The sequence below is a fragment of the Humulus lupulus genome, chromosome 4 (assembly GCF_963169125.1).
Source record: "Humulus lupulus chromosome 4, drHumLupu1.1, whole genome shotgun sequence".
NCBI lineage: Eukaryota > Viridiplantae > Streptophyta > Magnoliopsida > Rosales > Cannabaceae > Humulus > Humulus lupulus.
Genome location: NC_084796.1, coordinates 20,690,764 through 20,762,852, shown reverse-complemented (window position 1 = coordinate 20,762,852; position 72,089 = coordinate 20,690,764). Strand labels below are relative to the sequence as shown.

Sequence of the window (72,089 nt, the reverse complement as noted above, 5' to 3'; positions counted from 1 at the left end):
GTAAGTTCTTATACTTGGAAGTTAAACCATGTTTTTGAATTTTTCTGAGAGCTTATCTATGGTGTTTTATCTTTTTTAATATATTTATTGGTGGTTTCCAAGGGGTTTGAGGTTTAGAAAATCTAGAAGAGATTATTTTCGCCGAAAAGTTGCTCGGCAAGTGAAATTTTGTGTTTTATGAGGTTTTTGTGGTTCTTGGAGTACAAACTGATTTTTTGTTATTTGATTGAGTTTATAAGAGGGTAGATATATTTATAAATGTTTGAATAGACGTGTAGAATCATTTAATTTGGGTGATGATCTTGGAAATTAGAATTTTATCAAAATTGATATATGATAACTTTGTGATGAATTATGTGGGTATTTGGGATATGTGGTTATGGCATGTTATTTGATGTTTATTACTGATTGATTTTGATATTTGGGAATAGCTAAAATTAAGGAGAAGCTCTGTCAAAATTTCTCCAAGTTTTTAAGATAAATCTAACGCTCGATCTAAGTAGTTTAAAGCAATTTAAGCATCATTGGATATGATGTTTTATGGATATTTTTAAATGATAGTTCAATGCCTTACTGCCATCATTATGATTTGAAATTCATGCCATTGTCAGGATAAGCACATCAACACCTAAGACACCCCTTGTTACACGGTGAAATATATTTTGGACAGAATGTAAGTAAAATACTCAACTGCAACATAAGAATTACATGTTATGTGAAAGTATGCATTATATGAATATGTTGTGAGTAAGTGGTATTAACATACATTGACACTTTGTCATAAATTTGCATGCATGGCATAATAGTGATATGGTGAATTATTGTATGATATAAGACCATGCATGATATTATGATGATTAATTATGTGATGCCTTGGCAAGTTTTATGCAACATAAAAGTAAGTTGTAATAAGAAGTTTAAGTTCAGTGCCACTATTTTGAAAAGGCAAATGAGAATGTAAGTAAGTGTAAACGGAGACCTACAATTAGGCTCATAGTGGCAGTCCAATAATTTGGGCTAGGTTTTAGTGAACCAATTATATTGTTTGCCATGTTCCCGTTTTTATTTCTCTTCCATATGAGTTATTGTTATAGGTATTGACACCACAGTGTGTGACCGCCTTAACTCTTGCGATCGAATAAGGTTTTTAATGCGCCCTATTGTGGTGATGGCTAGCCGAAGGAGAACCCATGGGATTTTATATTATATGTGTAACAAGTCATGCAAGCATTGGCATAATCAAACAGTGTGCACAATATTAAGGAGCCCAAAATATAAAAAGAAGTTGTGTATGTCCATTGACATTAGGTAATCATTAGCATTGCATGCATTACTTTGCTTACTGAGCTTTAGGCTCACAGTTTTCTTGTGTTGCAGATAGAGAAAGAAATGAGTGAATGACAAAGGAGAACTGAAGCACGGTCCTGACCCTGATTTGTACATATGAATATATCGACCTTTTGTGGGTTATTTCAGTTTATCAGTGTGTATGGTTGTAATAAAGTGTGAAGTTATGTTTTGAAAACAAATTGGGTTATTTAATACTTATGTATAATATGTTTGAGATACACTTTATGTTTAATGTAAATAATGTGAAGTAAGTTTTCAAAAAAAAAATTCCGGACTTCTGTTGAAAGTAATTATGATATAGTTTTAAAACGTAATCCCTCAGATATGGTTTTAACTAAAATAAGTGAGGGTGTTACAATGTAATTTACTATGCTAGCAACACTTTAAATGATGCTCAATTAAATTATTCCACAACCGAGAAAGAATTGCTTGCTGTTGTTTTTGCATTGGAGAAATTTAGATCTTATTTGTTATGGTCTAAAATTATTATTTATTCAGATCATGTTGCATTAAAATATCACTTATCAAAAAAAGATGCTAAGTCTCATTTGATCCGTTGGATCCTGCTTTTACAAGAATTCGACTTAGAAACACGTGATAAAAAGGGGTCTGAAAATGTTGTTGCTGATCATTTATCTAGACTAGTTGTTGAAACTATACATGATTCCACTCCTATCACTGAAACTTTTCCTGATGAACAATTGATGCATGTTTCTTCTTTGCCTTGGTATGTTGATATTGTGAATTATTTGGTCACTAAAGAAATACCATCTCATTGGTCTAAGCATGATAAATCTAAATTTTATTCTGAGGTGAAAATTTTTATTTGGGATGATCCGTACTTGTTTAAATACTACCCAGATCAAATAATTAGAAGATGCATTCCAAATTGTGACCAATCTAAAATTATATCTTTTTGTCATGATCATGCATGTGGAGGACATTTTAGTGGTAAGAAAACAGCTGCTAAGGTTTTACAATGTGGTTTTTATTGGCCTACTATCTTTCGTGATACATATGTGTATTGTAAAGCTTGTGAATGTTGTCAAAAGTTAGGAATTTTAACTAGAAGAAACATGATGCCTTTGAATCCTATTCTTATAATTGACATATTTGATATATTGGGCATTGATTTTATGGGACCATTTCCTAACTCTTTTGGTAATCTTTATATTCTTGTTGGAGTTGATTATGTGTCTAAATGGGTTGAAGCTATTGCATGCCACACTAACCACAAAGTTGTGCTTCGGTTTTTGAAAGATAATATATTTTTCCGTTTTGGTTCAACATGTGCTATCATTAGTGATAACGGTACACACTTTTGTAATAATCCATTTGAACATTTGATGAAACAATATGGCATTACACATAAAGTCTCAACACCATATCACCCACAAACTAGTGACCAAGTTGAAGTGTCTAATAGGGAAGCTAAGCACATTTTAGAAAAAATTGTGAATCCAACTAGGAAAGATTGGTCCTTAAGACTCACTGATGCATTATGGGTGTATCGTACCACATACAAAACGCCCATTGGCATGTCACCCTACAGACTCGTGTATGGGAAGGCATGCCACTTACTTGTTGAGTTAGAACATAGAGTCTTTTGGGCAATTAAGCAGTTAAACTTTTCTTTAGAGAAGGCTAATGAGAAAAGAAAACTCCAATTGAATGAGCTAGACAAAATTAGGAATGATGCATATGAATATTCAAAAAAATATAAGGATCGTGTGAAAATTTACCATGACAAAAATATTTTGAGAAAAGATTTTTCTCCAGGTCAAAAAGTCTTTTTATACAACTCTTGTTTTCATTTATTCCCGGGAAAGTTACGCTCTAGGTGATCCGCCCACCAAGCCCAACCCGAAGCCCAGCAGCCACCTACCATTTTTCCTCTTGAGCCCATATTGTCTCTTTGTCCCCTTGTCCCTCAAATGTCATTTTTTTTACCCAATTTTTCTACACATTTCACTACAAAATTCATCATGACACTCTAGAATTTACTCCTACTTGCCATATTATTATTAATTTAATTAATCTAATCAATTAAATTAATTTAAATTGATTATTTTAATAATCTCATTTTGGCTATAAATATGTAATTTCAAGACCATTTTAGGGTGCTTAATTTTTTGTTACCATCATCTTTTCTACCATTCTCTCTTCCATTTTAGTGTTTTTCAAGAGTATTTTTCAAGTATGTCTTCTCTTTATTTTGTAATTTTTATTCTAGTTATGAGTTTCTAATCTTTTTAAGATTATTAAGGTGATGATGATAGTATTTATTTTGTATGTTGATTTCCCATTTATGCAACAAAGTTTATGGATTTTTCTTCTTCAAATATCTTCTTTCATCTTAAATATCATGTATTTTTTATTGTTAGCACATATTTACATTTTGTTCTTCATGAGTGCAAAATCATAACATTCTTTGATTAAGGTGTGCCATTAAGTTGTGCACATCAAATGCTTAGAGCAAAAATATTATGTTTTGTCTTATAAATAATATTCATTGATTTATTTGTTGTTTCTTTAGATTGATTCATACTAAATACTTTGAAATTATATCTTAAAAAGTGAAGATAAATCCTATATTTCTATAATAACTTGTGCTTAAATAGAATATCTAATTTGAATAGGTGATGGTTTGATTAATTTCTACTATTACTAAAATTTGGGAATCAATGTACTTATAAATATTATTAAACTTATGTTTTATGGATTCTATTAACTTAATAATCTAAGATCTAATACTAATCATAAATAACTATAATTTTCTAAATTATAATTATGTTCTATGTCATAGAAATCGTACTTTAAAATAATTAAACTTAAAGCAAATCTTTTAAATTCTACCACTCAAGTTATAACTATAAACTAATAAAACTAACATATGGTCATAATTGAGGATCTTATAAGAAAATAATAACCTTGGTTATTACAGTTTGGCTTTTTCGAATCCACAAACCCCTCGGGTTGGTCATGTAAACATCCTCCTCTGAGTAGCCATTTATGAAGGCATTATTTATATCTAGCTGCAGTATGGACCAATTGCGTGACACAGCTATTGTGAGAACAATGCGGATTGTCGAAGCTTTAAAAATTGGATTGAAAGTTTCTCCAAAATCTATACCAAGTTGTTGATGAAAGCCTTTGGCGACTAGGCGAGCTTTGAACCGCTAAAAAGTACCATCTGAGTTGGTTTTGACTTTGAAAACCCATTTATTGCCAACTAAATTATAGTGAGCAGCAGGAGGTACAGGAGACCAAGTTTTGTTTGTTTGAAGTGCTTGAATTTCTTGATGCATAGTTGTTTTCCACCCCTCAATAGCAAGGGCTTCTGAGACAGTAGCAAGTTCTACATGATGAGGATGCCATTGTGATTGACCCAAAACTTTCGGATTATAGATACCATCTTTGGCTCTAGTAATCATAGGATGTGTGGAACAGACCATGGTTGGTGAAACAGGTGATGGGGAAATAGATGTGGAGTCAAAAGTACAATTGGCACTACTGGAGGATAGATCAGGAGAGGCACTAGACACCACTAAATGGTCCGAATGGTCAGAAATTGCAACATGTTCAATGATGCATACCTGATGGTCCATTTTCGTGAAGGAAATGGAGTTGGTTGGTGCTATTGGTGAGGACACATGTGTTGGAGTATGAGCTGATGTCGAGGCCTTTGAGGAGGAATTAGCAAATGCACTTGATGGTATATGTGAGGAAGGAAAAGGTAAATGAACCCAAGAAACGGGAGAGTGTGAAACTTGTTTTTTGGTTGATATGTATTTAAGAACCCAGCCTTGAAAGGGAACTCAACCTCATTGAATTTGACACTACTTGAGATGTAAACACGACCAGTTGAACTCAAGCATTTATACCATTTACATAATTCACTAAACCCAAGATGGACACACTTGAAGGACCTAAAACTGAATTTATGGTCAAGATAGGGTCTAATACAAGGGAAACAAGCTACTCCAAAAACTTTAAGTGAGTGGTAATCGGGTTTCTTATGAAAGATCACTTCATAGGGTGATTTATGTTGTAACGCTAGAGTAGGCAGTCGGTTTACAAGATACACAGTTGACTGAAAATCATCTACCCAATATTTTAAAGGCATGTCTGCTTGAGCCAATATTTCGGTGTTTCCTTTCCACTCTTCCATTTTGGGCGGAGGTATGAGGACAAGAATGTTGAAGAATAATGTCATTTTCTTGCACTATCTTCTCAAAAGACAAATACTCACCCCCCCCCCCCCCCAAATCAAATCTTAGAGTCTTAATATTCTTGTCAAATTGATCTCAACAAGAGTTTTGAAGTGAATAAAGGTTACTAAGGCATTAGATTTTGGTTTAAGTGGATAGAACCATGTGAACCTACTGAAATCATCTAAAAAATGAATGTAAAATGAATATTTTGTGTTGGATTTTACTGGTGCAGGACCCCAAAGGTCAGTGTGAATAAGTTCTAAAATGGTTTTGGCTCTGCTATTGGAAGTTTGAAATGGAAGTGAGTGAGCTTCACCCAACTGAGAAGCATCACAAAAGGATTGTTTTCCACTTGACAAAACTTTTACATTAGAATAGGACATCACATGCCTTAAGACTCTAGACAATAGATGGCTTGGATGCCTATGCCAAACATCACTTATGGAAACTAAAGACTCATCGACCACAGGTCGAATTACATTTGACCGTGATACAACAGAAACACCAGCACAACAGTTATCCTTAATAGGATTAGCAACTATGGATGGTGAGGAAGATGATGGGGTGAGTGTGGTAGTGTTAAGTTGGTACAAACCATCCTTAAGTGTCCCTAGCAGCAGCACCCTCTTTGTGTCCTTGTCCTTCACAAAACAACAATTTAAATGAAACTTTATTAGCACATTATTATCGACAGTAAGTTTAGAGACACAATCAATTTTTTGGCTATTTGTGGCACATGTAGGAGATGGTTAAGGAACAAGGGTTTGTCAGATGTAGTAAATAAACAACCAGTATCAACATTAGAAATCAAGAGTTGGTTACCATCACCAATTGTGAGTCTATCCTTACCACCATACGGGAAGTGTTGGGTCAAATTGTTCACATAAGAAGAAAGATGATTACTAGCTCCACTATTAGTGAACCAAGTCTCATGATCAATCGTATCGGGGGATGAAACAAAGGCCAAAGGCTTTGAGGCTTGAGGAGATGGAGAGCTTTGAGGATTAGTTCCCATGAAGGGTTCATCAAATTGATTGTAACACATAGCTGCGGAATGTCCATATTTACCACAAACTTGACAAGTGGGACACGGGCCAAATTGTCTTCCACCCCTACCATAAGACCCATGGGAACTACTGCCACGATCTCCACGAGAAAAAGAAGAGAAACCACGACCACTAGAGGGAGAACGCTTCGGTTGAGAGTGAGAATGATACCTGGAAACAAGATTGGTAGCAGGAGATGGGAGGTCCTTCAAGAGCTTGGACGAAGAGGATAAAGCATTGAGACGCTCAAGACGACTATCAAAATGAAGCAAGGTGTCCTAAAGCTTAGGCCAAGTGAGAGCAGAGCAAGCCTTAAGCTGAACAACAATGGAGAGATACTCTTGATCCAAACCATTTAAAACATCAGTAACCAAATGGGAGTCAGTGTAAGGGTCACCTGCAAGCGCAAGAACATCGGCCCAGTTGCGCATCTGTCGAAGGTACTCTGGCATGGTCAAGCTGCCCTTGCGAGTGGTCTGAAGATTAGTGCGAGGGTCGTCAAGTCGAGCCTTTGAGTAGGCACCATAAAGTGTCTCTAAAGCATGCCACAACCCAGAGTCGAAGGTACAGCCCATGACCTCTGTGGAAATGGATTTCATCACGGAGCCATAGAGCCAACCCATAAGGAGCTGGTCATTAATGATCCAGGAATCAAAATCAGGGCTGGGTTAAGGAGGGGAGCTGATATTAGCATTACCAGAGGTAGAATCGGAGGGCAAAAATTTCTTCGAACATGGCTTAGAACCATCAAGAAAATCAAAGAGACGGTGTCCACAAATGATTGTGGAAACCATTGTTTTCCACAAAGTGAAGTTGGTGCGATCCAACTTGAGCACAAAGGGCTGACTGAGAGTGCTCCCAAATGGAGACGCAGGAGCAGAGGAAAGCCCATAATTGAAACTAGCAAAAGACGAAGAAACAAGTGCCAGTACAGCAACACCAGAAACGGCGGCACCAATGGAGCTTGGGGCAACAATGTCAACAAACCCAGGAGAAGACATAACGGCGGAGGCCTGAAAAGTCTCTGATACCAAGATAGAAAATGGATATTTGGATATTTGGGAGTGAAAGATTGTATAACTCAGCTCAATTTTTGATATGGTGTCTTGTATTGTATTTATACTATAAAGGGAATCATTATAGAACTACATGAGCCTCTTAGCTTTTTTCAGGGTTCAGAAATTGTAAAAATAAATGGAATAATCTATAACAACCTATATCAACTTTCATATAACCATTGTGTTCTGATTATGTATAGACCACACCACGAATGTTGCACAACCAATATTGAGCAATGAGCTGGTATATTCTGGAACCTCATGTCTTAACAGTTATCCCTTCAAACAATAAGTTAGGGCTCAGGTGTGCCAAAAAAAAAAGGCAAATAGGCACTAAGTTCATGCATAGGCAACTATGGGTATTTCTCAAATCATTACTTAAGTCATAGGGATTCCCGTATAGCTTAATTAATCTAGAAATTTCATCTTTGAATATGTAAAACCATAAGCCTTCAAACATAAACCACATATTCATTAAACCTCAAGCCTTTACAAAAATGGACAAATAAGCACCAAGTTCTGTTAGAAAAAATCAGTAATGAATAGTAATTTTTTGTTGTCCCACATTGTTTATGAATGAAAAATCTCATTAGGGAAATTCTATAAATAAGACCTAAGTGGGCTTAGTTTAATTACACCAAAAACATATACATATATATATTTGTCTTCCATTGAAGATTAAGATATATATATTTTCAATATTGTTTTTCCCCTTTTTACTCTTTAGAGTTCTTAGATCTTTGTAGTGTGATAGAGTTCGGGCATATTTGGTTCGGCGAAGTAATTGAGTTACTTGTCGTTCACTGTTGTATCCTGGGAGATAGACGTCGAAACTTCGTAGAGGCGGCAAATCTGTTTTAAGGAAACTGTCTGTTACACAGGCCTCGGCTTTTATTTTGTTCTTTATAATTATTGTCTAACTTAATTATAATAGTTATTTATATTATAATTATTTATATTGTGTTATTTATAATTATAATATTTTTATTTATATTATAATTATTTATATTGTGTTATTTATAATTATAATATTGTCATTTATATTATAGTTATTTATATTGTATTATTTATAATTATAATATTGTTATTTATATTATAATTATTTATATTGTGTTATTTATAATTATAATATTGTCATTTATATTATAGATATTTATATTGTATTATTTATAATTATAATATTTATGTATCTTTAATTTAGTAGATATAAATATTGTATTTATCATATTGCGTTTAAGTATTATATAAGATATGTGTTTCCTATAATCTTAAAACAGATTATTGTTTAAATATAATATTTGAATGTTAGATATATTTTGTATTATTATAATGTTTAAATATATCTATTAGTGATATTTCTATATCTATATATTGAAAGATATTGTTATTGCGAAAAGTTTGTTTGAACTTAAATCTCACTAGAGAAGTTCTGGGAACTGAATATTTTCAAAGAAACTAGATTGCTGAGGCAGGGGCTAGACCCTTCTCCTAGTATTCTTTGGAAATTATCTAGTAGAGATATTTGAGACTGGATAAATACTCAAAGAAATATTCTACGAGAGGCTAGACCACGAATGGTTGGGTTTTTAACCCTTCCAGGCTAACCTAAGAATTTTCTTTAAGTTTGATCTAATAAATCTATCAGCCATGGTGTCTGGGATAAACCTAGTCAATTCCAACCCAATGGAGTGGTGGATTGATACTGGTGCCACTCGGCATGTATGCTCAGACAAGAGTCTGTTCAAATCTTTTGAACAAGGAGATAATGGCGAGAAGATTTTCATGGGAAATTCTGCCACATCTAAAATTGCGGGTCAAGGAAGTGTGATCCTTAAAATGACTTCTGGAAAGGAGCTGACTCTGAACAACGTACTGTACGTACCAGAGATCCAGAAAAACCTAGTGTCTGGTTCACTGTTGAACAAACACGGATTCCGAATTGTATTTGAGTCAGACAAAGTTGTTCTATCCAAAAGTGGAATGTATGTGGGAAGGGGTTACGTAACTGATGGGTTGTTTAAACTCAGTGTAATGGTTGTTAAACCAATAATCAATAAAGTTAATAACTCTTCCACTTACTTGCTTGAGTCTTCCAATGTTTAGCATGGTAGACTAGGACATGTTAATTGTGATACTCTACGAGATTAATTAACTTGAATCACATACCAAAATTCAACATTGATTCAAATCATAAGTGTGAAACCTGTGTTGAAGCAAAACTAACAAGGTCTTCCTTCAAAACGATTGAAAGGAATAATGAACCCCTAAATTTAATCCATAGCGATGTATGTGATTTAAAATTTGTTCAAACAAAGGGAGGCAATAAGTATTTTATTACTTTTGTCGATGATAGCACGAAATATTGCTATGTGTATTTGCTAAAAAGCAAAGATGAGGCTATAGAGAAATTTGTTCTCTATAAGACTGAAGTTGAGAATCAACTTAACAAAAAGATTAAGGTGTTGAGAAGTGATCGAGGTGGTGAGTATGAATCACAATTTCGTGAATTCTGTGCAAAAAATGGAATCATCCATGAAACCACTGCACCTTATTCACCTCAGCAAAATGGTGTTGCTGAATGGAAAAATCGTGCATTGAAAGAGATGATGAATGCGATGTTGATTAGTTCCGGATTGCCTCAAAACATGTGGGGAGAAGTTATCTTATTAGCTAATTATCTTTTAAATAAGATACCCAAAGAGAAAGAAGATAAGACCCCTTACGAGTTATGGAAAGGAACGAAACCTTCCTTCAAATACTTAAGAGTGTGGGGGTGTCTTGCCAAAGTGGTTATACCTTTACCAAAAATGGTAAAAATAGGTCCAAAAACTATTGATTGCATTTTCATTGGTTATGCACATAATAGTAGTGCTTATCGGTTTTTGGTGTATGAGTCTAAAATATCTGACATACATAAAAACACGATAATAGAATCCAAAAATGCGTCATTCTTTGAACACGTATTTCCTTGTAGATCAAAAGAGGATTCAAGTTCGTTAAAACGAACACATGAGACTATTGCTGAAAATAGTCAGGATCAAAGTCAAGAATGTGAGGATGAACCTAGACGTAGCAAAAGAATTAGAACAGAAAAATCTTTTAGTCCAGATTTTCTGACCTATTTTCTAGAAGGTGAACCTCAAAGCTTTGATGAAGCTGTGAACTCCATTGAAGGCTCTTTATGGAAAGATGCTATTAATAGTGAGATTGAATCCATACTTCAAAATCACACCTGGGAGTTAGTAGATCTTCCTCCAGGATGTAAGCCTTTAAGGGCCAAATGGATTTTCAAAAGGAAAATGAAATCTGATGGTTCAATTGATAAGTATAAGGCACGGCTTGTAATTAAAGGTTATAAGCAGCGTGAAGGCCTTGATTACTTTGACACTTATTCTCCTGTGACGAGAATAAATTCCATTAGGATGATACTTGTTATTGTTGCGTTACGCAATCTTGAAGTACATCAAATGGATGTAAAAACTGCTTTTCTAAATGGGGATTTAAATGAAGAAATTTATATGGAACAACTCGAGGGTTTTTCCTCCCCATGAAAAGAAAGAAAAGTATGTAAATTGGTGAAATATTTATATGGTTTAAAGCAAGCACCAAAACAATGGCATGAGAAATTTGACCAAACTATGTTGGCAAATGGCTTCAAAATCAATGAATGCGATAAATGTATTTATGTCAAAGAAACAGATAATGACTATGTCATTTTGTGTCTTTACGTAGATGACATGCTCATTGTTGGAAGCAGTGATAAGATGATCAAATCTTTCAAGAGTATGTTGAACTCGAAATTTGACATGAAAGATATGGGTCTTGCAGATGTCATTTTGGGGATTCAAATCTCAAGGACATCTGATAAGATCATTCTAAGTCAGTCACATTATGTGGACAAAATTCTTGAGAAATTCAACAAAGAAGATTCTAGTGTATCCAAAACCCCTATAGATTCGAGTCTACATTTGTTCAAGAACAAAGGGGAGAGTGTCTCTCAGGTAGAGTACTCTAGAATTATTGGAAGTCTAATGTGCTTAATGAGTTGTACAAGACCTGATATAGCCTACGCAATTAGTAAACTGAGTAAATACACGAATAATCCAGGGTCTGACCACTGGAAAGGAATAACAAGAGTACTTAGGTACTTACGATTTACTCGTAGCTATGGGCTGCACTATACTAAATATCCAGCAGTACTTGAAGGGTATTGTGATGCTAATTGGATATCTGATATGAAAGACTCAAAGTTTACGAGTGGATATGTGTTTACACTCGGTGGTGCAGCTGTATCATGGAAATCTTCTAAATAAACGGTAATAGCTAGATCCACGATGGAATCTGAGTTTATTGCCTTAGACAAGTGTGGCGAAGAAGCTGAATGGCTTCGTCAATTTTTAGAAGATATTCCAAAATGGCCTAAACCAGTGCCAGCTATTGGCTTACATTGCGATAGTCAATCTGCAATTGGTAGGGCACATAATAATATGTATAATGGTAAGTCTAGACATATACGTCGTAGACACAATACCATTAGACAACTACTCTCAACTGGAGTTATCTCTATTGACTATGTGAAGTCAAAGGATAATATTGAGGATCCGCTAACCAAAGGGTTAAATAGAGAGTTGGTTGAAAAATCATCGAGGGGAATGGGTCTAAAGCCCATGAATGAATAAAGTCAATACAGTAGACACCCCACCTAGTTGACTGGAGATCCCAAGATCTAGGTTCAAAGGGACAACTAAAACTGTAAAGACTATGTTGGATCACTGTGGGGGTTATCCTCATTGTCCATTCCTATGATGAAACAGTGATAACTGTAAGGAAAAGGTTAAGCTATGCTTTTAATGATTTCTTATGCGTCGAAATGTCGAGCAGAGTAATACGGGCTACTCTTAATTAAGAAAATCATCTATGTGAGAGAGAAGATGGGCCGCTTCTATAGGGATTGAATAAGGGCTCAATTCCTAGAATATCTCTTGTAGAACCAGGGAAATGTTCAGGGCCAAAACGAACATAATCTTGAGAACCAATATATGTCAGGAAAGATTCTTGTGTGTGGTATATCATCGTTTACACGAACGGCAGAACAGTTCAAAGACATCGCGTCTACTGGTTAGCCAGTAAAGTAAATATACTTACACAAGGGAAGGTTCAAAGGGTAACACCTACCTATCCTATGTGGGTTTCTAAACGTTGAACTCTATCACCTAGGTCTAAACCATCTGTTGGTTATTCTTGTGTCAGTTTTCATTCATGTGGGGGATTGTTAGAAAAAATCAGTAATGAATAGTAATTTTTTGTTGTCCCACATTGTTTATGAATGAAAAATCTCATTAGGGAAATTCTATAAATAAGACCTAAGTGGTCTTAGTTTAATTACACCAAAAACATATACATATATATATTTGTCTTCCATTGAAGATTAAGATATATATATTTTCAATATTGTTTTTCCCCTTTTTACTCTTTAGAGTTCTTAGATCTTTGTAGTGTGATAGAGTTCGGGCATATTTGGTTCGGCGAAGTAATTGAGTTACTTGTCGTTCACTGTTGTATCCTGGGAGATAGACGTCGAAACTTCGTAGAGGCGGCAAATCTGTTTTAAGGAAACTGTCTGTTACACAGGCCTCGGCTTTTATTTTGTTCTTTATAATTATTGTCTAACTTAATTATAATAGTTATTTATATTATAATTATTTATATTGTGTTATTTATAATTATAATATTTTTATTTATATTATAATTATTTATATTGTGTTATTTATAATTATAATATTGTCATTTATATTATAGTTATTTATATTGTATTATTTATAATTATAATATTGTTATTTATATTATAATTATTTATATTGTGTTATTTATAATTATAATATTGTCATTTATATTATAGATATTTATATTGTATTATTTATAATTATAATATTTATGTATCTTTAATTTAGTAGATATAAATATTGTATTTATCATATTGCGTTTAAGTATTATATAAGATATGTGTTTCCTACAAGTTCATACCATTGCTTCTCAAATCATCATTTAGGTCATAAGGGCTCCCACATATCTAGGAACTCCATCTTTTAAAATGTAAATATCAAGCCTTTGAATGTAAACCATTAAATATAAAAATAATTTAGATATTGTGGATTTTCTTATCTAGGTACGTTTTTGTTTCCCATTGCTCTTAACACATATACATATACATATAGCTAGCATTAATACCATGTGATGTTGCTTTTTCTTGTATCTCTATTGCAAGGAAGTGTATTCATTACTAGGTTGTTGCCAAGTAAGTATAATTTATGTATAAATATATGTATAGTCGAAGGGTGAGCAATTAAAAAGAAAAATTGCAAACAAAAATGTTGAATAATACCACGAAGAAATATACTTTTAAATATATGTTATAAATTATTTTTCCCCATTATTCTTCACGTTTGAATAAGTTTGTAGAGACATTATATTGATTTCTCCCTAAATTCCAATTTTCAAAATGGCATCATATATATGTTGCATTAACTTTTAAGGTGAATATGCTTAATTATCTCAAGTTAATAGTCACCAACCAATGAAAGAAGTTTAGTTCCAGTGTGATTTCTCTGTATTCCGCTTTACATCGTTACGTTTTGAGCAAGGGCTATGGGATATCTAATTCAAAAATTGGATAATGTTAAAACTAAATGTATTTAGTAGCTAGTTTTAGTTAAATAGTCTTAAAAGTGTGTACTTTTCAAGTTAGATTTTAAACAAATTTGTAAGATATTTTAAATAACATCAATGTATACTATTATATTAAAAAATTGGATTATAATTAAAGCACATGCAAAAACAGGTAGGAAAAGAATGCATATTGACAAAAAGGTGCATGCGCTACATTCACTCCCTTAATAATTTATATATATATATATATATATAAATAAAATTATCTCAAAATTTTCAATAATACCAAATGAAGTAATTAATTCTTCAAATATACTATTTAATTACATTATGGAAGAAACATTGAAAAAGGACCAGTGAGCTTGATATAGTATCAAAAAATGGTACACTACTCGACAATTGCAAAGTGGGAAGGGTCTTGCAATTTGTGATCATCTCAAAATACAAAACAAATTAACAAATGAAAACTAAACGAGAATATGTCAGAAACAGCCTACAACTTATTTACAACAAAATATACAGCTACAACAACTTAATGTCTAATACTTGCAACTAAAAGGGTAAAAAAAGAATAATGATCGCTACTCAAATGAACAATTCATAAAAAACGCAAGAACGACCAAACTGATTAAGCATCAACATTTGCTTTGTTTCCGGCAAGAATAATGGAGATTTCCAAACCACGGCTAAAAGCTTGATTGAAAAGAAGTCGAGACTGAAATGTGGAGATGAATGGGAACCATGACAAGAATGCTATAGGAGCAAAGATGAGCATACCCATTGCAGCATCATACATTCTGGCAAACTCGCGAACAGAGTCCCACAACCCGAGACTCCAGACAACCCTTTTCCAAGTCACAGCCAGCTGTGTTTTCGGCGCAAACAAAAAGATAAATTTTTAATGATGCAAATAAAACAAAATAGTAGCACCATGTCCACGTTGATCAAAATAAACGACTTACACAAATTATTGCCCAGCCGGTTGGAATAAATGCAAGGATGCTAGCAAACAAGTCTGGTATGGAAAGATCCGTAAATATGACAACTAGGGCTAGCGCTGCAATAAGTCCCAAGGATGTGACACCTTGTGTAAATCGAAGCACTAGCTGAAAGTTGGCTGATTTCTTTGGACTGTAGGTAAAAACCTGCAACGTAAAAGGACAAATAATTGAGTTTTCACAACATATATCAAGTAGGCTGAGAAAAGAGAGAGAGGACTAATACCTTAAACACCATGACAATGACAAGTAACACGACCCAGGAAAATCCATAGATCTAGACAGGATAACAAAAGCAATTGTCAAGATCAATGAGGATTGAGACCCGTAAATATTAGCATATCCCAAAATCTAAAGAAATACTTCTATTTCAACTGCTTTATATATTTACGTATGCATGTATATATAGCAATAGGTGGAACCAACTACTAAGTACACTATAGGTTAAAAGAGTGTGGGGGAGGGAGACATGAAGCATACCGCAAGTGATCTTTCTTTGGCAGTGAGGTGGAGCTTGTACACAATGCCATATTGAAACATGAAGAACCTCAAACTCAAAATGGTTTCCAATATACGACCTCTCAGTGTTTGAATATGCGCCTGCACCAAGAACAAAACAAAGTACCAAATAAATGAGATAGCATTGGATCATTCGCATCATTTTAGAGCTATAAATAACAGGGAATAAAAACAAAATGTTCAATCAACAAAATGACCATTCAGATCCTTAGCTGCAAAAAATATTAATCTTCTAGCAAAAGAAATGGCACAAAGCAACATTTAACTCCTGGATTATTTAAAGGAATCACTATTAAACAAATTATATATCTCTATAATGTTTTTGTCCTCTTCAATCCCTAATGCAGCACAATGGATATAGTAAAATAATTTTTTTTTTAAAAGGAAAAATCATTGGGTCTCAGTATGGCTGGAAACAGAAAAACAGAAGGGAATTAAGAAGCAAATTGTAATACGACAAAGTGCGTACCAGCTCTTCCTCCCACCAAGATTCCCAGCTATCATCTCCTTTCACTCCTACACCACCCTTATAAAGAAGCCAACTGGTCCAATCATCAAAATCCTCCACCGTTCTGTTTAATCAAGGGTTTTGCCATGCATAGGAAGTTTAACACAGCTAGAACATCATAAAAGATTAACATAAAAAGATGCATATGTGAGCAAATATAGTAGATTACTTACTTTTGCCACTCAAAACCAGAAGGATTGAAGATATAGGGTGCAAAGAGCCAAGAGATGACCAGAAACCAACTACTAATAGTTAACAAAACAAATGAAACAGCCCCACCGGCAGTATACCCATATGCAATGTAGACTATGAGGAGCAGAGCCACTTCAAGCCTGTGAAGATTAGTTTGTAAGAGTTTACCTTTCATTTATATATAAATATATAATTAAAGAGGGAGTGGGGGGGAGGGAAGCTATAAGCATAGTAATGATCACTCACGCCTTGACAAAATGACTTCTTGAGTAGAGCCTGTAATTGTCTGCAAACTTGATGTGGCGGACAACAAAACCTCTACCAGTTGCCCGGTACTGTTGATAACAATAGAAGTGTGAGTAATCATTTTGTTTCCATGTACAAAAGATATTCATTAACCAGAAAATCAGATGATCAAATAAATACATACTTTTGCACCTCCATGGAGAATCGTACGTCCAAAATAGTGAGTTCTAGTTCCTAATGAGAAAGTGAAGAACACAGAACATAATTGAAGCTGCATTGTAATAAAGCTGAAAACTGCCTGCAAATATTTAAGAAAAAGCACAAAGAATTAGAATAGAAAGCAATCCACAGAAAAAAAAAACAATTATAATAAAGATTATGGTCTTGGTGCAGATGCAGTTGCAGATGTAGCATGATTAATAATCAAATTCATCTTAAATGTTTAGATTTACTATTTGAATGCCCCACCCTTATAAAAAGTATATGGTCTTGAATCTCTTGATAACCAAATATTATAATCTTCATAGATTTACAGCAAAAATTAGAAATCAATTTACACAATTTTATTTTCTTTAAAAAACTATTTTTGGTTTTAAAATACAAGAGAATCAGCAACATCCATCCACACAAAGAAAGTAGCCACACTATAATCATACAAATTGGTTGAAAGTAAATCATGACATCATCATGATATGACTTGGACTAACCTTGAGCAGTCCCAATTCAAGTATAAAACCCATAATCATCGGAACTGCTGTAAAAATTCCAATCTGGACCAAGAACTGTGCATTTAAAGCAGCATCCAGTGCTGTGCTACCCAGTTTTTTTGCTTGCTTTGCAATTTGTTCATCAAGTCCAGAGAAAGCCTAAAAGTAATGGCAAAAAAAATCCTCCAATAAGAAAAAAATGAAGAAAAATTCGTCAAAAAGTAGATCATCCACAAAATTTGATGAAAAAATTATCCAGGACACTGTTAAATTTGTCTTGGCATAGCTTATACATAAGCAAATCATCTCATTGTGAAATCAACTGAAAATAAATTTTCTTGTTAAAAAAGTAGGCCATCACTTTAACGAATAACAAAGCTCAAAATCATAGTGTCCCCCAAGTAATTGAGGTGCCTCCCATATTATCAGAGAACTTCAATGATATTGTTTTCATCAACAACAACACCACATAATTAAAACATGGTAAAATCTTTAAAAAGCCAAAGCTACAGAATCATTTTTGATAACATGGATATCAAAGCAGAAGGAGGCATTTAAGTTACCAGGTAAACCCTTCCATACAAGAATATGTACACTGTGAGCACTGTCATCTGCATCAAGTAGAAATCACCATAAGAAGATTACAGCAACTAGAAAGCAGGGTTAATTTATTTGAACTGACGAATAGAGACCAGTAGAGAAGCGCACCATAGTACAAACATAGAATCCGACAGTCGTGAAGAAGTAAGAACACATTCTAAAGAAATCAAAAAGTTGTCCAAGTCTGTATACATCTCTACTAAGAACTTGTTCCCCATTTCCACCGGCAACTTTTCCTTCAAACAGGGCAATCTGATTCAGACCAACATCCCTTCCTTTCCCAACCTGCACATAGCAATGTATCAATAAACCAGAACTGGAATCTATCGGGGGAAACAGGCAGAAGAAAATAGTATATTAAACCTGAATGTACTCATGGTGCGTGATGTTGCCTTGCCTTAATGTTGAGTTGAACCCTGCAGTGTTTTATTTTCATCAAAGACAAATTAGATATTAACAGAAAATTAAATCAATTATGTCCATGCATCAACTATAGGCACAGAAATAAAAAGCAATTGCCAAGTTCACACCCACCAGCAAAGATATCTTCACTAATGTTGATAACACGAGATGCCTTGCTAATGCCACCTCGAGTTATGTGGAATACACGGTCGAATACATCAGGATGTCCATAGTGCATGCGAACTCTGCAAGATTTTATAATAATAACAATAAATGCAATTTACAAAAACTCCCACCTTCTACTTATTTTATGTAGTATTCAATAGTCAGAAGTCATTTTCTAACGATTAGGCTCTACAACACAAATAAAACCGACGATTGAAAAAAGATACATCGTGTTGCTATGGAAATGAAATATGCTAAGAATGAAAATTGTAGATTTTACTCTAGCAAATAAATATTGTCAAAACAATATTAGCTAACAGTAATGGTCGTACTCAGTCAATATCACCATTCCCAAGGTAAAATGAAAAAAATATTAAATAGTATTTTTTGGAATGATTTATGTGAAGATTTGGATATAGAAATCACTTTCTTGAGACATTATGAAAGCACTACAAATAAAATAATTTTGCAGGATCAATAGCAAGAAACAAAATAAAAAACTTTCATTTGATGTTAAAACAATCTTTTAACACGCTTATTTTCCCAATGCAAATAAGTGCTACTTACTTGAGAGGACTTGCCAAAACACGTTGCCCCAAAGTAACAAAGCTGGTTTCTTGATTTGACATAAACCATGCTAAGGATGAGACACTGTACAAACATGGATGTAAGACACAACTATCAGGGAGAAGAAAGAAAAAATAAACAAAAATAATTATATTTGAAAAGAACCCAATCAAACCTTCCTGTGAAGACATGCTCTCTAACACCAAGAATAGTTGGAGGCCGGAGACCATGGTTTCTATGAAACTCCTCAAGAAGATTTCTCATCTTCATTGCCTCCTCAAGGTAGTTGTCCTACAAAACCAGAGAATTTCACTCATTGTTTTCACTGTTGGATAAGAATACGATCATAAATCCATACAACATACTGTACTAACCAACACTACAAAAATTATTTTTACACAACCTGGCAAAAGATACCTATGAAAGTGAAAATTAAATACGTACAAATATCTCACCTGATTCATGTCAATAGTTTGAACAGCCTCCCCACGAGTGAAAACTATGGCATGGTTTTGGTTTTCAGGCTTCCCTTCGCCAAGTTTTGGATCTCCAGGAAGTTTGATCGAGTATACTTCCTGCACATAGAAATTAGCAAATGCACATGTTAACAAAACCAGGTCAAAGGAAGCTCTTTCAAGCCATTTAAAAAGAATACGTTAAAGGAAAGAACTTGCAATGCATTGCATGCACACATCAGCCACACAAATTCAAACACACACCATCAGTAAAAGGTACAAGACCACACAGGAAAATATCACAGCAAGGAATTTCAACTTTCATTTTTTAAGGTAACTTTCATTGTTTTCAGTAATAATCTTTATTTTATTGTCTTTTTTATTACAAATTTTAGAAAATAAATAATGAATTTAATTGATAAATATATATATATATATATATTAGAACTAAAATAAAAAATACACAAACATGCTTAATGTAAGTAGAGCTTACGTAAACAAAATACTGTGTTACGACAAAGTCTATCACATCAATTCAAACATACAATACCAGCAACAGAATTTTCCTTCAGCACAAAGATACCAAAGTGGCCACTAATCAACTACCAGGAGCATAAGTACTTAGTGTCAGACCCATAAAAAGCATTTCAATATGCCTGTTGTTGGCTTTTGACCAAATAATTTGACACCCGATTTTCAAAGTAAATATCAAGCTAACCAAGAGATGTAGGTCGAGTAGGCATGCCATAATTTGTTTCAATGAGTTCGATTCAATGCCACACAGAGACCTACCTAACAATTTTTTCAGAGTTTCTTGCCTCCCAAAGATATTCAGGCTCAATGGGAGGACACCTATACGGTCTCATTCACATTAGAACCAATGCATGAGCTACCATTAACAAACAACAGAATACCAGCAATTGAAAGCAATGACTTACCTGATCTTTTCCATGTATGTCAGCTTTAACAAGCTTAGAATAAAATTCTTTTGGACCCTTGCCATCAGCACCACCATCCTCAACATGTATGAAAGCAACTCGAAGTGCCTCATTCCTAAGTAAAAAATCAAAGAACAAAATAAATAGCTACTAATTAAAAGCTTGATTTTCACAAAACTAAGAAACTACTGTCATCATCACTGTGCAAAGCTAGGTTTTTGAGGCAAAAGCTGACCCTAATCTTAAATAAAATGCTGAATCTACTGTCAAAATCTACAAGTGACAACTTATGCAGATTAAAAATCTAAAAGTAAGGACTGTCTAATATACAATTTGAACTTCTATTTTCCTTCCAAATGTTCAAGTGCTCATCTTTTTTCTTTTCAAATATAACACATACTTTAGCCATTCTAGTTTCTCCTAGAAAATGCTTCATTAAAATATATATATATATATTCCACGTGCACAAGTCCAAGGACAATAAGAGGCCTCTATATTGTTATCCTACCAACGCAAGATTCTGCAATCTTTCAAAGGATCAATACCTCTGCAATAAAAGAGATATATCAGCAGCCTCTGGTGCTTTCCTCTGCTTCTGTAGGCCATAAATTTGGCATGACACAACATAGGTAAACTTTATATCTGCTTGCGCCCGCGATTCACGTGACAACTCAAAACCTTGACTTGTAGGGATGCTGCCTTGAGAATATCCATCAACTACAGGTACAGGAAAATTGTGACAAAGTGGCAATAAGTCCTTTATCCAAAAGAGGAACGTAATGTATTTACAAGTTCCAAAAGAAAATACCTCCCAACGATCTCTTTTCCAAATAACTCTGTAACATTAAAGCCCTTCTATAATACATCATACCACGCACTGCAATTACAAATCATAATCTCAGAAAAAACTAATGTAAAAAAGCATTATTCTGCTAATAATTTGCTCTTCAAAAAAAATTACAAGAAAAGAAACTGGTATTAGTTAGAAAAATACAAGTGGCAGGGTGGACAATAATTCCACGCTAAACAAAGAATTACAAGAGAGGATTCAAACCCTTAACCCAATAAGAGGATTTTTTTATTTTTAATTAAAAAATAGAAAAATTGCTGGAAAAGGATAAAAGTACATAATTAGAGATTAAGCCGCCCTCAAATCAAAAAGCATAAAACAGAAAGAGATATATATGTGGTAGTCATAGCAAGGAATCAAACCAGTCCTAGCCAGAGTCTGGCCCCGGTAAGATACCCAAAACCGAAGCTCCAAAGCATCGCTTGAACTTTTCTGCAATTCCGCATCAGCAGTTGAATCGGCCCGACCAATTCGTTCCAAGAAATTCTTCCATTCATCTAAAATAAAACCAATTATCAAAGCAGAAGATTGTACTAGAAGATGAGTAGTAGAAAGAGAAAACAACTCAAATGCAGAGAGATGAAGAAAGATACCTGGAAAAATTTTCTGAAGGTAGAAAAGAATTGATATTCCATCTTCATTTTCCTTTTGCAATTCAGAAGAACTATATAGTACAGTCTCACTGTAGTAAGGGGTGAAGACACTATTCTCAAGCACAAAAAATAAAAGAATTAATGATTCCATGCAGAGAAAAACAAAATCAGCTTATATAACATAGAACAACTTAAACTCATATGTACCAGAAAGGGACCATCTCACTAACTGGCTTGGCTGAAGGCATGTCCATAAATAATGAATTTGTGAAAAATTCTAATCTTCTTCTTGCTTCAAGGTTCTTGGGAACATTAGCTGCGGAATCTTTTACAGTAAGAAGAAGATGCAGCCGCTTCACTAGCTCTTTCTGTGACCACCCAAAAAGGAAAAAGAAAAAGAGAGGCATAAATGCAAAGGACATAACAGAAAAGATGCCCATGGTCGCATTTTCACCAAGAGAACTTACAGCTTCTGTATCTTTGGGCCATTCTATCCTAGAAAACAGGCGCCCTTCATTTCTTGCTCTGGCTAAAATGTTCCATGTATCAAGTTGCTCCCTGTAGTCGCATATACAAGGAACCGGATGAAAACCTCAAGGATCTCAAAGGTGTTAAGCCAAAGAGAAACTAATGTGCATAAATCGCGTACCTTAAATCAGGTGACAGAAGTTGATCTGTGACAACTTCATATAGCTCGTACACAGCTTTTGCAGCTCCTTTAGAAAGATCAGGATCTTCATTCCGTAACTGGAGCATACATTTGTTTGCATTGAAGTTATAAGATATTAAAAAAGATTAATTGAAATAACGACTATAGCTAAATCAAGTATTCCAAATCAACAAACTAGTGCTAGTTTTAATAGAGAGGCCACTTAATATAAAGATTTGATACACGCACAAAAGGCTGACAGTCATCAAGGACTATTAAACAGGAGATATTCTTCTCACCAAACATATTTTAGCAGCTTTCGCTTAACTTTTACCGAGAGTTATAATGAAAGAATCAACGTACTAAAAGAATGAAATGACCATACTACAGAATCATGGTACCAAAACATGGCATCGTACTACTACTACCAACATTGTAATTCAACTCATGCATATATGTGTTTTCTTCAGAAACAGAAACTTTGTTAAAATGATGTATAAGGTAATGTACCAGGAGCCCAGTTAGAGCAGTAAATTTTTTTAGCACCACTGGAAGCTTCTTAAGAGATAAGGTTATAACAAGTGAGCCTTCCAATATACTGTTATTTATCTCACGGTAGATCCTTTCAACCCTAGTATAAAGGTGAAAAAATACAAAAGGGTAAATCTGGGGTGGTCAAGAAAATAAAATCCACGAATGTATTACAAAGGATGCAAAAAGATTCATACCAGAGTCTCCCTTCACCATCAATAAGAGAGTATAAGAGTTTTTCAATACTGCAGTAGCATTCCCGAACTGCATATGCCATGTATTCATCTCTACATATTCTATTCCAAAGATCTGCTTGTGTATCTTTACAATCCAAGGCCAAATCAATAGCCAACAAAATCTAATGTACAAAAAAAAAAATTAAATAAATAAAACCCAAAATGACATCTGAGTTTGTGATTGAAATGTGTTGTCACAATCTTTGCCAAGTAAAATCAGATTAAACTTGCACCTTACTACTAAGAAGAAACAAAGGCCACTGTACTAATCCAAGACTTCCTGTGTTGCTAGGACAAGAAAGCAAGTCCATCTCCCTGAATGCATAGAAATCATTAAGGATCTATCATCTATGCATACATAACCATAAAACATAAACACCATTGGCAACCATATGTTTAGTCCTTGATAAGTAGTCGAAATTGGTTTACCTATTACTAATATAATCTTCTTCACGCAAACTTTTAATAATTTCATTCCAAAATGGAGAAAACATTGCAGCATATGTCTTGTCCGTATCATGAGAGTCGTCCTGAATAGACCAAGCAACAGCTCAAGCTCATTGTGTGATTCAGAACAAGAATCTTCCAGAAAGCAGCAGATAGTCAAGTGATACAAGTAAACTATCGAAGTCACAGAAAACAGAATACATATACCTCCTAGTACCCTGAAGTACTACATGCTATAGAAAGAAATAAATTTGCTGGCCTAATTGAAAAATTTAACAGATGCGAAATACATCAATTAAAAATCTCACCTGAGATGATTGTCTGTTGAAGGGCAGCCTAAAAGAGCAAACAGTAAACAAGACAATTAATAAAATAATTAGGTAACAATTAAGAAGTTCTAAATCTCTTTTTGTTAATTACCTTTTTGTTTGTGGAGAGACAAGATGCCTTACAAAGGCTTCTGGAAAACTTTCAAAACGCTTATGCACCATTTCAATTGAGCGTATCTGAAACAAACCAACAAACAAGAAACTCTCTGATGAAGGAGAATGCTCAAAAACGAGTAGAACATAGGATATTAAATTGTAATAATTATACCTCGCCTAATCGAGCCCGTGCACCCATCACACCACCAATAACGGCTGACAAGAGAGTATACCATATGTGTATATCCATGAGATAGATCTGAAAAATCAGATAATATAACAAATGCAGATATCCACTCAGTATATTAAAGTGATACACAGCCTTATGAACTTTTGTAATATAACATACGAGACAAGGTCTTAGATTCATCATGCTACTCAAGCAAAGTTCTAAAACGAATCAAGCACAGTAACTAGGTGTCACAGTCACAAAATGTTTGATATACATATCAGTGAGTTTAAGATTTCAAGTTCAACCAACTTCAGTCGGTCCAAGTGGATTAAATAGCACAGCTAGAGAGAGAGAGAGAGATACTCACAGCCACCACTGGACCCCAAAGGCAGGCTATGGTCAAGGCATTATTATTGCCTACAAAAACCAAAAGAATAAATTAGTGATGCACAGCAACTGGCCAACCGCACAAAAAAGTGGCAACTCTTTCTGCTCTAACAAACTTTGAAAGAAACATGAAAGGCAGTTAAAAGTTTTCCAGCTACAATTTTTTAAAAAAAAAAAAGAGACAGAGGTCAAATGTCTTAGACTGACCTCCTCCCAAATTTTCCAGCAATAGTTATTTGGTCTATTGCATTGTGCGTTTACTATGAATATTTGGTCTAGGTTCTTGAAACCCTTCAACAACCAGTGGTGCATGACAAATAGATGCAATGAATTCATTATTCAATTTGGGTCAAAGAATGAAGCTAAAAAAATGTTATGGAGGGCAGGGACATTGGCTGTTTGGTGGGCAATTGGGTTGGAATGAACTAAAAGCTTCTTTGAAGGGGTAGCACGTAGTGCAGAAGCCATTTGGGATAAAGTGAGATACTGGGTAAGATATTTGGCGGTTTGATGTAGAAATGTGCCTTTCTCTGATTTGTGTAGAGATTGGCAGGTTTTCTTCTAATGCTTTTGTATAGTTCCTGTTTGTGTCATATTAGGAACTTTTGTTGTTGTTCTTTTACCCTGTTACTTCTTGTATTATTTTACTTATTTATAATACAAGGAGCCAAAAAAAAAGCAATTGTTATGAGTTATGCACAATTATTGACAATTTTCTTTTGGCTGACCCACAGGATGGGAAGGAGGAGAAAAGAGCGATGATACTTATAACTTATAAGTACAATTCCAAGCTCGCCTAGAAAGCAGATTACTCTATATGAAGATGAACCGAACCCCTTGAAAACCATCTTTGAACTAATAAGACACAACCATCAGTGTAAAGTAAACCAACACAGATTTATCCTCAAAACTCCATCTTTTCCTATCTAACTAAACCTCACAGTGAAACACAATAATTGTACATTATGAAGAGAAAAATCAGGTTTAAACTTCTCACTTGGAGGGTATTTGGCTCCTTAACTAAAAAATGCGGTTCTTTGTTTATAAAAGCTAAAAACTGTTTTTTTAAAGCAAGTAGGGGTGATTGATATTGTTTTTAGAAAACAATTTTTAAAAACAGAGTAACAAAAAACAAAAAAAATTGAACAAAAAGTTGTTTTTTGTTTCTCAAATTTTTTTTAACATCACTTTCTATCACTTTATTTTCTCTCTCATCACTCTCTCTTTATTTTTTCTCTCATAACTTTCTCGCTATTTTCTCTCTTCTCACTTTCTATCTTTTTAATTTATCTCTCATCACTTTCTATCTACTCAGTTTCTCTCTCTTCACTTTCTTTATCATTACTTTTTCTCTTATTTTTTCTGGCATCAATTTCTCTCTTCTCAATCTCTCTTTCCTCAAATTTTCTGAACTTACTTTCTATCACTTTTTCTTTCACATTACTTCATTTCATCATTTATTACAAATTTTTAAAAGATTTTTCTCTTTGTAAATATATTTATTAATTCTTTTTTTTTAAATAAAAACTAAAAATTGTTTTTAGAAATCACTAATCAAACCCCTTTTGTTTTTTGAAAACTACAAAAATTGTTTTCTATTCTCATTTTTTAAAACAATGTCAAACAGGCCCTTAGTGTTCCCTAAGGGAATTGTTGACCTATTTGAGGGGTTTTAGTGCGACATCGATGATTTGGGCCAATTCAATTTGAAACTTCACAATTTTGGTCCTTGTTTAGAAGAGTCATGAGAGAGTACTATTACATAACTAACATTCATTCAATGCATCATATATCCACACTAACATGTTAAACATGACCAGAAAACTAACAATATAAATTTAACTAAGTAACCAGATCAAAAATATAATTATAAATTACCCCTAGAGATTAAATCATGCCATGAGTAATCTAAATTTCGAAGCCCAGCAATTGTATTGGTAGGACTGACAAGTGGTTGAATCTGCAATGAGGTCCATGATAAAGTAGCTTCAGATTCAGTATTTTAGCCAATTAGCATATCTTAAAAGACAACATGTAGTCGCAAAAAATGAGCCTCTTAATCCAAAGACAAAATAGCTTGCCTGGAGAAAGTATGCAAAACAAAATTTGCAAATGAACACCACGAGCCAAAAGAGCACATACCTAAATCAGTTAGGAATACATTGATTAAATAACATAAGGTAAGAAAATATAAATCCTCTCAAAAATATAAGGAGCTCATTTACAGTACAATAAGGACTAGCAATCCCATTCTCTAATCTTTCAGGTTTACACTTAAAAAAACCTGCAAGTACACTAACTATAAATCAACGTCCGATGAAATAAGTAGATTCAAAAAGGTTATAATTAGTTGTTCGAGCCATACTTCCAACAGATAGAAGCATATTTCAAAGCACAATATTGATGAAATCCAAGTTGTTTCAAAACCTTTTCCTAGAAGAATGGAGAGGTGTAATTTTGAGCTTAAAGACATCATAATTTAAGTAAACACACCAACAGATACAATGATGCCCCTAGGGTAGGATACCAGAAAGTACTCCAAGACTCCGAAGTTAAACACAAAGTGATATGTGGTCTCTATCAAGGACAGCTCATATACCCCAAGATGATAAAAATAGCTTTAGGAGAGAAAAGAATAGCTTGTATTATTTTATAAAGGAAACTGGAACCATTTACAATCCAATATGACAGAAAATATTCTGCCATCCGTATATTTAGTAAATAATAGAAAGCGGCAAAGCAAGCAAAACAAAAACAAAAATAAAAGCAACTCTCTTTTTCTGGATAAAGGGTATGGGATTCAAATATTAATAATAATGGCAATCCATAAAAAAATAAAAACAAGTTGCATACTCAAGATTGAAACTTGGTCATCAGACTAAACTCAACAATGTTTGGGAGGCAAAAACTCAAGCATATTTCTCACCACTTGTCCTACCTCTCATGCATATAAAAATCAATTCAGTTAAGCAGTATCCCAGTTTTTTGTTTTGGCTATGCGGACCTTCTTCCAAATTAATCTTTATAAGAAAGCAATAAGGTTCAAAAAATATAACAAAACAGTAGGACGAAGAAACCAGCTAAAATGCAATGAAAAGTTAAAACATCAAAAATCACCATTCCCATGAGCACAATAACAGACCTGCAATAATCACTCAGACTCTCATAAAGACCACGTCCAACATAGTAACGCTCCTGAATTATCCAGAAAGAGAATGAGAAAACAGAAAAAAAAAAAACTATCAGTAATCATTACACTCCTAACAGTTACTCTAAAAAAGTACAACAGGAAATACCTGATAAATCCATTTAAAAAATTGGAAGAATGACTGATCAGACATCGCAGATAATGAGTGGCATGCTGGAAATTTTAGCAAGAGTCCAAGGAGTACACGTAATCCAGCATACACACCCAGTACAAGAATATATATTCTGAAGTAAAATGAATTGTTTGAGCTGCGGCTATTTCTTTCATCCAGAACCTTCCTGAAATTTGTTAAGCCATTATAAAAATCATAATTAGAAGAATAAGAACTAATTTATGTCCTTGCCACATTTAAAAAAAAAAAACAGAGTCATCAAGAAAATACTTACAAGTAAACATATGTCACAAATGCTGAGCTCAAACCAAACCAGAAAAACCTAATTACTAGTCTTGAGATAGCCATGCCTCTTGCTGAGGTGTAGGCACCAAACATGAGTATGACATCCAAACAACCTATGCCAACAGCAAAGAATACATTGGAAACAGAAGGAAGGGGGTGAATTCTGGAAATGTTGTTCTGACTAAAAGTTTAAAAATCATATAGAAGATAGAATTAACTTACTTTCAAAGAAGTTCATAATTGCAAATGTTGGTCCAATGCTAAGTACACTCTTAAAAGTATTTATATCCAAGCGTCCATCGTTGAAAGCTATAATTGCTAAAGTCTTCAGACACACACATGCACAGCAGTGAAACCAATATTATTAAAACTGAGAAGAAAGGTGTATCTTCACTGAGATAATAATACACAGGCACACAATATTTAACCTGGAACATCAAAGCAAGAAAGATCCACAAACGATGAAAACTTCGATACAGGTGAAGAAAGGTCCGATGCTCAACAAAAGAGCTTTTTCCAGTCTATCAAGCAAAAACAGAATTAAAAATCAGAAAGGGCAAGTAAAAGTGAGCATAAAATTAAACAGTGAAACTTGATCAAATCAAAGGAAACTAAAGACAGAAGGATCGCCAACATCATCACTTGTAAGAACAAAAGATTTAGATCAAAAAAAACATTTCAAGCATTCTCATTAGCTGCCATTTATTAATATAGATGACAACTTGAGCATTAAACCTTTTTAAGTTGAAAACATCTGAATTTGAGAGTTGAGATATTAAACTACTTTCCACTGAGGAAAGCACACCTGGATCTAGAGACTGAGAAAAACACTTGCTTAACTGTAATGAAGATCTCACAAGCCTAATATAAAGAATCACATAGGCTAAGCCTAACAGCAATACTCCTTTCTTTTCTGATGAGATATAAAATTCTCTTTAGAAAAAAAAAAAGAGAATACAAAACGAGGATAAGATATCCACAATAACAAAAAGAAACAAGCAGAACACTCCAAACAAAAACTAACATTGCAGCAGTTTTTTCAGCTATGAGCTATAAGAACAATCAAAAGTTTTTTCTATTAGATTTTATCTTTAATTTTGTTTCCCCTAAATCTTATTAATAAAAGTTAGAAGACAGGATAAGTTGTCCTTCAATTACCTAATCATCCCCCAACATGCTACTTTTCCATCAATAAGTTTTTGATGGGACCTAACAATAGATTCTAAAAGTCAAACAATGGCACATCTGACCAGGTTACAAACTACAAACATAGAAGAAAGGAAATATAGAGCAATTTGGAGAAGAATAACAAACCCTAATTCCTTTTTTCTTAGGCTCCAAAAAAAACCGCGACTCTCTCTTCATAGGCCAGCTTAACTCAAAGCAAGCAGGGGACCTACACATACATTGCAAATCAGGAGACAATGTTACAAGCTGAACTAGAAGTTTGTATCCATCCACAGAGAGAGAGAGATAGCAGACCAAAAATATTCATTGAAGTCGTCATAATTCCGCCATGCAGAATGTGCAGCTTTCCCCCCATTGTTTCTTTCAGCTTCCTGTGATGCACAGAAAGAAAAATGAAGAAGAAATTACTGAAATAGTAACTTAGTACCAGAAGAAAATATGCAAAAGACAAGAAATCCTAAAATTTCAAAAAAAGCAACATTTAAGATCAAACAGCCAAGTAGCATTCAATGTTTGAATTAATAATGGAATACTTTTGAAAGGATAAAGATTTGATACTGTACAGAAATAAGAAAAAAGGTAAAATGATGTTCAGCAAGAATACATAAGTAACAAAATATACTTCAATTCATATAGCCACTTTACCAATGCCATTATCTTATATATCGGGCAAATGATTTTGTCAAGGAAGGACACAGAACCAGTTTCAGTTTTACAGCTGGCAGCAGGATAAGCTTCTCCATGATCCAATACTGCGTCCAACTCTTTCGCCATCTATGCAACAAAATATTGTTTTATAAGAACAAAATCTTTCACTAATGCTCAAAAACTGAAGTCCATATGCAAGAAGAAGATAATGTTCTCAATCTCATAGACCAAAAAAACTGAACCACAAACCAAACGAATAAACTAAATGTGAACAACAACTAAACAAAGTATTTCCAACTGAGTGATCAAAGAAAACAGAAAGCCCTTAAATGCCTTCACCACTGAAGCCAAGAGAGAAGCTAAAATATAAATTATATTACATAATAACAAATCCTACTCCTTTTCCGTTTTTTATATAAGACACAAAAACATTTGCTGATTGGGACAAAAAAAAGCTTTACAAAAAGAGGATCAGGTACCCTCATAAACATAAATAAAACATTTAAAAAAAACATTAAGAACAACACCAAAAAGAAACCCTAGCTAAAACAAGTACATTTTAAAATTTCTTATTCTATGATTTACATCATTCGTACAACTCCCATATAATAACACTCTGCTTTTTTTTTTCTTTCTTTTTTTTTATTAGAAACGAAACTTAAGATAATGAAGAAAAAAATAATGCTAAAAATAAAATAAACAAAGTTACAACAATAATACTTCGTTAGTAAATTGGTTCCCACAATCAGACAAACTTATAACATATTGCTAGCTAGATGTCTCGATGAGGGACCAACATGTAAGCAAACAATTCACTGATAGCTACTTTTTTTTCTTTTTTATAAGAAAAAAAATACTACAAATGGATAATCACTTGATTTGTTACAGCAGAAAAAATCATGATGTAGCCAGAACAGCTTATCATTATCACTACTGGAGACCTGTTACAACATGTGCGTATTAAAGTTCCGATGAACCCTGTTTCCGCAGTTGTGGAGAGAAAAATAAATACTTTCAAATTAAGTCTCGTCATATTCAAAGACTCGTGATGAAGTCAAACTTGAGATATGTTGCAGGATACTATTCAAATTGTACAAAATTTTAGATCAGGTTTATGGGAGCAGCAGGTTAACCAGCCAAAAACAGCTTCCATTGAAGGTCTTGCTTGGATATTGAAATGTCAAAATAGTTACAAAGGAGATATATATAAATATAGATAGAAACAAACTTTTTCTCTCTTTTCTTTTGTTCAAAAAATAAATAAATAAAATATAAACTTCACTTGAATTAAAGAGATTATTAGACTCGAAGGGATAATACAATAGTTAAAGAGAAGAAGACTAAGTTATCCAAAATGAATTTCACTAATAAAAATGGGGACTTACATGGTGGAATATATAGCAAATGCATTCAGGAAGGAAACGGACATTTGCAGCTTCCCCCCATAACAAAAAGTACAGTGAAACAAGAAAAAGTTTCCTGTCTCTATTGATCGCTTCTAAACTGTATATAAAAAACAATGAAATAAGAAGAGTAAAATCTGAAGAAAGAAATTAAAAAAAAAAAACAGCTTGTAAAAGAGACCTATTCCACGCAATGCGTATCCGCAAATATTTGCACCATTTGATATAATTATCCAGCACCTTCAAGAATACCTCGTTGATTGCTTTCTCATCTATTTTCTGAAACACAAACATTTATTAAGGAAGCAAGTTAAAATCACATCACAGGTTCTGCCAATCACTGTCTCTGTGAATCTGTACAACAAAACAATGATCACGAGAAACACACTTCAACATGAAAATGAAACAAGAATTGCACAGAAAGGTTATGAGACCAAAGTGATCCTTTTTTTTTTGTTCCCTGCTTTTGCAGGCAATAAGATACCAATCACTAACAACCAATTGCCACTACAACATAGGCCAACAAAATGTGCCAGCTGCAAACACAAGACTAACCCACCAAATTTTCGTCATGGAACCTTACAATGTCAAGTACGACATTCTGAAGAATAGAAAAATTACAATTTTAATGCTAAATATCAACTAGGACTTGTTCAGGAAGCAGCTGGAACTCAGAAAGTGCAACCAAATCTACTTCAGTAGATAAAATTTGTCATTTTAATACTCAAAGTGCAATACTAAACAAAACTTTTATTAATCAAAAAACAAAATTACAAGGGGGGATAAGGTATCCCCGAGAAGTTAAAAAATACAAACTAAAGCAAAAAGAGCAAAAAAGAAAGTGATTTTCCATCTAAGAGTAATTAAAGAAATAGAAACACCCCAAATTTCTTGCCAGTAACAATGTGCTTCTTTTATAGTAGAAAAGAAAATCAGCAGTGACCAATAAAAACCAACAATATTAAAATTAGAATATACATATACACAATAAATATCTAAATTATAATGTGTACACTGTACATTGAGTACTACAAAGAAAATAAATTACACATAAATTTGACCAGCCCAAGCTTAGCGAATTCATTCAATCAAAAACTTATATGACTATTATTAATTTTATACAAAAACAAAGCAGAAATGACCCCAAAAAATACGGCATGGTTAGCAAAGATAATGAAAATTAAAAAAGTAAAGCATGCAAAGAACTCACTGGATCAGCCTCGGATGGTATGCCAAGTCGTGACTGTGCATTTGCTATGGCAAGAACAACATTCTCTCTCTGGTTCCTGATATTGTCTTTCTGGGAGAGGAAACAAGGAGAAAAGAAAGAAATCAACACTTAACATAAAACATGACAGAGGAATCCTATTTTACAGAGGTGGTCAAACAAAGGTACAAGTACAGCAAAATAAAATTCGAAGATGAACATTACCAGTTTTAGAAATTACAAATGTTTCAGATCAAATGGTTTAAAGGAGGTAGTAAAAAATACAACAAAATTATGAAGACACTTCAAATAACTAATGACATTAACAGTTGTGGATGTCCGAGCGTTTTAACGAATAAAATAACAAAAAGACTAACAAAAATTCTGCCAGAATGGATTGTTGGAGAAATCTGCACTACTACTCATTTAGGTACTTTTAAACAACTAAACTACCGCAGCAGCCACACTAATATTTAGCACAGCTAGATATAATGTATGAGTCTTGTGTATTCCAATTTGAACAGTGCACTCTATAAAAAAATATAATCTACAATTTTAATACAGAAAAAACATTTCAAATATAGAAAGAATAGATGGTAAACAAAATCTACATTCTGTACATTGTCCTTTGTTTTAATACTTGTCTTCCATATCAGATAGATGTAAGAAATTACAAGTATAAATACCAACCTGAAAGCCAAACACTATTTCCAGAAGATCAAACATGTCAGCATCTCGGTCTCCAATTATCACATAATCATCTGGAAGTCTAGGAAAGTGTTCAGTATATCTAATAGCAGATATTGCACCTCTAACCTGATAAAATTTGCCCAAAATTAAATTTCATGTCACAAATAACAAAAATAAAACCACAAAGTCATTCAATGATAAGTTGCAGAGAACATGACAAATTTAATTGGAAGAATGTATTTTGTACTGGAGAGCTATGGAAGCTATACAGTGCAATCAATGAGAATACATCCAAAAAAAAAGAAAGATAGACAGCTAAGACTGCTCAAGGAAATTAAAAATACAAAGCAGCCATACGAATTCAAGTTCAACTTACTTCTGGGAAAATTCCAATGGCATTGGTCAAAGAAGGTGCCTCCAATGGTACAATATTATAGGGTGTGAATTCCCCAGATAATGTTGCCTCGGATGATTTTACTCTTCGCAACTGAAACCCAAAGAACAAAAAGGCCATATGCTCAATCAAACACGTCAATCATTACAACTGCAATTCTATTCTTTCCTAAGCCGCAGATCCATTGGAAATAGCATATGTTGCTATACAAAGCAAAAGGTGATGCTCATATTCTTTCAGGAAAAAGAAAAAGCAATGCTCACAGTTTTAGCAACAACTTAGAGTGAACAAATTTTTTAATCACTACTATAGCCAATTATAAGATATATATCATAGACATAACCAAAAATAATAGAACTGAACTTCCGGCACGATATGAATAGAAAACACCTCTTAATATATAATTTAAAGGCAACAAAATAAATAAGTATTTAACTACAAATCAGTATCTCTATAGTATAGGTGCACATCCAAAAACCTATTTGAAAGACATGTACCTCTTCCTTGATAAGTCCACCAACTCCCCTAGGATCTGCTTCTTTGCTAAGTGCCTCCATGACCTCTACTAATGCCCTTAACGTAGCAACTATCTTTTTCATTTCTAAAGATCTCATTTCCATCCTAAAACAACAAAAACAAAACTGTATCAGTAAAACTAATGAAACAAATGAGAGGTTCTGTCATTGTACTTGTGTCTTCAACCAAGCTGATTTTTCACTATAAAACAAAAATATATTCAAAAGAATAAAAAACATTAAACCTAAAGAACTGAAAAATGATGATATTAAAAAAGAATAAAAGCAGTGAAAGTTACCAAATCTGTCAGTTTTCAAAGTGTGCCCATACAGGGCAACTTCATACCATAAAGCAGCATATACATCAACATTATAGGTAAAGGAAGGTGTTTAAGAAGAATACAAGACGCTAACTGATCATAAAAATAATGTATAGCAAACTGCCATGTATACTAGCCGTCTGACATTAATAAAAGATGAAATGACATAATTTTTTTTAAAATCCCCTATTACTTTAGTGATAAGCATAAACTAAAAGTTAAGATAATAAAGTTTTATTGAAAGAAAATGGACCTACTTTCCAAAATCAGTACTAAAAGTTCCAGACTCCCGCATTCTCTGTTCTTCTCTCCGTATATCATCCACTCTATGCCGTTTCTTATACCGTTGGTAAAAATTCCAGAGGTGCTCAATATCACGATTGCGATCTATTGGGGCCCCATCCCTTTTTGCAAGTTTTTGCTGCACCCAAAAGTAAGCTCCACATTAATTGAACTGTTAAAATATACCTAAGACTGATCTCCATTCACAAATCACTGTAAACAATTCAAGCTTAAATTATACCTTGATTACAGACATTAAACCAGTCTTAAACTGAAGAACACCTCTACCATCACTGTCTGGGTCCAGATTATGTGCCATACTGTATGCCTGCTCACACACTAAAATTTAAACATGCAACTTCTGTGAATATGGGAACAAAATAATAATACACCCATGTCTACATGACTATCTGTCTTTACTTTAAAAAATTAAACACGGATACAAGTAAAAGCCATTATTACTTAAACCATGACTGTGTGACATAACACACACCAACTAAATGATTGGAAAGCACAAAAATGAGAAAAGTTTTTTGCAGACCAGCTGGTGCATTGGACTGTAATTTTTATAAGAAAAATAAAGATAATGAAAAAAAAATCTCTCAAATATTATTGTTAATTGTAATAAATCATACAAACTACTAGTCATTAAAAAATATTTAAATATTCGAAACCGTGAACAAGAAGAAAGTTCTAAAAATTCAAAAAATCAAAAACAAATTAGACAACTATGGGCTTTCTAGGTAACATTTTTACTTATTGTTTTACGTTATGTTTTAAAAAAATGACTTGAGATCTTCTCAAACCAAATCTTGAGATCTTCACCATTCATTTTTTATTTTCTTTTTTTCTAAAGAAATTACAGAGAAGGTTGCCGAGCAAGCCCTTTTAATCAAGTAAAACAAGTAATTCTAGTTCTCCTACATCACTTGCCAAATTTGCACAAAACAATAGAAAACAAGTAATTAAAAAAAATCAACAAACACTTTTCGTCAAGCTCTTCTACAAAAACGTGAAATCACAAGAAGAAATTTATGCCAATCGAATTTGAATGTTAATTTTCCAACTCAATTGGCTAACAACGAACTCCCTAAGTTAATTTCTACAATAGCACAACGAATTCAAACAATGTAGAGGTTTCGTACTAAAATCCAGTAACTATAATCGTAAATTTGAATCGCAAAAGCTCAATTCTACATATTTCAAAAAAAAAAAACTTACTAATTCTAGCGACGCTGGGATCCTCCGATTGAATCTCATCGGCGGCTTGTAAGATCGCATCAATGTTAGTAGTTTTCACTAGCGATGCCGGAACTGAACCAGCAATCCCACTGGGAGCTCTCTCATGTCCTTGGCCAGCAGCTCTGAGCTGCTCCCTCTTCAAAGTTGCTCGAACCAATCTCTCCCAATCATCCCGAACCCTGCGATTCATGGCTGCTAGGAAAGACGCACCACAATCTCCCCAAGCCCTAGATTTAACCTAAGAACTCAAAATCTCTGACAAACAACACTCTCTAAGCACCGATAAACCCAATCGACTCGGGCGTGACCGAGTTGGATCGTCGACGAATCTGAAAGTCTTTTTCTTTTTCGAAATGAAAGTTTTTTTTTTACGTTATCAAGACATTTATTTTAGGATTGCAACATGGACGAAACGCGGAGATAGCGGGAAAAGAGGCTCCCTGGTTAGAAAGGTAAAGATGATGAAAATTACAAAAATTGCCCCTTAAGAAATATTCTCAGCTTTTGCGCGTAATAACAATTAATATTATTATTATGGCTTTTCTATAATTAGAAATTAAATAAATAAAAATATAATATAATATAATATACACTTTTATTTTTATTTAAATTAAAAGTGTCACTTTTTTCTTTCTCTTTTTTATACTTTTGCACAAGACCTTATACACTGATCTCATAAAAGATATTAATGCATGTTCTTGTTGCTTTTAATATTGTCTTAAGCTCAATTCAAATTGCCTTAAAAATTAAGTTTTTTTTAATCATTTTTTTATTTTTGTTTGTTTCAAAATTTGAAAAGGATTGAATTTGAATAGGAAAATGGGACGTAAGAGAAGAAGATGGTTCAAATGTATTTATTTATTTATTTGACACAAGGACAATGACATACTTTTTCTTATTGTAGGACATACATTTGGAAGGTCTTGACATCACGCAAGACATTTCATTGATACCATTACTTTTCAAATTGATATTTTTAGCAGTAGTTTTAAATAATACGGATTTTGGTACCAATGCCATCTCTGTCTTTAGATTGTTCTATGAGATTTTTTGGGAAGAATTTTCATCTACTTTTATTTTGTTGAGAAAATATTTTATTTATGCAATTGGTTTGGTATTTTAAAAAATAAAATATTATTTGACTTAGTATTAGCCATGGCAGTTTGCAAAAGCACCACCTACCCCAAGAATCCTCCATTTGCAATCTAGGCCTGTCAAAAAAAACTCATAATCCTAATATTTTAATAATTATATATCTATAACATATAGGGGTATTAGCGGCGAAACTACCCAAGCTTTTTATAAATGTAACAGATAAATACCCAAACTTTATTTTTAATGACAAAACTACTTAAGGTTTCCAAAACTTATTTCCGTTAGTACCCACTATATAACTGTGTTAACTTTCTCTATGTGTTATTAATAAAGGACATGTGCCATGCCAAGTGGCTTTAGTTTTCTGCGTGGCAAGAGTTTTTAAATTTATTAATTAATATAATAAAAAGATTCAAAATAAAATAAAACTAAAAACAATATAATAGGAAACAAATCAAAACAAACCTCCAGCTCTAAACCTAAATATCTCCTATTGTGATTTCTCAATTAAATAATGTGATATCGACTTGAAGCAAAGGAAAACGAGGGAATAATCAAAATCAGAGGAAGAACAAGGTGACTCTCCATCAGCAAAAATAGTTTATGCAATAGCCTTCTGTTCACGTTCACGTAGGTGGTGGTTAAAGATATAATGATAGGTCATTCAATAGAGAATTGTAAAGTCTCAATCCTCTATTTTTTCTTTAGCTTTTTCAATATGGCTATTTCTTGGCATGTTTACTGTAGTTATTTCTTTAGTTTGATGAGTTAGACTATTTTTGGGGTTTTGTGGTTTGGTGGGGTTCAGAACTTTGAAAAAGAGAATGTATCTTTTGTCATGTTCAATGACAATCTTGTTTGTTTATTGGCTTGTTTAATTTATTTATTTTTGTCAAATTGTTTCTTGGCTTGTTTACTTTAGCTATTTCTTTAGTTTAACGAGTGAAACTATTTTTTGGGTTTTGTAGTTTTGGTTGGGTTCAAAACAAAAAGTATGAAAGTTGGCCTAATTCCCAAGACTTAAAATTCACACACATATACACAGTAATATCATACCTTTTTTTTTTGTACAAAGTCATAATCCAAAAATCACTCTACACAGCACATATATGAGTTGCATAATAATAATAATAAAAAAGGCACTCATATGCCAAAGCTTGAAATAATTTTCAATTAAAAAAAAGTCAATAACCAAATAGACCAAATAATTTTCCAATTGTGCAATTTTTTTTTATATGCAGGCATATATCAGCCACATGATACCCAAATTATAGTTGATGTTGTAGTGAACCCCACCAACTCAAATGAAGAACAAGATTTTAATCTTGAAGAAGAGGAATATGTACAAAATGTTCAAGAGGAAAATGAGATGGATGCCCCAATAGATCTATCCAGCTGATAGGGATCTATAACTGGTTTGTGTAGAAAATATGTTGAAGAAAATGTTGAATCTAATGGATATGTGTCTAAAGATGAGTTGAGAAGCCCACTGTTATCCCCAAAAATTGGAGATCAATGACGTGGCAATAAATGTGACAAGTGGCAGTGCATGGTCAGTAAAAGACATATTAATAGTCAATAAATACATTGACTCCTCAGAGTTGTGATAAAGTGACCCGGTAGACTAGTGAAGAGTTTGGACTGCTTGAAAGATGTCATAACCAAGCCAAGTGCATCCTAGGAGATCCCAAGGGTGTGGTCCGAGGAGACCCCAAGGGGATGGTCCTAGGAGAGCTAAGGAGAGTGCATCCTAGGAGATCCCAAGGGTGTGGTCCGAGGAGACCCCAAGGGGATGGTCCTAGGAGAGCAAAGGAGAGTGCATCCTAGGAGATCCCAAGGGTGTGGTCCGAGGAGACCCCAAGGGGGTGGTCCTAGGAGAGCTAAGGAGAGTGCATCCTAGGAGAACTAAGGAGAGTGCATCCTAGGAGATCCCAAGGATGTGGTCCGAGGAGAGCCCAAGGGACTTTGGTCCGAGGAGAACCCAAGAGAGTGGTCCTAGGAGACCCCAAGAGAGTGGTCCTAGGAGACCCCAAGGATGTGGTCCGAGGAGAGCCCAAGAATTTGGTCTTTATACATATGTCCAACAAGTGCATGGTTGCCTAAATAAAAGAGTGTCATGTTAGAGGAGAGGAGTGCATGTCCTACCACCATGCACTTGTCCGACCCACAAAAACATGTCCTACCACCATGCACATGTCCGACCAGCACTTGCATGGGTGGTCAGTATGAGGTGGATCAACTAGCTAGAGAAGGACTAAGTCAAGATTCCCATAAATAACTTCAACAAGATATGCGGGAATCTCTCATTCTTCCCACAAATGGGGGGTTTGTTACATTTTGAATGTTTTTTGTAATTTAAATGTAATAAGTATAATAAAATATCCTGATTCTAGGGGATACCGTATGTATGACCCTAAGCCTATAAATAGAGGGCTTATGGGATTAGAGAGGGGCTTCTGCTTCTTCTTTCTAGACTTTTGGGTCTGAGTATTCTAGAGAGAGAAAGTGCTAGTATTTGAAAGGATTCTTGTATTTTTGCAATCTGTACTGAAGAAACTCAGTTGGCTCAGTCCATCTGATCTTGAGTACATATCTTTAATCACAACTCTAAGTGGATTAGGCTATTACCAACATATTGGGGCTGAACCACTATAAAAATCCTGTGTGTTATTTACTTTTCTTGATAAAACTGTCTGTGTTATTTAAATTCTCTTGAATGTTTGTCGTATTTGACGTTCTCACATCGTTGGCTAAAAACACAGTCAACACCCACCAAGTTCAGATGATGAGTTTGGCCCCAGGAAATCTAACAAGGAATTCAATCAAAGGACAACTGAATTCATTGATTTCAAATTTTGCCTAGGCATGGTATTCCCCACAGTTCAACATCTTAGAGATGCCTTGAAGGAGTATTTCATTCAAATGGACAAAGAGTTCAAATACGTGATGAATGATCGACTTAGAGTTCGAGCTAAGTGTAAGAGCCTAGGTTGTAAGTGGGTGTTATATGCAAGGCTGCAAAAAGAAGTAGACGACATGAGTTTTAGAGTTAACACTCTAGAGGATGAGCATGACTGTGGTCTTGTTCTTGACAACCAACTTGTGACCTTGTCATGGTTGGCAAAGCATTTGTTAGAGGATTTTTGAATGAATCCCAACATGGATTACAAAACTTTCATAGAGTTGACAGCCAAGACTAAGTTTTCTCAATTGTCCAAATCAGTTTTCTATAGAACAAAGAAGAATGCTTGAGAAATTCTAGAAGGGTCAGTTCAAGAAAAATTTGCCATTTCTCGAGGATTATTGTAGGATGATCATGCTAACTAATCCAGGCTCAACTGCTATTTTGAAAACAACAATACAAGATGGACAGAGAAAGTTTGAAAGAGTGTATATTTGTTTGAAGGCATGTAAGGATGGCTTCAACAAAGGTTGTAGACCATTGATTGGTTTAGATGGTTGCTTCCTTAAAGGATATTGTAAGGGAATGCTCTTAGCAGCAGTCAGGATTGATGGATCCAATGCTATGTTTCCAATAGCTTATGCTATTGTTGAGAAGGAACACACATCAAGTTGGACTTGGTTTTTGAAATTGCTAAAAGATGACTTACAACTTCAGAGTACCAGGAGTTTTACTATGGTTAGTGATAGACAGAAAGGACTTGAGAAAGTCATGGCAGAAGAGTTTGAGGATGCTTAGATCAGATTCTGTGTCAAACATCTATATGCCAACTTCAAAAAAGAATTCTCTGGCTTGCTCTTAAAGCAGATGCTATGGGTTGTTGCAAGAGCTACCACTAAAGAGGAATGGACAAGGAGAATGAATGAGATTAAATCAGTGAATGAGGGTGCTTTCAATTGGTTGTCTAAGAAAGGCCGGAAGAATGGACAAAGTCACATTTTAGAGAGAGTGTCAAGTGTGATATGGTACTCAATAATTTATGTGAAAGCTTCAATTCGGCAATATTAATGGCTAAAGATAAGCCAATTATCACTCTTTTGGAAAAACTTAGGTTTTGGTTGATGTGTAGATTTTATACAAAAAGGGAAACTATATCAAAGATGGTGCACCCTGTTGGCAAGAGGATCTTACAAATAATCGAAAAAAACAAAAAGGTGGCAAGGAATTGTTCCCCAAGGAGGTCTGACAAAACTAAATTTGAAGTGACATTTCTGAGCAATGAGACCTTCGTGGTGGACTTGGTTACAAAGGCTTGCACATGTAGGGGCTTTCAATTGACTGGCATACCTTGTGGTCATGCCTTAGCATGCATCTGGTTCAGTAATGTACAACTTATGGACTTTGTTGATGATTTCTACAAGAGGGCAGCACTTGAGGTTACATATGCTGGAGTGATTGAACCCATGCCCAAGTCCTGACAAATGGCCAAATATTGGGTTGAATCCTGTAATCCCTCCAGAATCTACAAGCATGCCTGGGAAACCCAAAAAATCAAGGAACAGAGAGGTAGATGAACCTCCACCTGGCTCTACCAAATCAAGGAGATTTGCATAGGTGAACAAATGCAGCAACTGCAAACAAACAGGTCATACTTATCGAACTTGTAAGAATGCAACAATTATAGAGGTAATTTTCATTTTCTGCTCTCTTTTTTATCTACTTATCTGAACTTGGTGACTTATTCCTCCCTGTTACTTCATCTGTTGTTTCAGCATTTGCCTTGTAAGAAGCTTGGTCGTCCACCAAAGAAGGATCCAAAGCAAGAAACTGTGAAAAGGAAGGAGAGGGCACAGAGACAGAAAGCAAGAGCAGATGCCCAAATGCAGTAGATCCAACATTTTTTTTGTTGATTAATTATGACTGAATATAGAGATTCACTTGGTTTTGGTGATGTATATTGGAAATTTTTTGATTGAAATAGGCCATTGTTCCGATAAAAGAAAAAAAAAAGAAATAGACCATTGTTAAGGACAGTCGATACAAGTATAGGCCATGAATAGCTTTTTGAAGTTGGTTTAATTTCTTTAATTTCTCTTTATGAAGTTGGTCCACATAATATGTACTATTTATATTGAAATCACGTGGGACTATGGATGTGAAATGGTCTTGCCAAATTCAATGAATTGGTTTAATTTCTTTAATTTATTTATCTTTTTGAAGGGGTCCATATATATGTACTATTTATGTTGAAATCACATTGGACTTTAGATGTGGAAAAGGTATTGTCAAATTCAATGAGTTAGTTTAATTTCTTTAATTTAGTTTTATGAGGCTGGTCCACATATTTATACTTTATATTGAAATTTTCGTGCATAATTTGACATGACTTGACATGTTCATTGAAAAAAAAGAAACACCAGTTGGAAAAAGCCAGTAGCAAAATGACAACACATAGCATAGAAAATAAACACTTCTCTCTCTATAGAAAGAGACCACACCAAACCAAAAATAGCTAGATGCTAACATGATAAACCCAAAAGCCATAGACAACAAAAATCGCTTGAATCAATCCACTTGAAAAAAAAAAACCACTTTTGCATCAATCCGCAACAAAAAATAAGAAAGGGAAATAATACTGACCCATCAATATTATGCAGGTTCCAATTAGAATGTTGCCTATGCGATGCCTCCTCCTTCTTTAAAAAACTCAAGCCTTCGTATCAACAACCATCACCATCGTGAACAGGTTAGTTGCAGAAACCATTTTGTTGATGGAGACTCACCTTCTTCTTCTGATGATGATGATGATGATGATTTTGCCTATTCCCCCATTCTCCTTTGCTTCAAGTGGACATCACGTTCTTCGTCTGATTATAGCTGAGAGAGGATTTAGTTTTAGGGCTAGAGGTTTGTTTTGATTTGTTTCCTGTTAAATTATTTTCAGTTTTATTTTAATTTGATTTGATTTTGTGTTAGTTTAATTCAGATTACATATCTTTTATTATATTAATTAATAAATTTAAAAACTCTTGCCACGCAGGAAAACTAAAGCCACTTGGCATGGCACATGTCCTTTATTAATACCACATAGAGAAAGTTAACACAGTTATATAGTGGGTACTAACAGAAATAAGTTTTAGAAACCTTGAGTAGTTTTGCCATTAAAAATAAAGCTTGGGTATTTATCTGTTACATTTATAAAAGCTTGGGTAGTTTCGCCGCTAATATCCCTAACATATATAAAAGATTGAAGTGTTAAGTTATTTTATCTTTTAGTTACTATTTATGTGTAAAGTTATTTTGGTATTTTGTGGCTAATATTGGCATAATTATAATTAAATATAGAGAAATTGGTGGAAATGATCTATTTTTATGATGCATTTTGCACTATGCCCTACTTTATATAGTTTTTAGTTAAATGACATATTTTATTAATAAAACTTTGTTATTATCCTTTTTGCCCTTAGAATAATATAATGTTAAATTAAAACAAAAAAACCCTAAGACTATCTTCTTCTTCCTCACTCATCTCACCCACCCACCCACAACCACCCTCCCCCATCCTGCCGCCGCCACCACCACCACCTGGGATAGTCGTCGGGGACCACTGCCCTTCACAGCTACCACCACGCCTCTCCACAAATCTGGCCAACAAGGTTAGTTTATATGATTTTTTATTAAAAATAAGATTTTATGTTGTTTTTGTAAATTAAACGTGTAAAATGATTTTCTTAGTAGATTGAAAGTATTAGTAAGAAATTGGGTTTATTTTTTGAGTTTTATGGAGCTTAAAGCTTAAAAATCTAAAAAAAATTAATGGTGGTTTCGACCATTTTCGAGAATAGAGAAACCTAAAAATTTTCGACAGGTTGTCTGATATTTCAAACTAACTGTCTAAATTTCAGACTAGTCATAGTATATTTTAGACCACCAGTCTAAATTTTAGCCACATGTCAAATTTTCAGACAACATGTCATTTATTTCGACCACTTATCGAAATTTTAGATTTTCAGACTGTCGAATTTTCAGATAAGGCGTCGAATTTTCAGATTTTAATTTTCGTATATAATATTTTAATTTAAGTAATACCAATAATTTATATTTGTTTGTTTGTCGTATTTTTTATTTAGATGTCATCGGAAAATATTGTAATATTATGTGATGGATTATGGAAAAATAATGAAGACTCATGGAAATGGATTTCAAATGGCTCACCATCAAGATCAAGTTTGGTACAAACTAACCTCACTTTTGAGGAGTTATTTGAACATATTTATGAAGTTACAGAAATCGATCGCAACCTCTTCGATATAGAATTAACTAATAAGGTAACGACGATGGTGGAAATTGAACTGATTGCAATAAAGAATAGTAGAGACGATGTTAGTTTCTTTACATGGCAAGAGCGTGATCTGATTTCATTATGTGTGGGTTTGATAAAGAAGATGAAAAATGCACTCACTAAGGATAAACTTGTTACTAATATTGATTCTACTACAAAGGTTGATTCTATTGCAAACCTTTCTAGTGATGATGATTTTGATGATGCTGGTTTAAACGATGATAAGGATGTTGGTTTAGAAGAGTGAAGGTGATGATGATGATGACAAATACAGTGATGTTGAAGAGGGGGAAAGAAACAATATTGATGATGATCTTGTTGAGGTAAATTTGAATGTCCCATGTCATGAAAATAGAACTTTTGATGATTACTTTGATGGTGCATGCATATGTAATGTTCCTGATACTAGTTCTGCACCTCACACTATTGAAGAAAACCATGGTCCACTTCCTCATGTATGTCATGATGATCATTGTAATGAAACAAGTCATGTTAGTAGTACACCAAGCTCAAATGCAACAAGTAATGTTGAAGAGGTTTTTGTGTTAGTCGATATTTTGTAGATAAGAAAAAGTTGAAGATGAAAGCACACATGCTTGACCTCACCATTAATATTAAATGAATAGGGAACAAAACGAACACAGTTCATCAACAAATTAACCCAAGGTGTGGCAAAGCCAAGTTTGAGCATGACCATCTCTGAGAAAGACCATTCAACTCGATCATATGTCTTACTCATATCCAACTTCATTGCTGAAAAACATTTATTTCCCTGGTTAATTGCACGTAAGTGCACATGTGGTCTAAAATTAATGCAAATTATGCAATGAATGTCCCAAAGTAGAGATTTGTATTTTTCATCTAATGCTCTACGGTTCAATGCAGTATTATTTTGTATATATGTGATTTTGATGCTTCAAAATAATCATAAAATAGTCAAACCTACTACTTTGGATGGTTGAAATTATATCATGACATTTCTTAGTATTTTTACTAGGATATCCACCACTCAATCCTTAATCATCAAGTGATGGTTGGTGTTAACCCTCGATTTGGTCAACGACACAGAGTCAATAAAAACGATAGAAATAAGATCAATTGAACCCAAGACAATAAACAACAGCAAAGTTTATAGTGGTTCAGCCCCAAATAATGGTAATGACTTACATCCACTTCGTGTTCTTATTATTTTAGAAGAACTCCAAAACTTGTAATCAGTGAACTAAGGTTCACGAGTTTCCCAAGCTTGGAGGTGAGTACAAATTTCGTGGATAAAAACAATATATTTCTCTCTTGATTACAAAAAATACCCCTTCCAAAGAGTCCCTTAAGTCCTATTTATAGGCTCAAGGCCATTTTTACAGGTCGATGGGCTGTGTATATATTTTGATACAAACATATTTAAATAATAACAAAAATTACAATCTTTACATAAAAATAGGATCAAATATCTTTAGAAATATTTGGTATGTTACAACCAACCTGGTCGCATATGAAACATGTCTTCTGTCGTACGGTTAAGCATCTTCTTGATCTATCGAGCAACTTCACCTCTGGTCGATGGTCGACCTGAACGTAACCACTTAAATAGTCACGTGAAACCTGCGTGCGTACTAATTTTGTCACGTCAGCAAGTAAGTCTTTTTTGGGTAAATATTTGCCCCCCAAGTTTATTTTACTGCGACCGGCATTTAATAAACTTACTCGACCAACTACCCATCTAACATGTCACATCTGCCAGTACCTTTTTGAGAAAGCAAGCAATCATGACATTTATAGTTTCCCAAAAATATTTTGACGGTTATTGCAATTCCCCATACATCGAAATCCCATCGCCATCATTACTCTTAAATAACTCCCGAAGCAATATAAATATATCACTCTTCAGCCTTTTCATTTTTTACCAAAACTTTCTCTCTCCTCAAGAACTCAGAAAAAACTTTCAAGAAAATCCAGAAAACCTATGTGATCTGAGACGTCTTCGACCAACTCCGAGCAAAAATCTTCATGATTCCTCCTACAACTCATATTCCAAGTAAGTTTCGAACCCACTTTCTTTTATGTAATCCAGTCTTGCTTTCACGAGTTTTTGTTATTGCGTCTCTACTGTTCTTGAGAAAAAGTTTCTGGATAATCTAGTTTAGACAAAGATACATAGAAAAAGTATGCTAGAATAGGGATTTTAGGTAGTATAAAATACTAGACCATGCTTAGAAAGCAATGTGGGAAATAGGAGTACTGATTTCGGGTCCAAAATCGAAGTGAAAATTCGATTTTAAGCTTTTCGGAAAAACTTGGTTTTTTCCCGCCTGTTTTCAGAGTTGAAAAGTTTTTCCAAAAACTTTTCACTTTCACTTTTTGATCTATTTTTTCAAACTTCTTGCATGTTTATAGTGTTTTTATCATGATGCTACTGGTTGTATAAAAACTTAACTTTTATACACGAGCAGTGTTATCCTTGCTTTTCCCTTTCTTCTATCTATTGGTCATAGATTCTCACTTCCCCTTTGCTCTTCTCAGATATTCATGCATGATCCCCGGGGAGGTAAGAGACCAATAGACGAAGATCTTCTCACGTTGTTGTTCGAGGATCAAGAACAACCTTCTTTGCTCTTTCTTGAGCCTTCATCTTCACAACAAAACCCTATGACTGGTCCTTCAGCCAGTCAACTCATGTCAAATACACTGCTTGCAGAAAAAGAAAAACAACAGATTTGCCTTCTAACCAACCTGCAACCAACATCGAGGGCCCTTCAAATGACCCTTAACCTTTAAATTTTTCACCACCAGACATTCAACCAAAAGCCCGTCCTCGCGATGACCCTCGAGCAGAAGTAGACTGGTACATCGCCCCTCCTAGTGTCATATCGACCAGGATGGTGGCAAAATATCCCAAGAAGTACGGGCTTCCTGGGATTACCCTATACAAACCCACACCCGACCAAATGGCAAACGTGCATGGAGGCGCCTACAGCACCTGGTCGAGGTATCATATAGAGGCAGGAGCAATCTTGCCCTTTCATGACTTTTTCCAAGGGGTGGCCAATTATTTCGAGGTCGCCCCTTTCCAAATAACACCCAATGGATATAGAGTACTATAAACACTCTATATCCTATATAACCACAAAAAATGGCTTATGCCTGCCCCACACGAGATCAACTATCTGTTCGATCTTAAATCCAACCCCAACCAAAACAACACGGGGTTTTTGCACTTCTTCCACCAGGAATCTGCTCGCATATTCCTGAGTGATGTAACCCACAAGTCCAACGTAGGAAAATACTTCCAAGAGTACTTCCTCACTATAGACCTCGTTGCTGACAACTTAGCCTTCACACGAGGAGGTAAACTTTTCAATCTCTGGTCGGAACTTCTAGTCGTTCATTTTTTGTTTGTTATTTCTTTTCTTGTCCTTAGTAATCTGGTGCTGCGCTTAGGTCCATGACACCAACCAGACCGCACTCTAGAGATGGAGATAAGGGCCACAGCCCTAGCCAGCATGACAAACATAGAAAAGAGCGTCAAGGAGCTAGTCACGAAACAATTTAAGGTTGGTCGACCTTTTGGAACCTCATCAAGAAGTGAGGAAATCCACTGCGGGGAGTGCCACTGAAGAGGGCACCAAAGGATAGGAAATCCCCACGCAGCAACAAGATGTGTCACAACCCCAGAGGCGATGACCAACGGGAGTGACCATTCGAGAGCCATCCAGCAACCCTCGAACCATCGCTGCCCCTGCCCATCATGGGAGGGGAAAACAAAAACTACCGGAATATACTGGTCCTATATTTAAGTCCTCAGATGAGAACAGTATAGACTTCTCACTTCTAGATAACTTACTTATCCCTTGTCATTTATTTGATAGGGATGGAAACTTTAAATTTACGACCAGTAATTTTTGCTTGGACTTCTTCGAGGCAGATAATGAGTGTAGTTGTAGTTCTTTAAATAATGTAACGACCAGTAATAATAGTTTGGGTATACCACTTAGAATTTCTCTTTACATTATTCCATTATCGCTCCAAACTACTTCTTAACATATCTTATCATTTGTTTTTGTTTTGTAGTCATGCCATCTGAAGATGCTTTTGACATGTACGCCTCTGCTGAAGCTCCTTCGAGCAAGAAGAAATCGAGCAGAAAGCATCCTTGGGAGAGCAGTAGTGAGCCTTCCAAAAAAAAGGCTTGACTAGAAGACCCTCCGGCTCCTACTTCGTCCAGAACTACAATGCCTCCTCCTCCTCCTCACAGTGCCCCTTCCTCCGAGCAGGAGGGAGATCCTAAGCCACCAACTTGTTGAACAATGCTTTTAATACTACCTATGAAAAGCTGCAAAAATTGTACAAGCACCGTTGTAGCCAGGAAGCCTTTGCCCATCTTCCCCCACTGAAGCACAGCCAAGTCCTTAGTCGCGGGATTACTGAAGTCCTCAATGTAAGTTTTTTTTTGTATTGCGTTTTAGCCGAACAACATTTTCTCTGATTGCCTCTAACAGTTTCAATTTTTCTCTATTTGCAGGGTATCCTGACTATGAGAAATGGATGGCATCGTGTTAAGGAAATCGAGGCCATACACGCCGAGGAGATCAAGGCAGCTGAAGGAAAAATTGTCAGTTTAACCAAGGAGCTAAAGAGGACCCAGAAAGAACTGGCCAAGACTATTGCTGCCAAAGAGAAATTCAAGGAAGCTTCAGAGAACAACTTCAAAGAAGCAGCCAAACTTCAGGAGGATTTGGTGGCCAGCATGAAGGAGGATACTGGGCTAGAGGAGCGGGTCAAGCTGCTCGAGGAAACAAATTCCCAACACTTAGAGAGGTTCAGAGGAGCAACTTTCAACTGATTTTACTTGTTTTGGAAGAATAACCCGGAGGCGAATTTCGACTACCTCCCCGAGCAAATGAGGCAAGTTGAACTCACGAAGTGCGCTGCTTGCCAAGAAGTAGAAAGGAATGCTCAGAATGCCTCAGACTTTCCTAAAATCTCCCTAGCGATAGGCATCGATGGTGCTGAAGAAGATGCTGGAACAACAGTCGACCAATAGTCTCAGCAAGACCCTCCTCCAGCTGCATAATAATTTTTAATTTTGTAACTAAAACATACTAACAACTGTTCTCTATGTTGAGACAATTTTGATGCATAAGGCAGCTTTTCCTTTTTAATATTTTTATTACATTCGAGCAGTAATTGCTCGCGGTATAAAGACATTTCGTTATGATATTATAATATATTTACTACTATTATAACATCTGTTCATATGACTGAATCTAGCATAACACTTTATTAATATTTCACAAAATTAACTAAAATTCTGCAAAATATTCGAAGTGTCCTAATATGCTTTCCCTTATTTTGCTCATGTGTTTACATATGCCTGTTGATATGCTTTGCTCGCTTAGTATCTTATATACCCCCCAAGTGATCGATGAGCTTAAGGTTCTCGGTCATTTTCCATGACCAAGTCATGTTCGAACATTACTGCTCGCGTACTTATATACAAGTAATGATAATATAGCAAAACAACACACGTAATGAGAAAATACTTGTAATAAATACAACAATTGGCAAGAATAACTAGCTGCGTACAGTTCTTTTTATTTATCATAATGAAATGGACAAAATCATGCTTGTACAAGTGATCTAGAATTGATCTTGATAAGAGTATGTCCTAAAAGCATTTGAAAGACATTTGTTATTTCAATGAATAAATAAATACAATAGTTTATTATTGTTATATTTAGATTATCAAATTATTGTTTGAATAATTTTGTAAATATCACAAAAATTCCATATTCATTATTGAGGATGTGATATTGTATTAGTACGAGAGAATTAAGATCACATGAATGAATAAAAATAGTCAACAACAACAAATTAAAGTTATGGAATTCTTTAATTGGGGTTGTAAGTACGGTTTGTTGAGTATCATGTTGATACAAATAATCTAGATTCAGATTATTGATGTGGTAAGACATCTCGGTAAATGTGCTTTATATAATATGATTATATATGACATGGACCGATATGAATAAAAGTCTTTATCCAAAAACCATTTAACAATAAAGACTTGTAATTCATATCATAACTGATGATCATTTATAGATCAACCTAAATCCTGAGTGTTCATGAACTCCTGTTCATGCTTATTAAATCTTTTAATTCATTCGTTAAGGTCTCTTCATAGAATGAGGCTAATGACTTTTGTTTTGGAGATTTAATATCATGGATGGCTGGGAACATGTATCAACAATACGAAATCATATCTTTCCTAGCGGATCGTATATTAGTTCCCTTAAGGGTTAATTCTGGAACTGAATGATTTTGAGCTCAAATCTATAATTAGATTATAGATTAATTATTCACTAGTGAATTAATGGTACTTAAGGAATAAGAAATAAATTAGAAAGATAAAATGATAATTGTTCCATTCTAATTTATGAACTAATTAATTAGAGGGTTGAACTATTGTAAGATAGTTATATCAATGGACAGCTTAGAATAAGATTTCTGTAAAAGTATATCAATAACATAAAGAGTGCAATTCTGAATTTATAGTGGAGAAATATCAAAATTAATAAATTAACTATTATAATTAAAGAGTTTAATTATTTAGTTACAATTTATTGGAGCTTAATGTTATAGGTCCATGGTCCTCGAAATGGCTCAAACAAACACTAACAAAGGTAAATACAAAAATGGGCAAAATGACTTATTTGATAAGTAAAATATTTTTCTATGCATCAAACATAATTATTCTATAATTATGTGTAATTAATTAATTATTTGATTTAACAAAAATATAATTAATTTTGAATTAATTTATTTTTGGGATTTTTGGTATTTAAATAATAAGAAAAAATTGGGAAAAATCACATGCCTTCCCTGGCATGTGGTACACGTGTAGCACAATGCACAATCATTGTGCTACATGCATAAGAAGCTCTTGGTAGTTTCTTGGTTCCACAATTTTAGTTATTTAAATATTAAATAAATAATGAGATATTGTAATATGATTAAAATATTATTATTTAAACAAAATCTGATAACGGATTAGTTATTTTCAAATTGTTTAAAATAACTAATATTTTATTTTTAATATATTGGATATATTAAATATATGATATCAGTTTTTCAGAACGATACTTTTCAGGGATAGAAAATATATCGTGAAATCTCTCTGAGAGAAAGAGAATAGTGATACAAGCATAGGTCACTGTTCTTCACAAACTTAGGTCCAAACTTTATTAGATCTCATGTGTTGAGAACATCTGATAAATAGATTTTGCCTATTATTTTGTATAGCGAGCCCACACTCGTTCTTTGTGTGCTGAGAACATTTTGGAAGATCTTGGTGTGAGATCTCAAGGATTTTTGCCATACAAAAAGATAGCAGCAAGGAAAGACTTGAGGTAATTTTCTGTTCATATCTTTGAGTCAATATATATATATATATGTATGTGAAGAAGTGGATCTACAAATCTTGTGGTATTAAATTAACAATTTTTATTGTTGTTCCGCTGCGTATAATCTCTGATTTGATCTATAAAAACCAACAGATCTTACACTTATAAGCGACCAGTCATTTAACTGACTAGCCGTTGTTCATAAACTTGTAAAAAGTAAAATTAATACAAGCCAATTCTTTAAAAATAATTGTTCATTGATAATACTTGCGCAGGTGTTCTCCATTCCAATAGTGAGGAACGAGATCTCCATTTAAGCGAGCAAGTTTATATGTGCCTGGGTGAAGGATATCTTCGATTTAATAGGGACCTTCCCAGTTTGGGCCGAGTACTCCAACATTATGGTCATGAGGGTTAAGCAACACTATTTTGAGTACCAAATCTCTCACGTTAAACTTTATTTCGCGTACTTTAGAGTTAAAATATCAAGCGACCTTTTGTTGGTATGTTGCTACTCAAAGTTGAGCCTGTTCACGCCTTTCGTTGGCCAAGCCCAAAGACTCCATTAATAATTGGTTATTCGTGCTCTAGTCGTATGTTAGCCTTCTATGCGATGGTGGATTTAGCTTAACAAGCAACATGGCTTCATACCCATAGGCCAAAGAAAATGGTGTATGACCTATTGCTGTTCGGTGAGATGTTCTATACGACCAGAGTACTTCTGGCAATTGCTCTGGCCACGCTCCCTTTGCTTCTTTGAGCCTTTTCTTTAGTGTGTCCTTTATAATTTTGTTAACAGCCTCAACTTGTCCGTTTGCCTGTGGATGAGCAACTGACGAAAAACTCTTTATAATTCCATGCCTTTCCCAGAAATCAGTGAAAAGATCGTTGTCAAATTGTGTGCCATTGTCTGAGATAATTTTTCTTGGCAACCCATACCGACATATGATGTTTTTAACAAAAAAAATCCAACACTTTCTTGGTCGTTATTATTGCGAGTGGCTCAGCTTCGACCCACTTAGTAAAGTAGTCAACAACAACTACTGTATACTTTACATTCTCTTTTCCTGCAGGCAAAGATCCGATCAGATCAATCCCCCAAACTGCGAATGGCCACGGGCTTTGCATCTGTTTGAGCTCATTTGGGGCTATTCGTGGTATCTTGGAGAATCTTTGGCACTTGTCACATTTTTTAACAAATTCCATAGAGTCCTCGATCATGGTAGGCCAGAAATATCCTTGCCGAAGAATCTTTTTTGACAAACTTTGCCCTCCAGCGTTGTAATGCCCTGAATTCTCCGATGTGGTTTAGTGGCGGTTTAGTAGGCCGGGAGGGCCATAACTGTTTAATTACGCCATTAAATGAATATATGCATGTTTATGTGAATTATATTATAATATGATGTTATATGCATGCATGTGGGTCCACATTTGAGATATTATGATGTTTTGATAATTTGGCCCGTTGAGGGTAAATTTGTGTGTTTTGGAGCATAATGTGATTTGTGAATAAGATTCCATTATTATGGAGATATATTCAAGCTATTCGACATGAGACGGTCCTATTTAGTGGATTAGCGGTTTTGTCATAACGGGGTCAATTATTGGGTAATAAGAATGTTTATTTGATAATAAATTGGGAGTTATTGAGATCAGGGTGAAATTCTGGAAGTTTTGACTATAATGCCCCCGGGAGTGTTTTTGGGACCCCAAGCACTAGGTTTTATTTGAGGTTACTTAAGCTTGAAGTAGCTTGTCAGATAGAACGTACGTTAGAAAACCTCTCGTTCTTCCCCGTTAGCTCGTTTTCATCGTTCAAAGCGTTTTTGAAGATATCTTGAGTTCTAGGAGTCGAAATTAAGCGAGGATCGAGGCATAGCGATCCTAGGAAAGATTAGAAGCTTCTTGATCGAAGGATTTGACGGAAAATAATCTAATCGAAGGTAATCTAAGTTTAAAGTTTTGAGTTTTTAGAGTTTCTAAGCTTTGAATTGGACTTTGCGAATTGTTGAGTTTTTGGCTCGATTGAGCCTTGGGTTTTGGTGGTTTTGGAGCATTGGGAAGCTTGGGAACTTTGATTTGATGATTGGGGAATGTTTAGGTATGATTTTGGAGGCTTTGGGATGTTGAAAACGTGTTTGGGAATGGCCCAGGGTTGGGGGCCACGACCCTATTCTTGGGGCGCCGCGACCCTTGTTTGATGAAGTAGCTCCCTGAAGTTGTGCCTACTGGGCACCGCGGTGCTTGCTTCAGGTTGTGCTGGGGGCTGTGGCCCAAGGTGTCAGAGTCGCAGCCCTTGGTCGGTTTTCACCCCGTTTGCATGTTTTGACCCCAGGAACATGGTTTTAGGCCTCGGGATCACTCCTACTACCTGGATTAGTGGGGATTGATGTCTCGGAGGCTAGATATTGGTTTGGGAACCTTTGACTATCATTTTATTGATGGTATCCTATAATGTGTTATGATTAGGTGATCACTAAAGGACTAAAAGCTAGACCGTTCTCAAGGGTTGTTCTTCTATTTATTCTAGCTCGAATCTGAGGTAAGAAAACTGTACCCCGAATGTGACATTCATGTTTATTCATTGAGGCATGATGATTGTGTAAATGTGGACATGGATGGATTATTGAATGTTTAGCGAATCTTGCTCGCTTGTGCATGGTACTGACTCATTAGTCAGAAGTGGCAAATGTGTCAATATCAACTGTGAAGCTGTGACTCATTAGTCAGGTTCGGCAGTGGTACTGGGCACTGGTCACACGGTGCTGACTCATAAGTCAGGACGGCCTTAGCGTGTTCAACGCAAGCCAATAAAGATTAGATCTAATCGAAATCTGCATTGGATGACTCAAAGAGCATTAATGTTGGACCGACCTTAAGTTCGATGAATACTATAAGCACTTGTGTTGCTTACCTAGCAGCCACTCTTTTGTTGGCTAGTGGCTTACTTAGCAGCCACTCTTCTGTTGGCTAGTGGCTTACCTAGCAGCCACTCTTCTGTTTAAAGTTAGAGACTTACCTATCAGTCTCTTGTCTGTTTAAGGCTAGTGGCTTACCTAGCAGCCACTCTTCTGTTTAAAGTTAGAGACTTACCTATCAGTCTCTTGTCTGTTTAAGGCTAGTGGCTTACCTATCAGCCACTCTTCTGTTTAAATTAGTGACTTGCTTGTCAGTCACCCGGTATGGTTTACTAGAACCTCAAGTGATATTCACCTATCTGTTTAAGGGCTATAAGCTCTGTGTGATTATAATGATAATCCTTTGATAATGTTTGTATACAATACTGTGTTTTCTTGTTGGGTTTTGGCTCATGGGTGCTATGTGGTGCAGGTAAAGGGAAAGAAAAGCTCACCCAGCCTTGAGTGGAGAGCTTAGGTGGTGATGTGTACATATGCGGCCGCTTGACCACCATGGCCAAGGAGTTCTCAGAGGAACTAGGGGGTTTACCCTATTTTTGCCGCTTAGGTCGGCGGGTTTGTAATTTTGAAACAATAATGACCTTTTTGAGTTGTAAATAACTTGTAAATGATCTTGTGGGCCCATGAACAGTTTTATGTATTAAATAAAACATATCCTTTCCTTTTTATTGAATTTTTCACCTTAGCCTCTTAATGACACTTAGAACACGTTTTTTAACCAAAGGACTCGGGTAGCGGGTCAAATTTCCGGTTCACCGTAACGATTCTGGGGTAACCAGGGCGTTACAAACGTGATCTCCACATAAACCTTCATGTACTTCTTGCATCAATTCCTTAGCCTTCTTCTTAGAAACATACCATAATAAAGGCATTGAGTATCCTCATCTATACAAGATTCTATTGACCAAAATAAATCGAGCTGATTGTCTTTGAAGTGTCCTTGCCCTGTTCCTTTTTGCTGGTAATACTCCTTGTTCAAGATATTTGATGATTGACGTCATCCACATGTCTGACGCTTGTATCACTAGCGAGGATTCTTCCACTTGAATGTTTGGTGCCAACAAATGTTCGACTAGTACTATGCTCAAGGTGTCAACATCTTTAGCGCTTGCCAACTTGGCTAAGGCATCAACATTTGAATTCTGATCACGAGGTACTTACTGAAGAGTATACTTCCCAAGCTGTGCCAGCAAGTCCTTTGCTTTGTTTAAATATGCCACCATCTTGAGACCTCTAGCCTGATATTCTCCCAAAATTTGATTAACTACTAGCTGAGACTCACTATATACTTCTAGTGACTTTATATCCATATCCTTTGCTAGTCTCAATCCTGCGAGCAGAGCCTCGTACTCGGCTTCATTGTTGGAAGTTGTGAAGTTGAATTTGATCGCACAGTGAAATCGACATCCCTTGGGTGTGATTAAAATCAAACCTGCCCCTGCGTTGTGCTCGTTGGAAGAGTCATCTACGAACAACTTCCAGGTAAGGAATTGGTTTTGACCATCGGTTTCTACCATGATCTTGCTGAAAGGGAGTCCGGTGAATTTTGCAACGAAATCTGCTAGAGCTTGTCCTTTCATAGCTGCTCGCGATGAATAAGAAATTTTGAACTGCCCCAGTTCGACTGCCCATTTTAATAACCAACCAGCAACTTCTGGTTTTTGTAAGACTTGCCGTAGTGGCTGGTCGGTGAGTACTATGATGGGGTGAGCCTGAAAGTAGGGTCGTAGCTTCCAAGAGGTCAGAATCAAGCAATAAGCCAACTTCTCTATGGGCGGATATCGTAATTCTGCTCCCACTAGCCTGTTACTTACATAGTATACTGGCTTTTGGATGTTGTCTTCTTCTCTGATTAAAACAACACTAGCAGCGTACTCTGTGATTGTTAAGTAGATGAACAAAGTTTCTCCTTTGACCAGTTTGGACAAAATTGGTGGTTACGACATGTCGGATTTTAGCGCTTGAAAGGCCTATTCGCACTCCTCTGTCCATTCAAACTTTTTGTTGCCTCTGAGTAGATTAAAAAATGGAACACATTTGTCCTTTGATTTAGATATGAATCTACTCAGGGTCGCAATTCTTCCAGTTAGGCTTTGGACATCTTTAATTTTTGCAGGAGACTGCATCTCGATCAGTGCCTGAATTTTTTTCAGGATTAACTTCGATTCCTCATGAGTTTATTATGAATCCTAAAAATTTCCTTGATCCAACACCAAAGGAACACTTAAGATGGTTAAGCTTCATCTGATATTTATTCAAGATGTTGAAGCATTCTTGTAGGTCATTGATATGTTCTTCGACTTTTTTCGACTTGACCAACATATTGTCGACATAGACTTCCATGTTAATGCCGATCAACTCTTTGAACATATGGTTAACTAGTCGCTGGTAAGTCGCACCAACATTTTTCAAACCGAAGGGCATTACTTTATAGCAGTAAAGTCCCGTATTTTTTTCAAAAGCTAGTGTGATCTTCATCAGGTGGATGCATACTAATTTGGTTATAACCAAAGTAAGCATCCATGAACGATAAAATTTCATGTCCTGATGTAGTGTCGACTAGCTGGTCAATTCTTGGAAGTGGGAAACAATCCTTCGGACAGGCTTTATTAAGGTCTGTGAAATCTACGCACGTCCTTCACTTGCCATTTGGCTTGGGAACTAGTATGGGATTAGAGACCCAAGATGGATAAAACGCTGTCCTAATGAATCCACTTTCCTTCAGCTTCTCGACTTCTTCTTTTAAGGCCTTAGATCTATCTTTGTTGAGAAGCCTTATTTTTTGTTGTACAAGTGGAAAGTTTTGTCTATATTCAAGACATGGCTGATCACTGTTGGGTCTATCCCAACCATATCACTATGCGACCACGCAAAGACCTCCTGGTGCTTCTTCAAAAATTCCACTAGCTTGTGTTTCATTGTTGTTTCTAAGTTTTTACCGACTTTCATAACCCTGGCTAGATCTGTCTCTTCTAGTTGGACCTCCTCAAGGTCCTCCACGGGTCCAATGTTTTCTTCAAAATCCCCAAAGAGAGGATCTAAGTCCCTATCCTCACTTTGGGCAACACCCTATTTGGTGACTTGTTCACCTAATTGGGCATGTGTTTCATTTATTACTAGCAACATTTTTTCGGCTCTATCACCTGATCTGCCTCTTTTTGCTTTTGTGATCGAGGAATTGTAACATTCTCGTGCTTCTCGCTGGTTTCCCAATACGCACCCAACTCCTGCGTCAGTTGGAAACTTCATGGCTAAATGCTAGACCGAGGTTATGGCTCACAGATCGACGAGTATAGGTCTCCCAATCACGACATTATATGTAAGAGGACAATCAACTACTATAAAGGTAGCGAGTAATGTCCTGTTCGTAGGTGCAGCTCCTGCTGTGACTGGGAGTCTGATCGACCTTATTGGCGTGAGCCCTTCACCAGAAAACCATAGATGGTTGGGTTGCATGGTTCTAAATCTTGCATTGATAATTTCATTCTTTCAAGTGAAGATTTATACAAAATATTGACTGAGCTTCCTGTATCCACCAACACACGTTTCACCATCATGTTGGCGATCTGAACATCTACAACTAGAGGATCTGAGTGGGGAAATTGAACATGCTGAGCGTCCAGCTCGGAGAAAGTTATTAACTCTTCCTCTGTTCGAGCTTTTTTGGGAGTTCACTCCTTGACATTTAGCATTTCAATATCATGATCATGACGTAGGGTTCTGGTATATCTTTCCCTTGCCTTACCACTGTCACCTACTATGTGTGGTCCTCTGCAAATGGTCAATAATGTACCAGCGACTGGAGTTGGCTGTAAAGGAGGCGAGCATTGGTGTACATGCGCCTGCTCGTTGCCTCTGTGAGCCTCATGTTGAGAACCTCCACCAGCTCGTACATACCTCCTTAAATTTCCTTGTCGGATAAGGAACTCGATCTCGTCTTTGAGCTGGTTACACTCATTGGTGTCATGGCCATAGTCGTTGTGAAAATGACAAAACTTGGTTGTGTCCCTTTTGGAGATATCTTTTCTAATCGGTGCTGGCCACCTAAAGGGAATAGTGGTATGACTGGCTTGATATACTTCATCTCGGATATCGACTAGGGCAGTGTAATTGGTGAACCTTGGCTCGATTCTATTTTGCTTGGGGCGCTTGCTATCAGATGTTGCTGGCTCGTTGTCCGCCCTTTTTCCCCCATTTTTTCCGTTATTTTTGCGTTGTCGTTGGGTTTACCAGTTCTATTGGCGGCTTGGGTGGGGTTTTCCTTCTTGTCCTGGTCATCCACCGGAGACTTCCCCTCATTAGCGATAGCCTCCTTGAGCTTGATATACTTGTTTGCTCGATCCAGGAATTCCTAAGTGTTCTTGACTCCATTATTTTGTAAACTACTCCAGATGGGAGAATGACACTGTACTCCAGCCATGAGCGCCATCATCTTTCCCTCATCTCCAACAGTTTTGGCTCAAGCAGCGACTCACATGAATTGTTGGATATACCCTTTTAGGGTTTCTCCTTCCTTTTGCCGAATTTCGACCAGCTGATTGGCCTCTGTTGGGTGTATTCGACCAGCATAGAACTGTCCGTAAAACTCCTTTACGAACATTTCCCAGGAAACTATGCTGGCCAGCGGGAACTTGAAATACCATTCCTGAGTAGATTTGGATAACATGGTAGGAAAAATCCTGCATCGAGCATCATCTGACACCTTTTGGATGTCCATCTGTATCTCAAACTTGTTAACGTGAGATACAGGATCTTCTCCTCTTGTAAAGTTGGGTAAAGTTGGCATCGTAAATTTGCTTAGAGTCTCTGCCACAATAATTCTATGAATGAATGGGGTGTCCTTCCTCCGATCAAATTCTATATGGGATGCCCTGTTCCCAACTAATTGTTGCACGACCTGATTTAAGGCATCTATTTGGGCATGTATAGCATCCGGTATTGCTGGAGCACCCGGGTTTGGGGGGAAGTACTCATCGTGCCATTCCCTTCGATTATTGAGTACATCCCTCAGGTCTTCATCCCTTCGCCTTTGCTCATTTTCACCTAGTTGGTTGAAGACATTGGGTTGTTTGGGTTGCCCCCCAGCGTTTTGGCTTATAGGCCGGTTCTCCATTGGTGGAAGATTTTGTCGTTCGCCTCTCTTTGCCTACTGTCGATCAACGTTCCTCCTACCAGAATCTGCCTCATTATAATCATGGTCATCTCTAAACTGTAACCTATGAGGGTGCAACCTGCTGTTTGAATTGTTTCCCTCTCTCCTTGTTGGTATGTCTCGATAAACAGGGGGAGGCCTGCGTTGGTCGATAGGTCCTCTGACATTACTATGTTGTGGGGGACCTCTGACCGCAGAGCCTGAATCCACCTATCTTTTGCTTCCCGAGGGACGTTGTCCCCTTCTAGGAGGGTTTTTCTCCTCAACTGTCTGGCGTCTAGGGCTTCTGGGATGCTGCTAGGCCCTATTCTGCCTTTGCTGCTGGGCATTATCTTGACCAGCGTGAGAGGGTTGTCACTGCTCAGGATTTTGGACTGGCCTCTCTTGTTGAGCAGCAGGAGGTTGCTCTAGTCTTTGAGGATTCCTTGGTTGTGGTGGATTATGGTGATACTGGGGATGCTCTGAATGTGGATTTTGGTGAGGGTAAATGTTGGGTGGCTGATCCAGTTGGGAGGCAGGTACAGGCAATCCTCGTGCCAATTGAATGGCCACTTCTAAGGCTGCAGTGGCATCCCTCTATCGGCGGTCCACGTCAGCCTGCCGTTCATTTAGTTCTTGGTACTGCCGGTCAATCTCCCTTTGCTGCAACACCATTGTCTCAGCTACATTCTCTTGATTAGCCATTAAATTAGCTAATTCCTCTTGCAATACAATCAAAGTCATCCACAGGGTTTCAAAATCCATCTCCTCATCTTCCAACTCCACCTGTGGCTCATCTTCTGCTACACCTTGTGGAGGAGGTTGATTTGGCATATTCTTAGAGGTTTGCCCCACTCTCCTGGTTGTTTTTGCCATTTGATCTTCTTGAAAGTCTTGAGTTCAACTCTTAATGAAAGCACCAAAATATTGACCCTCGATTTGGTCAACAACACGGAGTCAATAAATACGATATAAATAAGATCAATTGAACCCAAGAAGATAAACTACACCAAAGTTTATAGTGGTTCAGCCCTAAATAATGGTAATGACTTACATCCACTTTTTGTTCTTATTATTTTAGAAGAACTCTAAAATCTGCAATCAGTGAACTAGGGTTCACGAGTTTCCTAAGCTTCGAGGTGAGTACAAATTTCGTGAAAAACACTATATTTCTCTATCTTGATTAACAAAATGCCCCCTCCAAAGAGTCCCTTGAGTCATATTTATAGGCTCGAGACCCTTTTTACAGGTCGATGGGCAATGTATATATTTTGATACAAACAAGTTTAAATAATAACAGAAATTACAATATTTACATAAAAATAGGATCAAATATCTTTAGAAATATCTGATATGTTACGACCAGCCTGGTCGCATATGAAACACGTCTTTTGTCGTATGGTTAAGCATCTTCTTGATCAATCGAGTTACTTCACCTTTTATCGATGGTCGACCTGAACGTAACCACTTAAATAGTCACGTGAAACCTGCGTGCGTACTAATTTTGCCACGTCAGCAAGTAAGTCTTTTTTGGGTAAACAGTTGGTTAACAAAATTTTATTTGAAAAATATTAATTACGATATGCACTTTATTTAGCTTTAATTATTGGACCTTTTTTTTGGACATTTTCACAATTTTAGACCGACAGTCAAAATTATTAGACAGATAGTCGAAATTTCAGACAATCTGTCAAAATTTTGAAATGGGCAGTCTAAATATCAAGCTGCTTGTCGAAATCATTAGACAGGCAGTCGAAATTTTGGACAGCCTATTGAAATATTGATACAAGTATTCTAAATTTTAGACTGTATGTCGAAAATGATACAGAACCTCTCAAAATTAATAATAACTTGTCGAACTATAAGATGATTGAGTGTCATGAACAACTCCTAACATCAACAATTCCCACTTTCTCTCAAGAAATTCCACTAACTTCAAAAGACCTTCAAGAATTTCCTTAAGTGTGTTCTTTAGAGTGACCAAAAGTGAGAGTGAGAGGGGATGAAAAGTGAGAGTGAGAGGGGATGAACGTGAATCTACTAGAGTGTTTAGCCCAAAGCCACATCTTGACTTAGTCACAAATCCAAAAAGACCATTTTGCTCCTAAGCAAACTCAATCCCAAAACCAAACTCGTCTGAAATATCGACAGCTAGTCTTAAATATCGACAGCTTGTATAAAAATTTTGACACCTCGTCTGAAATTTTGACAGCACATCTAAAACTTTCGACACCTTGTCTGAAATTTTGACAACCTGTCTAAAAATTTCGACAGGCTGTCTAAAATTTCGACAAGTTGTCTGAAATGTTTAAAATGTCCAAGAAGGCTCCAATAACACAATAAAATAGCATATATCTTAATTAACATTTTATAAACTTAACCAAAACTTAATCTTAATGAGTGGTAAATATTTCATTCAAACTACTATGATGATCAACTATTATGATCAATGGATCTAATGGATTCTAATCTTTATCAAACTACTATGATGATCAAGGATTGGGTGGTAGATATTCTATTAAGGTACTACTATGATGATTATCTTTATAGTATTAGAACAACACTTTATCATGTAGAATTGGATCTGAATTATACCTTTTTGACAATTAGTCGTGAGTTTCAATAACTTGTCTAAACATTTCGACAAGTAGTCTCAAATTTCGATAGCATGTCTAAACATTTTCACATATTGTCCAAAAAGTTTGAAATGTACAAAAATGCTCCAATAACTATATAACGATATATATATTAATTACAATATCCTAATTAACATTTTATAAAGTTAAACAAAACTTAATCTTTATGAGATTATGATGATTACAGATTGAGTGGTACATAATTTAATCAAACTACTATGATGATCAAGGATTATGTGGCAGATATCCTATTGAGGTACTATTATGATGATTATCTTCATAGAATTAGAACAATACTTTATCATGTATAATTGGATCTTAATTATACATTTTTGACAATTAGTCGTGAGTTTTGACAACTTGTCTCAAATTTTGACAGGTAGTCTCAAATTTCGACAGCATGTCTAAACATTTTCACAGGTTATCCAAAAAGTTTGAAATGTACAAAAAGACTCCAATAATTATATAACGATATATATTAATTATAATATCCCAATTAACATTTTATAAACTTAAACAAAACTTAATCTTTATGAGATTATGATGATTACAACTTGAGTGATACATATTTCAATCAAACTACTATGATGATCAAGGATTGGGTGGTAGATATGTTATTGAGGTACTGATATGATGATTATCTTCATAGTATTAGAACAACACTTTATCATGTAGAATTAGATCTTAATTATATCTTTTTGACAATTAGTCGTGAGTTTCGACAACTTGTCTAAACATTTTCGACCACCTGTCTATATATATCAACATGTTGTCTTATAATTCAACAACCTATCTAAAATTTTTGACCACCTGCTTATATATTTCAACAGGTTGTGTTATGTTTCGACAATCTCTCTAAAATGTTTGACCATCAGTTAAAAATTTTGATATGCAGTCTAAAACTATCAACAACTAGTTTCAATATTCAAACAACCTAGTTAAAACATTACATATCAAACCAAGTCCAAAATATGAAATCACACAATATTACATATCAAACTAAGTCCAAAATAAATCCAAAAATAATCATTTCTTTGTTGTGTCCATAACATCCACAATTGGAACACTTTCGTTGCTTTTTAATCCCATCAACATCAGAAACCTTACCCTTTACTCTCTTTGATGACGATTCAGGTGCAGAATTAGTCTTCTCCTTTGGAAACTCTCATCTCAAAGGAATTTGTTTATTCTTTGGTCGCCCTGGGGAATTAACTTCACTGGTTTGATAATAATTTGAGACTTAACCTCTTTTGGAAGATGTCGTTCTATTTCAGGTGGTAAAGGGTAAATAGATTCTGCATAAGCCATCCTCCAAAATTCAGTCGTGTATTTTGAGCATAGACTATATGCATCTACTCCACGATACATTGTTGCAGCGACGCCATGAGCACATGGAATCTTATCAATGGAAAACTCTCGACATGTACAAGAATGTTGCGATCATTGTCATTATCTTGCAATTGCCGTGTAAATAAACTAACAATGTCTCTACTATTTTTTATTGCAATTGGTTCAATCTCCACCATTGTCGTTATCTTGTAAGTTAATTTTATATCGAAGAGGTTGCGATCGATTTCTGTAACTTCATAAATGTGTTCAACTAACTCCTCATAAGTTAGGTTAGCTTGTACCAAACTTGATCTTGATCGTGAGCCATTTGAAATCCATTTCCATGAATCTTCATTCTTTTTTCACAATCCTCACATTATATTACAATATTTTTGAATGACATCTAGAAAAAAATACAATAAACAAATATAAATTATTGGTATTACTTTGATTGAAAAGTTATATAAAAAAATGAAAATCAAGTTGAAAATCTAGAAATTCGACAACTTGTCTAAAAATTAGACAACTTGTCTGATAATTCGACAGGTGGTTGAAAATATACGACGATCTGTCTAAAAATTAGACTACTTGTCTAAATTCGACAAATAGTCTAAAATTTAGACAGGTGGTCAAAAAAATACGATATTTGGTCTGAAATTTAGACACTTGGTCTAAAATATCAGACTCCTTGTCGAAAAATTAGACAAGCTGTCAAAAAATTATGGGTTTCTCTATCTCGAAAATGGCCAAAACCACTGTTAAATTTTTTAGATTTTCAAGCTTTAACCTCCATAAAACTCCAAAAATAAACTTAAATCTTTACTTATACTTTCAATATACGAAAAAAAATCATTTTGCATTTTAAATATACAAAAACAATATCAAAAATCTCATTTTTCATAAAGATATAAACAAACCTTAATGGGTGGTGGCCGGATTTGTGGAGAGACGGTGGCAGCCGATGATGAGCGGTGTTCTCCGGCGGTGGCGGTGGCAAGGGGTAGTGGTCACCGGTGGTGGTGGTGGTGGTGGCGACGGGATGAGAGTGGGTGGTTGTGGATGGGTGAGAGGAAGAATATGATAGTTTTTAGGGTTTTTGTTTTAATTTATTATTATTTTATTTTAAGGGTAAAATAGGTAATACAAAAAAATCATTAATAAAAGTGGTCATTTAGCTAAAACTATTGAAATTAGGCCAACGTGCAAATTGTACTATAAAAAGAGGCTATTTTCCAAGGAGCCCTTAAATATAATATGTATTCAAATATGTATATATGATTTATTAAAGTGATATTGGCGACGATAATACCTAAAAAATTTCAAAAGTTGTACTTGTTGGAAAAATCTTATACAGGATCTTTATTTATTTTCATGTATATCTAATATTAAACAAATTAATACGAGATAGCCTAAAACATGTTTCTAAAATTGAATTCAAGAGAAACAAAGAATAGAATACTTATAGTATACGCAGCGGAATTAAGAGTCCTTCCTTCAGTTTCTCTAACTCTTGTATCCTCTCTGTCGCAGAGTATTATCAAGAAACTGAACCGATCTTCTATTTTCTTCACGATCTTCCAATGTATCCTTAGAACCACCTAGACTAGTGTGGGCAATTCTCAACACATGAGATAGATATAGAGAGAAGAAGAGAAAATAATAAAGTGGCTTAGAAAATGACTTGTGTTTAGAGAGAATATAAAACTATCAGAAAATCTGACGTGTGACTTATCAAACTTCTTCTTTTGACTTCTCTCTAAGCACTCCTTTTATAGACTAAATTAGGCCATTTAATTTAATTAAAAAATCAATAAAATAATAGCCATTTTGAAGCCCTAAGTCGAAATTATCATGGGCTATAGGCCCGTGAAATTTCCCATTTGATTATAAGCCCATTGGACTTAAAATCAAGGCCTGTATTGTTTTCTATTGATTTAATTAATTAAATAATTATTTAAATCCTTTATCAAATTAATTATTTATAATTTGAACCTTGATTTAAATTTATTTATTAATTTAGATACCAATTTATCTTAATTAATAAATCTGCCATAATTTTTCTTTTCTTCTCAAAATTACATAACTCTGTGAAACTATCCAAAATTGACCTGGTCAACTTTGATAATTCTAATTGATGATTAAATCAATTAATTGAGACTATCTAGATGATTTTATCCAAGGTACAATGGGGACCATGGGCCTATGAAATGAAGCTCCAATAAGTTATCATAAATCTAACAAATAAATTTACTAACTTATTAATTCCTCATGACTCCACTATAGACTTGGAATTGCACTCTTGAATTCATAGAACACTCTATAACAAATATAGATACGCTATTAATTATCCATTGTTACAACCATAATTGTCACTCAATCCTCTATAGACGGTCTACAATGAGATAGGACTTAAAATACCGTTTTATCCCTCATTGTATTTTATCCTTAAAACACTTAGTTCCTTGTAAATGATATTTCAGTAAACTAATTTAATTACTGAAATGAGATCTCTATCATTTAACACCTTGAACCAAACTAAAAGGAAACCATCATTTCACTTCTTCATCAGAAGCTATAGATGTTCATATCTATGATTAACACTCCCACTCAATTGTGCTACCGAGTTCCCAAGATGTAAGTATGGGCTAGTCCGTAGGGTAAGCTGGTAACGAACAAGTCAAAGAACTCAAATAATACAATCAGTTAGAATACTAACCACTCAGAATTGAGATTAAATTGACCTATGGTCAACTATATGATATGACTAGAATAGATAATAACGGTATGTTTACTTATCTTATCAACTGTCATTATCGATCATGTCCGATGTAACAAATACATCCGATCTTATCTACTTTGCTAATGTTCTGGAAAGAACATAACACTGTAATGTGTAAGTAGATCATATCGTAGATTGGCAAGTCAGTGTAAATCCAGTGCACTGACTAATCTTAGGACTAACTTATTTTTGAACATATAATCATATTTATATTCCACTGTGATTACGTCACTATAAATAAGATTAGCTATATGCTCGGGATTTAATAGAAGTTTATATTAAACAAATAATCATGAAAATAAAACCTGTGAGCAAAGTGATTGACCAAGTCAAAAAATGATTTCTATTATTTTATTGATAATAAAATGAGATTACAAAGAATTTGGGTTTTAATTAGGGCATAAAACCCCAACAGTACTTTAATACCCAAATCTTATTTTTGGCATTAATAATACCTAAATCTATAATTTTTGTGCATTCGTTAGTATTCATCGTTAACTGTCCGTTAAGTATCACGTGACAGATTTTTAATAGTCTAATTGGCGGCGATAATACCCAAATCTTTTCAAAAGTTACACTTTAATACCCAATTTTTTTTTTTTTGTGGTAATACCTAAATCTACAATTTCAGTGCAACAATTAGTACTCATCGTTAACTGTCAATTAAGTATCCACGTGGCACATATGGATTTTGGGATGATTTTAGACTAAATTATTTAAATATTATAAAAAATTATTTTAAATTTTAAAAAATCTAAAAGATTAATAAAAACTAATTAATAATATGAATTTTGGGATGATTTTGAGTTTCAAATTTAATATGGGTTGTTTCGAATTTGCAAATTTTAGTTTTATTAATTAGTTTCTAATAATCTTTTAGATTTTTAAAATTTAAAATAATTTTTATAGTATTTAAAGAATTTAGGGATATTGGCGACGATAATACCAAAATCATTTATAAAGTTACACTTTAATACCTATGTTGTCTGTGTTTTTATCACCAAACACTTGGCAATTATGAGTAATTAACAAGGCAAGACATGATGTCCTCGAGGTGTGGATGTCTCCAGGCAGGCCATGCCATGAGGACCATTTTAGAGGTCCTCGCGCCTTTTTCAGTTAGCTGTCCTCCAGGTCTAGGATTTGGTCCTTGAGATCTAAAAGAGTTGCTAGGTGTTAGTCACTACGAGTATGAGTCGCGATAAGATCATCTGACAACCTTTTGGAGAGTCTTGAGTAGTGGTGTCAAGTCTTACACTCGACAATCGACATTTCCCACTACACCGCCTAACATGGAGAAACGTGCAGCCATACCCTAACACTATCAGATGCATGTTCCCCATAAAGCTGGTAAACAACTTTCTACAATGGGCCCCGTGCAATGCATCTGGGTCGTAGTCTCTATTTAGTGCAATCCTTTTTGTATTAATTCAGCATTAATACCTCGATAATGGGGGAATTTTTATTAATAATACATGATTGACATCAATAACTCTAGTCTCTATAAATAGGGTTGGGGTATCTCCTTGTAAATGGGCCAAATTTTAGAGAGAGAAACTCCGTAACTCAGTGCAATATATACGCTGCCTAAGAACCACCATTGAAGCTTGCTCAAACAAGCTTCAAGCTCACTAAATACCAAAGACTCGTAGAGTAGGGCTCTTTCATAGCATGAACCATGCAAAATCTTTGTGTTCTTTTCCATTATTTTCTTTAAACTCTTGGATTAGGTTGATAGCCAAAAAAGATAGTCAACATTTTAGTGCTTTCATTGAGAGCTTGAAGAAAGCTTGAAGAACATAGTCATGGTGACCACTCGGAGAAACGCACCAGACGATCTAGCTCCTCCCACTGGAGTTGAGGGAGGAGAAACTAGACGTCCACCACCGCAGGACCTCCTTGAGATGTGGAAGACTATGAAGAAAATGCTAAATACGACGACGTAGACGACGGAGGCAACGACGAGTATTATGAGGAGGAATATCCCCAGCCCATGGATGTGGAGGAGACACCACAAGTGGTGGCACTCTACGACCAGGTGGTCACGCAGTAGTAGAAAATTGACACCCAAGAGGGTAATATCGTCGCCCTACAAAAGATGGTTAATGCCATGAGGGCTACTTTGGCAGCCCAAGGATTGCAAGTGGACCCCATGGCGAAGTACGAGCTAGGTAACCTGCTGTTGTGCCACCTATGCAACCAGCTAGAGTGCCACCAGTCAACCCAACCGGTGTGTTAGGGGTGCACACATGTCGAATTTTTGGGGTTTTGGGTGCATCAGGTTCGGGTTATGCGGGTTTCAGGTGGAGAAAAGTTGTACCGAATCCGATCTAAATTTTTTAGGTTTTTGTTCAAATTTGGGTTTCACGTTTGGTGGGGTCAGGTTTCGGGTTGGGCTTTGGGCCAAAAATGGGCCTTGGTACAAAATTTTCAAAAATACCATTTTTTTACACTTTTTTAATTTTTAAAGTTTGTTGTTAGTTTTGTTCGATTGCTTTTTTTAAAAATTGAGCCTTGGTAAAAATTTTGAAAAAAAATATAATCATGAAACATAAGTTTATAGAAAATTCGAAATTAGAAAAGAAATATGATTTTAATGCATTTCAAAAAATAAACTACAATAGTAAATTACTAAAACACAAACATAAAGCCCAAAGACCAATCATTTACCTATTATCTAATGTCCAAAGTCCAAATTATAAACATAAAAATGTCAAAAGTCCTAAAATACAACCACTGTTGACGCCGTTTTTCGTCAAACAGTGAAAGAAGAGCACAAAAACAATAATAGATAATGGCCAATTACAATAAAACAAATCAAACACACGATTTTTACGTGGTTCAGCAGTTAAATCTGCCTAGTCCACGAGTCTCTGTTATTAAACTCAAGATTATTTCTGAAAATTCTTAAGCATGAATTCTTCAGAGTTTTCTCTCAAGGATCAAAATTTCGGTCCTTTACAATGGTGCATGGCTTCTCTATTTATAGAGAAGGATGCAAAATACTATCCCACATATTTTGGGTAGTTACTCTTTTTGTGTAAATTAAATAAATGGCTTTAAATGCCTATAATCAGATATAAAAGGAAATGTCCCTGAAGACCAGGAAAAGCATAACTGATCAAATAATATCCCACGATTCTAGGGGATTTACATTAGTAAATGAGGATTATATCATATTTATAATACTTGTAGATATTCAAAGTGGTTATTGCGTATCTCTAAGGCTTTAGTCTCCCAGGTTTCCTGTCACCTTTCGAGCTGGAGACATCTTCTGAGGTCACTCAACCTGTTCGAGATCGTATGCGCGTCGAGCTCGGGAACCCTGATCCGAAGTTGTCTTCGAAGATGAATGTGTTCCTGGAGCTATCTTTCAAGATCATGAACTCTTCGAGGTCACCATACTCGAGATCGTCCATATCCTGCAAGCTCGGCATATGATCCTGGAGCTTGCTTCCAACCTTATGAGTCCACTTATTTGCGAATCCAACTTTCGAGGTCATAATTAACATGGCTCGAAATCTGGGTATAACATTTTGCCCCCTCAAAAGTATTTGTTCGAATCCTAAGAGAAGGAAACTTTTGAACTACTTTCCTTGAGAACTGTACCGTCACACCTTTGAAAATGGACACGCGTCAGCTGGGTATTGCTCACTTTAGGTACTTGAGTACCTTGGAAACACGCCCACGGTCGTCCGTCTGACAACTTTTCGGCGCCTTCTTGTCATTGATCCCCATCCGTTCGATCTAGTGAGGATTTCACTCGACGCTCCTGATTAATTCCTTTTCCCCACTTATATATACAGACCCCACTCTTCATCTTCTTCTTCATTTTTACATTCATTCGCCATAAGCAAAAAAAGAAAAACAAACTCAGAGACCTCTCTGCAAAATTCCTATTCTGTGCATGTTTTCTCGACCAAAGAAGCAAAGGAATCCTGGTCTGTTCGAGTCAGTGAGCTCTTTTCTGCAACCTCTTCTTTAATCGACGATCTCTCTGCAATCGCCATTACTGTGTAAGTATGCCATTTTTTTATTTAAACTGTTCTTGCTGTGTATCTGTTTATACTGGTTTTCATCCATGATAGGAAGTTTTAACACGATAGGCTTTCATGCCTTTTAGACTTTCATTCTGGATTTTCGTCTCTGGTTTATACCTAGTTTTGACGTTTGAATGTGGTTCCCATTTTCTAGGTTTTGAAATTTTTAGGCAACGTTTCTTATGCTCTAAGCTTTCGGATAAAAACGTGGGTCTTGATAAATGCACGAAACCCAAAGACGCCTTTCCTGATTAACCGCCACTCTTCTTTCCCTTGAATTTCGGGATTTTCAAAAAATCATCCACGCTCCTTTTCTTTTTCGTGGAATACACGCCCCTGACTCTTCAATAAGGGTCTTAGTATTTAGTCTCGTTCCTAAATTTCTGAGCTCAACCCATCGAGCTCGTGATTCTTGCATGCATGGCCCTCACCATTTTTTCTTTCTCGTTAGATGTCACAGAATCTGGAAAGACGGTGGGGGTCATTGCTGGCAATCCCTTACGAGCCGAAATCTCCGAGCCCAGAATCGCTCTTCGCCCGGAACCAACGTCGGATAAGAGAATACGAGCTTGCACGCGAGCAAGAAGACATTCGAGCTCACTATCGCCGCCAGATAGACGAGGTCATTGAAAAGAACAGAAGAGTTCTTCGGGAGGCCCTCTATCCGGAGCCCAATTCAAGACCTAGGCCCATTCCCCTCAACCCTGCGCTAAAAGTCACTGTTGCGTATCATCTAGGGGAACTCCAGTTTTCATTAATGGGGGAAACTTCATCCTCGCAGCCGAGGAAGGAGATGTTCGAGGCCGAGCTCTACTGGAGCACGGTTACCACAACCAGCCAAATATCTGAAATCCTGACCTTCCATGGCCTTAGCTCGTCAGACGCCTTTAAGTGTCGAGTTCTGACCAGCCATGAACGGAGCTGTTTCGCTCCTGGCGGCTGCGACGCCACAGTGAGATACGTGGCATGAAGCCAGGAGCACATGAGGGCAGGAGCTTTGCTGCCCTTGAAGTATTTTTTCAAAGACTTTACTGATTTCGTTGGGTTGGCACCGTTCCAACTCAACACCAATTCGTACAAGGTGCTGTCTGCCCTGAGGTCC

General features: G+C 35.4%; 1 protein-coding gene and 1 long non-coding RNA gene across 3 annotated transcripts; one reads left to right on the top strand and one right to left on the bottom strand.

Annotated features, from left to right (window-relative positions):
• Positions 1 to 14,596: 14,596 nt before the first annotated feature.
• On the bottom strand, positions 14,597 to 43,226 carry LOC133830150 (callose synthase 10). 2 transcript variants are annotated; one of them, XM_062260075.1, is made up of 52 exons: positions 43,053 to 43,226; positions 36,395 to 36,855; positions 35,415 to 35,512; positions 35,149 to 35,312; positions 34,554 to 34,677; positions 34,039 to 34,149; positions 33,663 to 33,788; positions 32,976 to 33,065; positions 31,947 to 32,044; positions 31,748 to 31,865; positions 30,360 to 30,488; positions 30,009 to 30,085; positions 29,841 to 29,922; positions 28,955 to 29,047; positions 28,749 to 28,851; positions 28,516 to 28,639; positions 28,218 to 28,407; positions 28,064 to 28,116; positions 27,003 to 27,063; positions 26,800 to 26,881; positions 24,902 to 24,951; positions 24,535 to 24,621; positions 24,358 to 24,443; positions 24,246 to 24,273; positions 23,920 to 24,020; positions 23,724 to 23,805; positions 23,452 to 23,612; positions 23,234 to 23,354; positions 22,724 to 22,821; positions 22,542 to 22,632; positions 22,282 to 22,442; positions 22,075 to 22,184; positions 21,844 to 21,978; positions 21,440 to 21,508; positions 21,177 to 21,348; positions 20,632 to 20,746; positions 19,694 to 19,813; positions 19,414 to 19,529; positions 19,239 to 19,322; positions 18,639 to 18,751; positions 18,468 to 18,520; positions 18,213 to 18,389; positions 18,068 to 18,115; positions 17,505 to 17,663; positions 16,982 to 17,095; positions 16,798 to 16,886; positions 16,533 to 16,691; positions 16,321 to 16,423; positions 15,813 to 15,932; positions 15,559 to 15,609; positions 15,297 to 15,479; positions 14,597 to 15,199 (listed from the first exon to the last, which is right to left on the bottom strand). In XM_062260075.1, exons 2-52 carry the CDS (start codon positions 36,603 to 36,605, stop codon positions 14,963 to 14,965), a joined length of 5,727 nt encoding a protein of 1,908 aa, XP_062116059.1. In that variant the 5' UTR covers positions 36,606 to 36,855; positions 43,053 to 43,226; the 3' UTR covers positions 14,597 to 14,962. The 2 variants fall into 2 exon arrangements, with proteins under 2 accessions (XP_062116059.1, XP_062116060.1); XM_062260076.1 differs by lacking the exon at positions 36,395 to 36,855 and having other exon boundaries at positions 43,053 to 43,213.
• A 221-nt stretch (positions 43,227 to 43,447) lies between these two features.
• Positions 43,448 to 45,302, top strand: LOC133830151 (uncharacterized). Its single transcript, XR_009891930.1, has 2 exons — positions 43,448 to 44,068; positions 44,543 to 45,302. It is a non-coding gene; the product is annotated as an uncharacterized LOC133830151 (long non-coding RNA).
• Positions 45,303 to 72,089: the final 26,787 nt, after the last annotated feature.

What these genes read in the sequence shown, in the direction of transcription:
- LOC133830150 (XM_062260075.1), bottom strand. Translation starts at nt 36,605, where the DNA reads ATGAATCGCAGGGTTCGGGATGATTGGGAGAGATTGGTTCGAGCAACT. An exon ending in CTAAGAAAAAAGGAATTAGG is followed by an intron (nt 29,048 to 29,840) that starts GTTTGTTATTCT and finishes TTTGCTTGATAG; the next exon opens with ACTGGAAAAAGCTCTTTTGT. An exon ending in AATTATGAACTTCTTTGAAA is followed by an intron (nt 28,640 to 28,748) that starts GTAAGTTAATTC and finishes CTGTTGGCATAG; the next exon opens with GTTGTTTGGATGTCATACTC.